At 39.6% G+C, this 56,378-nt stretch overlaps 4 protein-coding genes across 10 annotated transcripts; 3 read left to right on the forward strand and 1 right to left on the reverse strand.

The window, feature by feature from the left end:
• Nucleotides 1-11,288: 11,288 nt before the first annotated feature.
• LOC114547880 (60S ribosomal protein L19) lies at nucleotides 11,289-14,305 on the reverse strand. 4 transcript variants are annotated; one of them, XM_028567387.1, is made up of 7 exons: nucleotides 14,207-14,221; nucleotides 13,741-13,828; nucleotides 12,534-12,631; nucleotides 12,313-12,435; nucleotides 11,917-12,037; nucleotides 11,695-11,805; nucleotides 11,289-11,483 (listed from the first exon to the last, which is right to left on the reverse strand). In XM_028567387.1, the coding sequence occupies exons 2-7, from the start codon at nucleotides 13,746-13,748 to the stop codon at nucleotides 11,357-11,359; spliced, it is 588 nt and encodes a 195-aa protein (XP_028423188.1). In that variant the 5' UTR covers nucleotides 13,749-13,828; nucleotides 14,207-14,221; the 3' UTR covers nucleotides 11,289-11,356. The 4 variants fall into 4 exon arrangements, with proteins under 4 accessions (XP_028423188.1, XP_028423186.1, XP_028423189.1 ...); XM_028567385.1 differs by having other exon boundaries at nucleotides 12,534-12,640; XM_028567388.1 differs by lacking the exon at nucleotides 13,741-13,828 and having other exon boundaries at nucleotides 14,207-14,305.
• Nucleotides 14,306-15,214: 909 nt separating this feature from the next.
• gpam (glycerol-3-phosphate acyltransferase, mitochondrial) lies at nucleotides 15,215-36,263 on the forward strand. 2 transcript variants are annotated; one of them, XM_028567870.1, is made up of 22 exons: nucleotides 15,215-15,253; nucleotides 15,522-15,659; nucleotides 18,869-19,005; nucleotides 19,169-19,288; nucleotides 20,135-20,208; nucleotides 21,154-21,267; nucleotides 21,737-21,886; nucleotides 22,129-22,228; nucleotides 22,498-22,634; nucleotides 23,422-23,521; nucleotides 26,111-26,323; nucleotides 26,548-26,661; nucleotides 26,898-26,983; nucleotides 27,875-28,005; nucleotides 29,087-29,157; nucleotides 29,630-29,897; nucleotides 30,081-30,238; nucleotides 31,833-31,910; nucleotides 32,310-32,447; nucleotides 32,579-32,768; nucleotides 33,030-33,088; nucleotides 33,236-36,263. In XM_028567870.1, the coding sequence occupies exons 3-22, from the start codon at nucleotides 18,922-18,924 to the stop codon at nucleotides 33,350-33,352; spliced, it is 2,502 nt and encodes an 833-aa protein (XP_028423671.1). In that variant the 5' UTR covers nucleotides 15,215-15,253; nucleotides 15,522-15,659; nucleotides 18,869-18,921; the 3' UTR covers nucleotides 33,353-36,263. The 2 variants fall into 2 exon arrangements, with proteins under 2 accessions (XP_028423671.1, XP_028423670.1); XM_028567869.1 differs by lacking the exon at nucleotides 15,215-15,253 and having other exon boundaries at nucleotides 15,388-15,659.
• A 604-nt stretch (nucleotides 36,264-36,867) lies between these two features.
• LOC114548440 (FERM domain-containing protein 6) lies at nucleotides 36,868-41,525 on the forward strand. Its single transcript, XM_028568402.1, has 14 exons — nucleotides 36,868-36,977; nucleotides 38,040-38,130; nucleotides 38,328-38,407; nucleotides 38,677-38,735; nucleotides 38,883-39,014; nucleotides 39,078-39,123; nucleotides 39,214-39,423; nucleotides 39,534-39,596; nucleotides 39,729-39,797; nucleotides 39,918-40,092; nucleotides 40,370-40,534; nucleotides 40,763-40,882; nucleotides 40,985-41,007; nucleotides 41,090-41,525. The coding sequence occupies exons 1-14, from the start codon at nucleotides 36,906-36,908 to the stop codon at nucleotides 41,132-41,134; spliced, it is 1,350 nt and encodes a 449-aa protein (XP_028424203.1). The 5' UTR covers nucleotides 36,868-36,905; the 3' UTR covers nucleotides 41,135-41,525.
• A 1,109-nt stretch (nucleotides 41,526-42,634) lies between these two features.
• ghdc (GH3 domain containing) lies at nucleotides 42,635-47,801 on the forward strand. 3 transcript variants are annotated; one of them, XM_028567733.1, is made up of 11 exons: nucleotides 42,635-42,878; nucleotides 43,060-43,350; nucleotides 44,571-44,767; nucleotides 44,870-45,064; nucleotides 45,208-45,327; nucleotides 45,658-45,955; nucleotides 46,099-46,288; nucleotides 46,741-46,812; nucleotides 46,938-47,071; nucleotides 47,194-47,282; nucleotides 47,369-47,801. In XM_028567733.1, the coding sequence occupies exons 1-11, from the start codon at nucleotides 42,794-42,796 to the stop codon at nucleotides 47,588-47,590; spliced, it is 1,893 nt and encodes a 630-aa protein (XP_028423534.1). In that variant the 5' UTR covers nucleotides 42,635-42,793; the 3' UTR covers nucleotides 47,591-47,801. The 3 variants fall into 3 exon arrangements, with proteins under 3 accessions (XP_028423534.1, XP_028423536.1, XP_028423537.1); XM_028567735.1 differs by having other exon boundaries at nucleotides 42,811-42,878; nucleotides 43,041-43,350; XM_028567736.1 differs by lacking the exon at nucleotides 42,635-42,878 and having other exon boundaries at nucleotides 43,263-43,350; nucleotides 44,575-44,767.
• The last annotated feature ends 8,577 nt before the right edge of the window (nucleotides 47,802-56,378 follow it).

Raw genomic sequence — 56,378 nt, forward strand, 5'->3', positions numbered from 1 at the left:
ACTTTTGCCTGCTATGTACTGAAATGCACTAATTTAAAGCTGAAAGTCTGCACTTTAACCTCATATTCAATAAGTAATTTTACACCTAAATTCATAAGCTATTAAATCCAAACAGAACATTTCTCCCTTCATGGCTACAGAAATACACTGAGATCTTTCATGTGACTTGACAGTGCAGAGCCTGGGAAGACTTCTTGTTCTTAATGACCATAAATAATAAGATTAACTCCCAATAAAATTAATTGGAAACGGAGGAGCTTCTGGCAGGCCATAGACTAAGCTGGCAAAGAGAGTGTTGTGTGTCCATGTGTGTGTGCTGTGTGTGTCCTTGCTGGGGTGTGAGGAACATTTCTCAAATCATGACCCAGTTATGTTATCAAATTGGATCAAATGGGATTTTCGTCTCTGTAGAGAAAGAGAGACAGACGTGTGCAACTGGCAGTACATCAAGCTACTCTTACATTTCATAAAATTGCTGACTTTGGTGCCCAAGATGGCATGGTGCACTCAACTTACTGTACCACGCTCTCTCTTTCACGACAATGAGCAGAGGAGGTTGAAATCCCCTGAAAACAGGCAGCAATAAGCAGAGAATATAAGGCTGAGTGTCTGTCTTTCCCTTTGCAAATCATTTTCACTCCTCTTTCATGCTACATCCATCAACATCACGGCAAGACACTAAAGTGTTTAGTTTGGGGCAACAAATCCTAACCAAGAGTATCAAAGAGGCTGGTCCTGTACGTATCATGCCCACTCCATAAAGTAAAATGGCTCATTAAATGTGTGATTTGTCACACAATCATCTCCTATCCTATAATGTTCACACTCACTTCTTTGCATCTTTCAAAGCTGAGAAACAGCTGCTGGACAGACTCGCAGTAGGGGTGATGATAGCAGCGCAAGGGCGTTAGCCATGAGCAGGAATATAGCAACAATGCAAATTCTGGAAGAAAATCCGTGCTCAAAATAGCACTTGATTATATAGCCAGGCAGAAGGATGAGGATAGCACTGTCAGAGGAAAATCAGAGGAAAAGCTTTCTAGTGCTTGGCAGACGCAAAGAAAAAAAATCTTACAGACCCCTTCATCAAACACAGGCAATTAAAATAAGCTCCTATCCCACACTTCCTCTTACTGTCTGTTTAATTCAGTGTATGTGAGAGGATATTACACACAAATCTATACAAGGCTTGAAATATGAAAATATTGCTTCAGTTTACGTAATACACACTGTCATATCATACTTTGTGGACGTTTCCTGGAATCTTAGAAAATGCTGTTCGGTCAGTTGGCTCACACTGAACCAAAACTAACCATGCGTTCCAATTCCCATATTACTATACTATGTACCATCTACTATACTAAAATACCAGGATGTCCTACTGCATCCGGTCGGATTTTGCAGTATGCAAGCCAGCATGCTTTTCTAGCTATTCAGACCCACAATCCTTTGCACAGCATATATGAGCAAGAGGCGCAATGTTATGAAGAAGTAGTATGTCCCAATTGTATGCATACTGCATGACACAGTGCTTACTTTATAAGGGGAACTGCAGTACATACTAAAAGTACAAAAGAAAAAGTATGCAATTTGGAACTTATTGACCCTCCCTCCAGCCAAATTCCCACTTCCCTAAACCCATGTCCATTCTCTACCTGTCCACCAAATGTCCTCAGACTCTTGCACCTGCGTCATTCCCTCATCCACCTGCTCACCTGTTTCCACTTTCCCTCGTCAGCCCCATTTCCACTCATTCGCTGTCAGAATGTTACAGTTGCAAACTTGCTTGTCTTGTGTTTTTGCTTTTGAGCTTCTGTTGCCTGAACCTTAACCTGGACCAGTACCTGCCGAAATAGAAGGAAAATATCTGTGACACATTGTTCAGCTTTGGCTTTAACTAGCTGTAATCACACTCTGATTTGTTCCCCTGATTTTAAATTGGCAACACTCTGAACCTAAAAAAAAAGTAATTGTTCCTCTTCTGGGTCTTAAGTTGTCACCATCGTGTTCCATCCATTTTTCCAGACCCCTGGCCAACTGGACCATTAAAAATGAAGAAGGTACATGGAGATGGCATGTTTAATGCATGGTCACATCTCCTGCCTCGGAGGCTTACCTCCGCTTTCTCAGGATGCTGCTTGCACAAACACACTCTCAGTGACAGGGATGAAGCACCACGTGGCAGAATCCAGAGGTAAGAGACAGTACACTGAGTTCCAGGGCTTCGAGTCTGAATGGTGAAAAGTCAGCGCATATCCTCTTGAGTTGATCTTAGAGGTTGAGCAGGACGGAGAAAATAGGCCCCGGGGTTGACACATGAAATGTCTTTGAAGCATGCTACACTGGGAATGGTAGATTTAAATAATGGCATATGCTTCTTTTAGGGGAGGCCCAGGGTGATTTACTGTTTATTCTCACACACAGTAAAAAGAGATCAAGAGAGTTTTATTTATGAGGATAGATTAGCTTCAAACCATCGTCCCCTGAACAGTTTCCAAAATAATCTTTCTATCATAAAAAAGCATTGTCTTATAGATAAAACATTTATAAAAAAAAAAACAATCTCCTCTTTTACCACCATAAATACAAAAACATAAGACAGCATTTATCCCACAAATTAGAGTGTCCAATCAAAGAAATTGGAACTTATGGAAATGGAAGTTGCTATTGTCAAATGTATATTTTAGAGTATTTAAAGTAGGCTACTACTATATTGGTTTGTAACTATCATAAACTGAGTAAACGTCTACCCAGGACATTGGCCTGCATGCCAGATGGTTGTGTCATGGGTTATCACAGATGTTTTCTCTGAATTAGGCCCATAACACCTTATGAAAACACAACATTAAGTTCCAGTCTTGCAGATCCAGCCCACCTCCACATCTGCTCTCTGTGCTTTCACTCCCCAGCTCCTCACTGCAACAGGATTAAACTCTGCAGCACTTCACCGGCACCCAGCATACCCTTTCGTCAGTACTGACCACTTGTGTTTTTCTTCTTCATCTTTAACCTTTCACCATTATGTAGCCTTGATTTTATTGTTGGTCAAGCAGCACAATTAAGGGACATTAATGTATACGTTTCCCAGCTTGCTTTCATCCAAAACAAGAAGGTTTAAAATGGTTAGTTTGCTTAGTTCATGCTTGTTAATGACTGCAGGACCTCCGGTGATTTATCTCCACACTAAGCTGCTACTTTGCATTAGTAACACAGTCTAAATACAGTTTCTATCTCCCTAATCCTAAACACACACTTTTTTGTCACGTAACTGTCCTGGTTTCCTAGTTACTTAACTGCTTTGTAGTTGCACATTTACTCCATCTGGCAAACAATACTGTACTGCCCTCTGAGGACGATATACTGTAGCATAAAGCCAACATAATCATGATCGTGAGGACTTTTCATGTATGCTGCCCTACAAAAGCAGAGTATACTACAGAAATCTGAATGCTATTTTATCAGAAGTTACACAACACGTGTAAGGCATAATAATCTTTTATATGATAAAACAAGGGTCAAAAAGTCAGATTGTTGTCCTTAACCAATGTGTTTGGCTTTCTAGGGCAATATACAGGAGAAACTCCGATCAACTGTAGACTAAACAGAAGGTCTTTACTCTCAGATCAGATCCTCTTTATGCTTCACCTCCACAACTTCAGCCCTCACTGCCCTTAAATGGTTTCCCAATCCAACATGCTCTAAAATCTTGAAAGCAAACTTCAAAATCCATTAAGTCGCTAAGAAAAGGATTTGAAATCCACCGAATAGGTTTTCTTTGTGCTCTCTCCCCCCTCGGCTCATATTACGGTGCATTTCTGGATCTGAAGATATAAATTTTTCAGCTAACGTTACTCCGCCTCAGCTCTTTTCTCTGCCAATATATAAATATATGCAGACACACTATACACTACACTATACCAGCAGTCTATTGTTTTCCTTATGATGGGCTCAATTCAGTCAAGCCCTCAATTTAGTCGTATTCCCACAAAGGACCCTCTAAAATGTCCTTCCCTGGTATGAAGACGAAAGGCTAAACTAATCTATTCAATTTGAAGTGTGTCACAGACTTTGGGGTTTCTGCCTTCAAGGCGCAGGGATTAGAGGATAATGGCTGTTCTGTTTTGCTAAAGAAGCTTTGCTTGCTATCAGCTGAAGCTACTTTTTTTCTACTCAAGTCAACAACTCTGATATGACAAATGGAAAGATGAAAAAGGCAAGAATATTCAGCATACTGAAGAATCAGCAAGACAGGGAAAGAGTTGGTTATAAGTCTCGCCTTGCTTGGTATGTTTTTAGGAAAGTGCAAGCTTTTGAGAAACGGGGTAGAAGAGGACAGGAAGCAGAAGAGCAGAACGATGAAGACTGTGTGAAATACTGGGGAAACAATTTTCTTTTCCCTTTTGTTGTGATATTTATATGGAACACAGTGGTGAAACTGTTTGCACTGCATAGTGCAAGTGGAAATACAAAATGTGACCAGATTTCAACGACACATGCATGTAAATGTAATAGAATCAAACTCTAAAAATGGTTTAATTCCTTCTGCATTGTTCAACCAAACACTATATATAGTAGTTAGATTTTGCACACTTCTTGCTAAAAGTGAGATAATTAATCATCATCTCATCATGCAGCAGAAAGCAGATTTATTTAGCATTTTAATCTGTTATTGATGAATAAGCATAGATAACTCATTTAATATTAAATGAAGCATTAGTTTCCTGCTGTATCTGCCACTGACTAATAGCTGTATTTATTACTTTTTCTTGGTTTGTTGTTAAGCTCTGTCTCCTCTTACTGTAAGCTGTGGCAGTACATTTCCAAATCATAACTGACAACTGTATTTGTACCACTTTAACAGCCTTTTTAGGAGTGAAATTCCAATGTTAAATGAGACCCCTGAGCAGAGGGTGGAGGGCTACACAGCAAAGCAACAACATGTCATTGTGAATGGGACAGCCAGGTCGCATCCAAACTAATATATCGTGCGTTGAAGAAAATCAAAGAATATTGATCCATTAATCAAATGTGGTTACTAGTGATCTGCTCTTGATTGGATTTTACTTGACTTGGCTTGTAACCATGCAGGAATTCAGAATATTTTACCCATGCATGACCATCATAGCAATTATGTAGTTGTGTCAACATTTATCTTGATTTCCTTCGTTTTAGATGTATTTTCGCACTGAGCAGTGTCTGGGTGTAATAAATGTAAAAGTGTGAGACCTGGTTTGATCTGACAGCACTCTCTGTCCGATAGATCTGTGATCCATATCATTGAGCATTATTAAAGGTCCCATGGCAGGAAAATTTCCCTTTGAGGTTTTTTAACGTTAATATGCGTTCCCCCAGCCTGCCTATGGTCCCCCAGTGACTAGAAATGGCAATAGGTGTAAACCGAGCCCTGGGTATCCTGCTCTGCCTTTGAGAAAATGAAAGCTCAGATGGGCTGACAGGGGCGTTGGACTGGGGGTAAAACCAATACTGATTACCAGGGCCCAAGGGGAGAGAGGGCCCTTAAAAAGTCTGGAATATATTTTATTTTACCTGGATATTTTCATTTCCTATTTCAATTTAAAATTTAAATTAAAGTTAGTGTATTGGCTGAATAACTTAGTTGATTGACTGACTAAATTTTGTATACAAAAAAGACTATCTAAGGTATCACCCACCCCTTGCTAATGCGGCAAATGGTTTAGTCCATCTGCACGCATTTTGTTTATGTTAGCTAGTTCAGTTGAGCTAGTTCAGTTGAGCGTCTGGTGGAGTGCAAACTTCTGCTGTAGAAATGTCTTTCTCAAAGAAAGCCAAATCAGGCTACCAAAAAAGAAAGGAAAGACAGGAGGAGGAGGAGAGAAAACAAAATGAGGGGAAACAATTGGTAACTGACTTCTTTTCAAAGAGAGGTGGTGCACAAACTAAACAACGAAATCCATGGTGCTAAACTGCTTGAATATCTCCGCGACTGTTAGTGCTAAAAACGGACTGAGACAACCCATTGAAAGAGCAGAACATACACTTTAAAATGATAATTTGGTTATACATGTAATTTGAGCTAAAGGCTAAATAAATAAACTACAATAACAATACTGTTTGCATACAACACACCATTGTAATAGCCTAATTTAAAACATGTTTAATTTTAATTAAAAATGTATATATATAAAAATGAATATGCTATAATGTCTATAATTAGCAATAATAGGCTAATCATTGTCAGGCTTGGTAGCTCATCGGTAGATACATATCATGTCAACATTATAGTTATGTCAGATTTAGTAGAAACATTGTGAAACACGTGGTCTCAGTTTCAGAAAGTGTCACACCAGGGAGTGGAGTAGCAACAGATCCCTCATCCTCCTCTTTGGATTTGAGACAAGGTGAGCAAATATCAAAATTAAAGCAAACCATGTTTAGCCATTTTGACTGAAAGGTGTTAAGTAACACTAACATCTTAGTGTGTTTTATTATATTAGGTTACAATTAGGATAAGAGGTTAATATCAAATGTATCCTTCATAGAGAAAGAAGATAGAGAAGATGTGATTGAGGATGATGGGAGCGAAGACAGCAGGGAGCATGAGTGTTGCTCTGAGCACAGTGTGGAAATGAGAAATGAGGAACTGGAAAGTAGGCAGAGCAGTGCAGACCAGTTTTTGCCAGAGGATCCAGGACTATGGCCAGATAAATTTACAGATGATCAGAGAGACACCATAGTACACAGGCTGGCAAGTAAAGGTACAGAGAAAACAAACAAAATGTAGGAGTAACCACAGTAAAGTAGGCTAGAGAATGTTGACAAAGGAGGTTTGAAATGTGTGTTATCAGGCTACTCTAAGCATTACAGTTAATAGTTATTACCCTATAAACATCTAAGCCTACAGATTCATGTGTGCAGAGGCCTGATTATTTTATTTTATTTTTGGGGGGGGTGTTGAGGAACATGGGGGCCCATCAGGACTGCCTATGCATAGGGCCCAGGGTCTGGTGCTGCGCCCCTGTGGGCCGATCTGGAATCTGCTCCTTATGAGGTCATAAGGAGCAAGGTTACCTCCCCTTTCTCTGCTTTGCCCACCCAGAGAATTTGGCCCACCCATGAGAGAGACTACTTCCTCCCAACATTCAAACCATGTTTAGAGAAAGAGAAGGGGGTTACGCCCTCAGAGGCGACCTTAATTGGAAACAACCTACCTGTAACACAGTAATGAAAAGCAGGTGCATTTCTGTCTGTGGCGTGAAGTTATGGAACGCATTGCCAAGGGAATTAAAACATATTGGGAATGTTTTTAAATTTAAAAAAGGGTTCAAAGACATGATACTAGATAGTATAGAAATTGAGTAATATTATTGTGTGCAAAGGTGGATAATCATGTTGATGATGATAAACATCATTACCATTATGGTTGTCATCATTAATAATGATATTATTTACCTTAAGGTGGCAATTGTATTGTAATGTATATAAGCACTGACCCTTAATGGGTATATGTAGGTGTGTATTTATGTCTGTATGTCTGTGGGTATGTATGTATGTAGGTATGTATGTATTATGTATGTATTTCGGTTACCACCTTTGTTTCTATTTGCTGTACATATATTACGTTCTATGTTCAGTAACTGAATAAACTTTCATTCATTCATTCATTCATATGTATGTATGTGTGTATGTAGGTAGATGTAGGCATGTTTTGATTTGTTTTAAAAATGTGACAAGGGGGGGCCTTATATAAGCTGAAGCTTCTGACCCTACCCTTTGATTACAACCAATACAATTCATTCATTCAGTCATTCATTCAGACATCATGGCTTTCAAACGAGCAAAGTGGCAGTTGGTCAAGGCCCCCCCCCCCCCATCTCTCCTCCTCCCTCAATAGCTACAGACACAGAAATGGCACATCCTAAGGAAAGCTCATTGTGGGACTGGCTCTAGTGGCTGTAATTCTGCACCAGGGCTGAATTTCGGGAAAGAGACTTCAGATACAGTATTAGGGGACCACTAAGGTCTATATAAAAGCATCCAAAGAGCACCATGTCATGGGACCTTTAATCCTTCTTTCAATCATCTCTTGGAAGAGATGAAATTGAGAATGATAAATAAACCTCCTGAATTGTTCCCGTGATTTGATGGTGGTATTAAGTATCTCCATATATAAAGCAAAGCAATTAAGTAATAGAGGTGAGAAAAGAGAAAATAAATATTGGCGAATGTGTGGTAGGGATGAGGTTAATGACATTTTATATGCAGGTGACTGTGTTGCCAGGTTAAGATTAGGGCTCCCATGCACATTAAACTTGACATTTATCAATCTCTCCTCCAAGACCCCTGTGATTCCACAAAGGTCTCTTAATACCTAATGATGGCCAACGGTTCATTAAACCACCAAGTAGAGACACAGCCCAACACTCAATGCAAAGGTGGTCATCTAAGTGCCAAGTGCAGGGTAATGCTTTCAGATGATAGATAACTGTTTTAATATTTTAAACATAATCTCCACATCTCAATTGTTATTGAAGATCTCCTGAACTCTTGAGTGTTCTCCATTGGTTTTGCCTGGGTCGAAGGCCAACTGTAATAAAGAGCGCTGCTTCATTTCATCTCATATCCCTCTCCTTATCTAATCCCATTAAGACTCACGCTTCAGGAAATAGGAGCGCCTCCTGGTAATGAAGAAAAACATTAACCAAGCTACAAAATGGCCTCGCTGCACAAAACCTGCTTTTTCCTTCAGCAATCCTCATGACATCTCTCTCAAGATCTCCCATTTATTTAAATGGGTGGTTTTGTCTTTCTTTATATAGCAGATCCATTTAGAATTGATGACATACATTTAAATGGCATTTTAGTAAAAGCATGTTAAGCCACTGTGTATCAAAATTAAATCAGGATGTCAAGGTTAGCCCATGCATTATGCTGTGTAAATTCCAGCTCCTCATGGCCTTTGAAACCCAGATTTTAAATACGAGGGTTCTTCACTGCCAGCCTCTAAAGCTTGGGTGTCCTATTGTTTATGCATGATGGTGCATGATCTGCAAACAGAAGCTACTACAACCCAGACTTAAACTGGAAAAACACCTGCCAGTGAACCGGAAGTGAACTCTCCAGGGCAAGTTGTGGGAGAAAATTTAGTAGGTTCTGAAACGTCATGTGAGTTGTGTATTTCTAGATTCCTGACTATAGTATGGCATTAGTATATGCATTCACAGCAAACGGTAATTTAAATCCATGCCATTAAAACACCACTGCCACTCACATCAGATCTGAATTGCTGAATATCATCTGGTTTTAATCGCCCTGAGGAGAATCCCCCTAACTGTCTTTCTTATATCCACACACACACACAGCAGCCTGTCTGTCCTGGTTAGCGACGGCTGCATCTACAGACACTTCAGTCACACCTTCTCTAGGAAGCACGCAAGAAGGAATCCTTCGAGGCCTAAGCAAGAAGTGAAAACGACTTGATGACTGGAGCGTCAGCAGCTGAGGTTTAATGCGGCTGACAGTGGTTGTAAGCTGGAGCGTGGCCAATGTTTGTATCAAGGTATGAAAGAGTTGTCTGTGGCTTTGTGACTTGCCTCCAGGAAAAGCGAAGCAGAGAAAATAATTCATGAAGAAAATCATTTATTAATTAATAGCTACATCATTTATTAATACAACTTAGGCACATAATTTGGGTGCATCTGTATGTCAGCAATAGACAAGAAGTCAATTGTCCACACTGAGGAATCAAAGTTTGCTGTGTTCTTCACCTCTCTCTGAGGTTTTGCACTAATGTCAACTGCAATCACCACGAGCTGAATTCAAAGTGACCGATACCAAATGAGTGCTCACACAGTTGGCTAGAAATTGATCAGTCATGGATGAAATGCAACACCGACACACACATTAAGACTGGCAACCGAACACACACAGGCAGAGGAAGTCCTAGAATGTGTGTGTTGAGGCATTTGAAGAAAACATTCGGACAATTCCTGTTTTTACGCACACAATTGTGTAAGACATCATGCCTAAACAGTGATGGGCAGATGCTGCATGTTCAATCAGCTGTATAAATACTGTAACCAACTAAGAGTATGTAGTGCAAATACAGAATAGACCAATACGCAGTACTTTAAAATATATATATATATATATATATATATATATATAGATAATATTTAGCATGATAATAGGGGGTGCATCAGTGGTTTCACTGATAATTAAGGGTTTTGTTATGGAATTGTACCCCATAATTTAGTGGATCCTTTGTGCAGTGACATTGTTGTAACGCTGCTTACACCCATCTACAACACCACCCCTCCCTATTGGCAGAGTGGGCACACCCAGGGCCCCACTACCAGCATTCATAGGCCCCCAACTTGGCTTGATGGTCTTTGAAGGGTCCACGTTTAATTAAAATAGTGGTCGATAGGTAGAAAGTGCAGGTCCAAAATAAAATGAGTATAAATAAACCATATTTATAAACTCAAGTCCTTGCCTCAGCAAGGCAGTAACCATATATATAGAGAGGTTTTTGAAAGTGCTTTATAAAAAAAATGCATTTCAGAGTGGCAAAACTGTTGCTATTAATTCCTTGTATTACATACAGAAGCTTAATATTGGGATATAAGATAAACACCAAATTAGGTTTTTCTGTGGCTGGACAATGGTCAGAATCATATCTTTGAAAATCAATAAATACAAATGAGAAATCTCTTTTGTATTGTATCGTTTCTGTTGCCCAGAAACTGTGCCGTGTGGTTATAGAACTAAAATGTGAGTGAATCCTGTTCATGAAACAGATGAAGCCTCTGAAATGAGTGTCAAAATAGATTAGAGCCAATATTAATTTTCAGCTATCTTTTAAGTGTTTAACATCTGGATAACTGAAATGAATGTACAGTAGACATCTGATGTTGGAGTATAACTTTATACTGGTGCTCTGCTGTCACCTGCTGGACTGTTAAGAACACTAACAAGAATGCAATATAGTAGTTTCATAGCCATATGAAGGGTGATTACTGTACAAACTTGTTTTGTCTAAAATAGAAGTGCTGAAATATCCAACAAAATTAGAATATTTTTAAAGACTCGCCATTTCATTCAGGTATAAATTATGACCAAATGCTCTCAAAATAACTGACATTCTGAAATGTTTTATAACAAAAGCCATCTCGCAGAAGTTGCTGCTTTTGATGTGAGATCACTAAACTACAGGAATGACAGCCACAGCAGTGCTCCTGTACTTTACCTTGTGTCCCCTCATGAATCATTTTTAACACCAAGACAGACAGACAATAATCACCAAACAATGACTCCTTTATCCAAATTTATTAGCAAGAAAAATGGGAATCTTACAAGAAAAACTTTCCATTTAGATTCACTTCTTTGTAGCTTCCTCCTCCTTTGACAATGTCTTGATCATCTCTTCTTTCTTAGCCAAGAGACGCTCTTCTCTGCGTTTGCGGGCCTCCTTTGTCTTGGAGCGGCGAGCCTCAGCCTGGTCACTGGGTGGGTAAAGGGAGGTGGAGACAGAGGAAAAATTATTTTGACAGTAAAACTGAGCTAATGGGAAAACAAAGTGTCCTTATACATGGACACTTCCAGAAAGAACAAAAGCTAAACAAATAAATAAAAAAGTTATTTAGCTATGGCAGGAAAATCTTTCACATCCTCCCCACACATCTCAAAATAAAACGATAAAAAAGAGCAACTTACGATAGAAGCTTCTTGCGAGCCTTATCTGCCTTCAGCTTGTGGATGTGCTCCATCAGTATGCGTTTGTTTTTGAAGACGTTTCCCTTGGCCCTCAGATAGAGACTGTGGTACCTGGAGGACACAGAAACAATACCTCAGTGTCTCAGATGCCTCTTCCTGAAATTGGAATTAAAAACGGCAATGGTTTATTCACCAGCAATGAGCGCTGAAATTCACACTTACATGTGCCTGTCAATTTTCTTGGACTCCCTGTAGCGACGAAGAAGTCGACGCAGGATTCTCATGCGCCGCATCCATGACAACTTCTCTGGCATACGAGCATTGGCTGTACCCTTTCTCTTACCTAAATAATAAAAATGGCAGTGTGTCACATTATGTTCATATCAAAAACTACCAAACTTCTGCCATTTGCAGGATTCAACACACAGTTGCCAAATGTATGCATTTTTCTGAAAAATTAACAATGACATGCAAAAGTGATTACTTTCAATTTGTCCACTCAGCAACTACTAGGACTCATAACTAAATAATGCTAGCACAGGATTCAATGTAGAATCTTAAAAGCAAATTAAAGTGATGTTTCAACAAGACGAGGAAAGGAAAAGGGACATTACTCACCGTAACCCATGTGACGTCCCTTGCGGCGTGCCAATGTGTTCTTGCGGCAGCGAGCACGGGAATGAACCGTCACAGGCTTTCTGATGATCAGTCCATCCTTCACCAGTTTTCGGATCTGCTGGCCTGTGGCACAGACACAATGCAATAAAGATTCTGGCCTTTGGGGACCATGCAACACAGATGTACAGAGAGAGCTCTTCAATGGAAAGTAAACAACTCACGAGAATTTGCGTTGGCAATCTCATTGGTCTCGTTTGGGTCCAGCCACACCTTCTTCTTGCCACAGCGCAACACGCTGGACGCCAAGCGCTTCTGGAGCCTGAGCATGCTGGCATATTAGTTTTGCAGGACATGAGATACATACAGTGCTATGGGGCCTTTAAGATTACCTATGAATTTTAAATTTAAGAAAGGGGGATGTGTATTGTAGTAGTAGTGACATTTTGAACTTCTTGCACAAAAGAACTCTCAGCATTGATGTTTCCTTGTCTTGACTGAAATGATCATCCACAGAGAGAATACCTTAGTTTCTATTTTAACTTAAAAGCATGTTCATTTTATAGCTAACTACACTTTGTTACTGCAAGCCAAAGTTAATGGAACGTGAGCTTCTTTAAAAGGGGCACTATGCAGTTTTGGCAATTTCTTCGCAGGTTTCTCTATAGAGCTCCCCCTACAGCTTCGGAATAGGTATTTGGCAACACTAAAAACTTGCTCGGTCAGCCTGCCTTTTCCTCTTTCTCTGTTCCTCCGATACTGCTTTCGTAGCTTTCTCCTTCTTTTTTTGGCGGCTTAGCTATGACGATAGTGTGAAAAACTCCATTGCTACCAGCCGGTTCCTGGATGGGGGCGTGTATGTGTGCAGTGCCGTGAAGCAATTCGTTACATCGCGAGACCTGATATCACGCGATACTTCCTGACGCTGAGGCTGCCAAAAGTTGCAAGGGTGGTTTTTCCACTCACAGGCACTAGGGGGAAGCGAGACGACCACCATTCAACCCAAAAAAAAATCATAACCATTCCAATGACTCCAAAGCTGTTCAGAAATATAAAAAAATAAATAAATAAATAAAACTGCATAGTTCCCCTTTAATTGGCACATTTCAAGACACAAAAAAGTATTCTCATAATTCCTAATTCAAGGTATACTATCCCTGTAAATCTTTGTTGTTGAATGGCCAAGTGCATTAATTAAATCATACCCGACTGTCGAAGTCAATATGTATTAAGAGAACGGTCCAAGTACTGTTTTTAGGTACCTGTGTAATTATGCTTACAAAAAAGGTCATACCTGAGCTTATTTTCTAAACCAGTGAGTTTGTTTTTTGTAAGTAACGTTACACATTTGCCAGTTACAACACCGAAATAACGGGCTCACTGGTTTAATAAAAAAAGGTGCAAGAACTGAACTGATCAGCTGCCACTTACTCGCTCATCAGGTTTGATAGAAGATGGCAGAGACTGATACATGCGATTCCCAGTGTGCAGTATTTTTATTTGTGAGAGTCCCCTGGTGCTGAAAGTGCATGACATTAAGAAAAATAACCCAAAAATAGTATAGCCATTGTATTTTATTTAACGGACATTATTGATCAGCTGGTTCGACAAACACGCTAAATAACTATATTATTGCCAGCTGATTCGCCACTAAGGACCTGTGGTGTTTCATGACATGTTATGACATGTCTTGGTTAATTTAGCTCACGTAACGTTAGGTTAGCTCACCAACATAGGCCCCATGCTACATGCATTCTGGTAGAAATAAGCGACTTTACTTAAAGTCGAACAGAGTTCAAGTCGTCCCTCTTGTCTTACATTGCAAAGCTGCAACCCTATAAATTGTTTGCTTAGAATAAAAATACACATTTAAATGTCAAACGTCTAGCTAGCTTACCTCATGGCTGCTGCTAGCTTGGTAGAAAGAAACGTAATAGAACGCCTCAGTCCCTACCATTATAAATATCGCCATGGGTTACTCAACTGTGACAGTATCAAGAAATCGTAAATATAGCTACCGATTGGGTAGTGACAGAGCGTATTCAAATGTAGTTTTAAAAGGAAATATTTGATGTTGCATCTATAGTTTACTATTATGCCTTAAACGTAACTCTGAGTATATTGATCTGTTCCCCCCATCATAACACAGTGGTATGCTCCAATAATTTATATAATCGACCACTGGGGGACGCACCACATCCATGTTTCAAGAACTTTGTTCTTTGTGTTAATGTAATTTGCTGTTTTATTGTTTTGTTTGAGTAATACAATTTGAAACATTTTAGTTCGTTTTTTTAATCAAATGGGGCCATATATTTTGAGCTTGTGAAATTATGTGTGCATGTGTGAAACACTTTTGTGCATACAGATATAATTCGCACAGGTAAAATGTTTGTAGCTGCAGAATTATTGTGTGCATGAATAAAAAATAAATAAATTAAATGTTGTGGAGGTGTGACGTTTCACAAAATCTGAGCGATGGACACACACATTGCCTACGAATTTTGACCCTGTTTTTGAGTCTTATCTAGCGCTGGAGTATGATTGAAACCTTTGCTTTTTTACAGTTCATGTTTGAAACATATACTAACACAGCTATATGCCTAATGTCACAAAGGAAAAACAGACACTATTCAAGCAGTGTCGCAGCTGAAAAACCAATGCATAGTGGTCTTATTGGTGCAGTGCTGCTGCCCTCTCCTGGTTGCTGGCAGTTAGCCGCTGTATCAAAATAACAGGTCTATATCGGTCTATCTATAGGCCTATATCGTCTATATAAGAAGGTCTATATCCTTGACGTTCCACTTCCGGGATTGCTCCGGGCAGGAAATTCCGCCGGATGCATGGATGTCCGTCTCCTTCCACTTTCTTTGTGTTCGAATTTTAAACTCCGGTGGATTTATGAGGACAATGGTTGACTGCTCCTCAGATCGCTGCGTGCATGGTAAATTGAGACTGCTAGCTAGACCATCTGCTCAATCAGAGTTTTCTCTTGCATGACTATCTTTACAGCGGCTCCGTGCAGAGTTTAGCGCCGCCCATGACCATTGTGATTGGTTTAAAGAAATAAACCACAGCACGTTTTTCTCCCATCCCGAAATGCTATGTGGAGTAGCCAGACCCTCCTCCACTCCGCAGTGTGTGGATGGCCTGGCTAAGCGAGATTGAAATAACAGTGCTCCTGTCTCCTGTGACACATTTCTGTCTGTCAGAGCTGTGCCGTCCGTTCTTTGGAGGAGAGTGGAGCTCTTGTGGGGAGACACAAGGGCACTAAAGAGCCCAACGGCTGGATGCAGTTTTGTCGACGAGTTCATTTTTGAGATATGAGTCAGCGTCACAAAATATTCAAGGTAAGTAGCGAGCTAGTGCTAGCTATGTCGCCAACGAGTAACTGTACTAATGGCGCGCGTGTATTGTCATGGAAACAATAACTGCATGCTAAACAAATATAAAATGATAGTAACATTAGCTAGCTAGCTAGCTCACGACCTCGTTGAGACATTTGTGAGTGGTGGAGGCTTAATCACATTCGGGCCATTATTTTAGTGGTATAACCTGAAGTCCAGTTAACTTTACATTGACATTGAGTTCAAGAGGACACTTGTGATTACATTTTACATCTAACCATGGCTTGCTTCAGCGACATAAACGAATGTGATGTTAACTGCTTGCTCATGAACGCATCAGACATTAGGCTAAATGGATTCCATTCTAGATATCGCGAGCCCCTTAAGCCATAACGTCAGGTTAGCCATATGAGACTCGACAGCGTGCCACACAATGTGCCGAGACAAAACCTGCACGGTGTCAGAAACTGCACAGGTCATGGTTTAATTTTAACACGAACCTTCAAATAGCCCAACTAAAGCCATTTACAAGGTATTATGAAGAGATTGCTGTGTAAGCCAAACAAATAGGTGTTACTTTGTAGCCAAACCAGACACCCGGCTGCCTGGTTTGTGCCATTGTTGTCTGCACTATCTTCACACCCCATCTGTCACACTGAGACTTCTCCTGTTTGACCTGCATATTGCAGACAGCTTGGAGCGTGTGAAGCGGATTAACCTAGTTGTGTACTGTGTATCTAAACAGGGATTTTTTTTTGTCATCTAAAACCGTGGTTCCCAAACCTTTTCACGTCAAGGACCCTTAAACTGACACAAATTGGACCATGGACCTCCATTTGATTAGATTTTGTTCCAGGCCAGGGTCCCCCATCTGATAGTGTTTTTGCTTTTACATGTTTTATTACAAAAAGTGTATGAAACCCATGACCAAAATAGTCATACATTATGTCATTTTGTTACTTATGGATGGAATTATAGTGATTCCCCTTTAGCTGGGGAACCCTGGGAATCCTCATCAAGGACCCCTGGGGGTTCCTGGACTCCACAGTTCTATAGAAGAATGTGATCAGGTGGGAGATGGGCTGTCCCCACTGATAAGAGATTTTAAAATGAATACTCATTTTTATATATATATATATACACACACACACAGTATAATTTGATAGTTAGCAAATTGTGCTATTGCCATGTTTTGTTTTTGTTGTGTGTTTCATCATTGTAAAATTAGTAATTGAAAGAGACAGTGACACAAGTGACAATATAGCCTTAATACTCTACATTAGCCAATATATTTACTTGCATAGAAGTGCTAATAATTCATTATGGCTACCTTCACCTGTTACCTAATCCCCCAAGGTCCTCATTATTTAACTTCTTTGTTTTGCTTCCAACAAAGTCACCCTATCAAGTACAGTACTCTCGGTCATTGACCCCTTTGTAAACCCAATTTCCCTCATCAGTGTGCGTATCACCTACTACCACCCCAACAGGACAATGGCTTTCAGGGCATTCATCTGCTGCTGGACTGGATAGGCAGGAACATTTCAGCCAAGTGGCCTGCATGTATGCCGTCCCCCTTAGACTTAATATTCACAGGAAAATGTAGCTACACTGCCCCTTAACTTACACAAATACAAATCAGAGGCACTGGCCATGGTGTTTTCTGTTAATTACCTTTGTACTCCCTCTCGTTGTACTTTGTCCTTGTTTCTCCAGGCTTTTGTACTCTACATGTACTGTTTTTCAGTTGTTCAAATTGTTCAATTGCAGAAACAACAGCAGACTGTGACAATGTCAAAGTTTTTCATTGTCCTTGTAGGTATTTGGGGCCAGACACTGCACACCTCCATTGTACTAAAAGGTTAACCAGACAGTAACCAATATAGTGCAGGACCAGTGGTCATAAAAAGTATTGTAGGGTTTTAATCTTCAAAACATCCTCACAAAATATCAATCTATTATACCACATCTGAAACACAAAAGTATAAGAAAACATCTGCAGACAAAACAAAGCAAAGAGGAATAACAACCCATATTAGAAAAATGTATTCCCGTTGGCTTGAGAAATAGCCTCGCCATATGTTATTCCTGATTTTAACATTTCATTTAAGTAGCTGAAGCTGTAGAGTTCAATACTTAATAACTACTTTTATTTGGCAATTGCTATACTCTATATTTTTGCCATGTCTGTATTGCCCAAAACCGTAAAGGTGGCCTCTGACAAATATACAAAAAGTTTCTTTGAACGGGTGAAAGAATCTGTAACCCTCCTTGACATAACTCAGAAAATGTGGCCTAACTGGATCAAACAGGTGTTAAGTTGAGACAACTCATACTAGCAGGGTGATGCATAGTGTGTGTGAGTGGCCCACATTGTTTTAGCTAGAGGCATCTATGTTCTCTGGCTTTCCTGTTGGAAGTGAGGCTGGTAACACCTGGTTCATGCTCATGCAGAGCAGAGGCAGATGTTGCAGCTTGTGGAGAGATGCATTACAGCGCCATATATTTGTATTAAAGAAATCTGAAGCAATCATTAGGGCTGCCACCTCTTAGTCGATTAGTTGACTAATCGGTCGTTTTGGTCTTAGTCGACTAAGATTTCTTTAGTCAATTAGTCATTTTTTATGCTTATTCATGCTTAATTATTTATTTCCAAGAAATTTATGGTAAACACAAGATTTAAAGTGGTGCTTTTGCAGGATTAATTGTGGAGAAACTCAGTTTTACAGATGGTTAATTAACTACATTTATATTGTGCTTTTCTAGTCTTAACCACCTCTCAAAGCGCACAACTCTGTCAATTAAATCAACTAATCGATTAGTCGACAAAATCCTATAAGTGTTAGTCGACTAAGAATTTCTTTAGTCGAGGACAGCCCTAGCAACCATGTGGTTTATAATAGATTTTGCATTGAATGTGTAGGAATTGTAGATCATCTTCAAAATAAATATGTAGATTTTAAATCAAAATTTGCAATTCAGTTAATCTGCAATAATCTGCCTTTTGTGTGTCAGTAGTTTGTTGTTTAGATGCTCATGTGGTCCATTTTGAAGTATGATCTTATTGAAGTAAATTAGGATATTGTTTTATGGAAGGTAAATTAATAGACAGTACTTTTGCTTATAAAATAAAAAAATACATATTGCCAGGAGTGATGGCTGCATTAAAATCATTTAAAATGTAACCTTGTGATATCCCCATGTCTTGACAGCTTGCCAGCTAGTGGTGTGTGATCTGGAGGGAGAGGAAAGGACAGCAGAGAACATGGAGCTGTCAGATGGCTTCTTGCTGCAGGTCAACAACGGAGAGCAGTGGTGTAACCGCTGGAAACATCCCAATGATGACTCGGTAAGCCACAGACCAGACCAACAATCTTCATTATGCCATTGTACAGTAGGATCAGCATTACACATCTTGTCAGATCATAGAATGTTTAATCTTGTCTCAGCAATAGTTGTGTTAGTTTTTCCTTTACCTTCAATGTGTTTTTTATGTGTCGATGTGTTTCAAGGACCGCAGCACCAGCCCCTCGGTGCTGCGCTGTGTTGCCAGCACGTGGAAGGAAGGCCTGCTGAACAGAAAGAGGCCCTTTGTGGGCCGTTGCTGTCACTCCTGTACACCGCAGAGCTGGGTAATGTTGTACCACACCTAATTAACTCTAACATGAGTTCATTTGCTAGACTCAAGTCAGGTCCAGGGTATTTTTTTTTTTTTTAATCTAATGTAATTGTTTATAACTAAGGAGAAAATGATCAGTATGTAGCGTACATTAGGGCTGGGCGATATGGCCAAAATATTCCATCCTGATAGAGATCATTTCATATCTCCATAACGATGTATATCACAATATAGCAAGTTTTCTTGTAATTCAATAAATAGTCTATATGAAATAACCACATGGTAAAGCCTATTTTTGTATACTTGTGTGAATTAAATACTTGACAAATGAGAAGTACTGAGTGTTTTATTCATTTTATTAAGAACTTTAGTGCAAATTGAACTTAACGTGCAAGGGCCAGAATGTAAAGCATTGTCCAAATGACATAAATGTTGCCGTAATGCTGTTAGGTCACTGGATTTTTGACATTGCGATAGAAATGTTATAGAAAGAAAAAAAAAATGTACATATCATCATATTGCCCAGCCCTAGCGTACATAACCTGCCAAAATCAATTCATTGTAGCTGTTTGACGACACAGCAGTTGTAACAAGAAAATGAGTTTTGCATTAGCGTGTAACTGTTAGGCCGGTATGGCATAGTATCTCTAGTTGAGACCTTGATAACTCCAGCTTGGTTAGCTCTGTAAGGATTGCTCATCTGGATTCCAGTCAAAGACAACAAAATAAAATACAATATACCTTTTTGTGTTTATTCCTCAAATGTACAAAGCCATCGCTGTCTCTAAAGCTCTTAGTTGAAGTTATGTTGATGCTGTCTTCTTCCTCATAATAATAATCATTTTTGTTTCGGTCCCAGGACAAACTGTTCAACTCCAGTATTCCATCTCTGGGACTGCGCAACGTCATCTACATTAATGAGACACACACCAGGTAAAGAAAGCAAAATCTACTCCATTAAAGTATCACTTTATTCCACAGTATTTTGCTCTGAGCAGTCCTATTAGCCTGGCCAGAGGAAAATATTCAACTTTGAAAACTACATGTTGAGCTGGTTGGCTTTCATTTGCTGATTTGTCCTCTGATTATGCTTTAAATGCCCTTTGCACCTTGCAACAAGAGCAAAAGCTTTATCTCCCTCTGTATAGTACAATCAATACAGTGCAGGCTGGCGCTGGCCCTCCTAACAACCTGTGTATAATAAATGGCAAGGAAACAGCGGAAAGGGAGACAGATGAATAATTTAAAGTCAGTGAACACCTGACACATGCATCCAGTGACTGACCTGAGCAGGCAAAACTCAGTAAGACACCTTAATACCTCAACCCCAACCAGTATGAACATCAGCTTGGTGTGAATCTTTGCTTTTTTGAAGTCCAAGTCAATCCTTTGGAATAAGGCCACCTTTATGAAGGCTGTTTGCCATCATGCTCCAAATAGCGCACAAATAACTGCATTGTATTAGCATGTAGATCGAGACATTTCAGAGCCAAAATGGGCTGAAGTCAATATGGACAAGATGGCACTGTGTAGTTTTGACACAATCGGTATTGTGTCATGTATAAGCTCAGCAAAGTGGGGGAAAATGAACTCAAAACAGCCATTGTTGTAAGAAAACTGTGTGTAATGGATAAAGTCAGCCAGAGCTGATCTCTCGTTCCAAAAAAAAAAAAAGATGAACCTTGTATAATGTGAGAGTATGCATGCAGTTTTTGATAAAAAAATTTCACCGATATTTATTATCACATATTCTATAAAAAAATATGTCAATGCATTTGTTAGTGTAGCCATGTATACAGTATATACGAGAATGTGTTCACTTCTTTACATGTTTCTGTGTATAAATTGGTGCACATTTGTGTCTGTGTGCTCATGCAGACAGCGGGGCTGGCTGGCGCGCAGGTTAAGTTATGTGCTGTTTGTCATGGAGAGAGATGTCAACAAGGACATGTTCACCAGGAACGTAGTGGACAACGTGCTCAACAACAGCAGGTAACGGTCGGTGTAGCGTGACACATTTGTTGGAACGTGTCATCAAAGTGCAACTGCGCATCATGAGAGTATGTAGTAATGGAGTCATAAGAGTGCCATTTAAAAAAATAAATAAATCTGTAAAAGAATATTATAAAGAGGAATAAATGAAAGAATAAATAAGTAAACAAAACATTTGGAAACATAAAGAGAAAAAAATTCTAAGAATAAATAAGAAAATAAAAATGTGGAAATATAAAGACAAATATATAAAAGTATAATTAAAAGCATTTTCATTTAATTTTCTCTTGTATTTGTTGATTTATTTATTAGTATATTTTATATTTTTTAAATGTATTATTTTTCCCTTTTTTATTTTGTTCTTATTCTTTTCCCTATTGCCGTTGCTATTCCTTAAAGGGCCAAGATGGAATAAAACTTCATTTAGGTTTGTGTCCACTTTTTTGTCCTGTGCTTTGGTCTATGGCAGAGTGGAGAGTGCTATTGTGACGGTAGCCACAGATTTGGATGCTGCAGCCAGCCAGCCTGGCCAGGAGCACAAAGCCATCAGTAAAGTCAAGCAGAAAGCCAGGGCCTTCCTTCAGGAGATGGTGGCCAACATTTCCCCATCCTTTATCAGGTACAAGGTGTATACTGGAAATCTCACCTAACTTGCTTTTCAGTCAATGATTGATATTGCTGGGCTTACAGTATGAGAATATTAGAACACATTACTAGAATAAGTACACATTATGTGTGTGGCTTTACTGTATGCCTTACATTATGTTCCCTTACACTAAAATTGATTAGATTCTGCCACAGCTAAAGTTTTGGACTCTTTGTTTCTGTTGCACATCTTCTCACACTTTTCTTTATGTTTAGGCTGACAGGGTGGGTCCTCCTAAGGCTCTTTAATGGTTTCTTCTGGAGCATCCAGATCCACAAGGGCCAGCTGGAAATGGTCAAGAAAGCTGCTACGGAGGTCTGCAGAAACCACACAAAATGAATTCTACTGTCACAGCATGATTTCCACAACTTGTGCAAAGGTGTTTTCAGAGCATATTGTCCTCATATTTGTGACAGCTAAACACATTGTCTAACAGGAACCACTCAAATATTTATCATCACTATACTTTTCTGATGGATGCATATACATGACATATCCACTTTCACTGTTTAAACTAGAAGTTCCATCTGCACTGAGAAATTATCTGTGTTAATTTAAAAATCATCTATGTCTCGTCTTTACAGCAAAATGTGCCCATGGTCTTCCTTCCTGTTCACAAATCCCACATTGACTACCTGCTCATCACCTTGATCCTGTTCTGTCACAACATCAAAGCTCCACACATCGCTGCTGGAAACAACCTAAGCATCCCTATCCTCAGGTAAAATCCTACAAAGCCTCATGTCAGGTTTGATCTGGCAATAAGGAGCATTTCTGCTCTGTGTAAGTGAAAACGCAGAGATCAGTTTGATGTCAGAAGAAAGGGAATTCCTTGGAAATAAATCAGAGAGGAATTAAAACTGAACTAAAGAGTGAGACTAAAGATTGAGACTGATTTTTACATTTGGAGAATATTAATAGCCAGGAAACCAGCCAGAAAACAGGTGGTGAACCTGTTTTTATCCTGCTTCAGATATTATTTTGAGGTTCTAAAACGGATCTTCTATAGTACATGGGTGCATGTGATATAGGTCCCAGAAGTACCAACCTGAGCTATGGTTACCGTGAACAGGAACACACCTAGTGACAGGGTACAGAAGAGGAAATATTAAGAAAATGAAGAAGTGAAAGGAAAGCAAAAAGTGTGTTATAGAGAGATACACAACTGACGGGTTCAGCACCAAAATTTGTAGAAATCTATGAGAAAAGGCAGGACTTGGATGCAAACTGGCTTATTCTACATTATAGCTGTCATGTTCAGCTGTCGGCAGCATTTTTTTTTTGTTTAAATCCCATTGAATAGTCCAGACCGAATAATCACATTTTTTAAAGAGGAATCCCTACAGTACAGTGATACTTAATCACAGTGACGCCATAATCCAAATTATTGGCATGTCGTTTTTACTGACTACCAACCAGCCAACTGAAAATGATGAGGACACAGCTGCTGCCAGTGTATAAAGCTGTGCACAGAAGCCACTTGAAACTTTCTATTTTTCTCATGTCAGCACCCTTATCCGTAAACTTGGAGGATTCTTCATACGACGCAGAATGGAGGAGACGGGGGATGGAAAGAAAGACATTTTGTACAGATCACTCTTACATGCAGTAAGTCGTGTGTGTGTGTGTGTGTGTGTGTGTGTGTGTGTGTGTGTCCGTGTGTGTGTCCAGGGTTTATTATGTAACTGCAGGCTCTCTTTATGCTTTTCTGCTCGGTTTGCTCTTTTCATTCCTAAGTGATCGACAGGGAGAGTTAAAAGCCTTTGTTACCTGATGTTAGTGCTTTCTTTTTCTTTCATTTTCAGGTTTTCAATTGGCCTTTTTAAATAAGTTACTTAGACACTATTACTATTCTGTAGCAGTGTTTAAACACCTTCTGTAGCACTTATGCTGCAACATTAAGATGGTGTTTGGCTTATGCTTTTCTCCTCTTCACTGACCTAGATACAATTAATGTCAATTTGTCTCTGTTGGGACCGTAGGTAGGTTTCTATTAGTTGCTAACTACTTTACAGATGGTCACAGCTTTGCCTCCTATGATTGTTAGAGTTTAGGTTAGGCCTCGGTTAAAGCATAATAATTTTAGTGATCTATTGTTTGGCCTATCAAATGTCCCAAAAATGTCTGTTAAGTGATTGACATATTGTTTTTGAGGACCATTGTCGATGTATTCTAAATCTTTCCAACTATGACGCTAAATGTATTTCCACCCTTGTGTGCATATTGCATCTCAAGAAATTCACCAGTGCAAACCCCTTTTTCAATCAGTTTGAATTAGAAATTAGAGGCTGATTAAATCTGGAATCTAAACCTTTTGTTAGTATTTGGATAATGTGGCTTAACAAGCTTTCGCTAATTTGAAAACCTGAAGTAGAACGAATGTTAATGACTATTAATGTTAATATTAATGCTTTGTCCTCATACGCTACTTGTAGCACAAAGTCTCTAAAAGTGCTTTCTACAAAAAAGCTAGGCTGCTTAGTGGATTTACTTAATTGTACCAGTCTGTCACAGTTGAGAATTGCTGCTAATTTGTGTTTTTGGGTTGAGACGGGGCTTGACCAAAGGGGTAAGCCTCTTTCCATAACCCATACCTCCTATGGCGCCATTTTGATGCTAGCAAGCACTTACCCGCCGTTAGCATTCCATTGACTGCCATTCATTTTGACGTCACTTTGACAGCGAATAACTTTACATATGAAGCGTTTAAATACTTTATTTGTCCATTGTTTATTTCTAAAGAAACACGACAATGTATAAAAGGCTCCATTACCTTGTATCTCACGTTATGGCTCCGTAGCAGACGTTTTTATAAAAATAGGCTAACGATTGTGTCATAACCACGCAACTTAGTTAGCAATTAGCCTGTGCCTATGTTATCTCCTAACGCTCTCCGTCTCTGCAAGATTGGGCATGATTGAGATTTCTCTTGGCACAGCTACCAGAAGACTTACAACTTTCAGACAGGTTGCTCACGTCACATCTACGTCTTCGAGCTCAGTTGGTGGCTGCGCAGTAACGGTCAGCCATCATTGGAAAAGTGCTTCTAATAGCCTTCACTGGTCCAGAGCAACGGGATCTGTTGGTCCATTTCTTTAACGGCCTATGAGTGACTAAATGTTGTGTTTACTTAAAACTGGTAAGCCTTGTGGGCCAATACCCTTTTCTCATCTGTTTTTGTCTTTTTAACAGCAATTTACTGGTGAAAGAAGTAATTATTGTTAAAAGTGATTGCATTTTTAAGAATCATTTCAATTCCCCCCTATTTGAGAGGGATGGGAAATTATATTGCAAGCCATTATCTCATTGTTTCATTATTAAAATGTGTGGTATAGTTACATAAGAAATCAATTTCTCCAAATTAAGGCAATTTAAAACATGGCAACCGTATTGTCAATTTCGGCAACCAAAAGCTGATGCCTGGTTGTCAAGCCAGCAACCACTTTAAAAAGGTTAGGGTTGAGCCCTGTGAGAGTAATGAAAGCAACAAACTGTGGCAGGCATTGTGCATAAGATAAGAGGTATCTGCTTAAGACATGAGCAACTGTTGTAAAGCATGACATACATTTTATCCATTTGTATTACCAATATTCCACCAAACCGACCATTCAAGTGAACCACATAGTACTTAAATTTGGTAGCAGATGTAAATTTAATCTGGCATGCCTGTGTCACTCACAGAAATGTAATCAACCAAACTCCCTCACAGGCATTAAAAAAAAGCCATGTGTTGCTAATTTTGGTCGCCCCGGTGAATGCCGAACCTCTCACTCTCAATGCAACAGCCCAGATTCCATTTCAGGACAAAGTTTCTCTTCTCAGAAGTGTCTACATAGCAAGAGGCAGCTGTACTCATCCATGGCTGGATACTGTTACACAACATGGCTGCCTTGGCACGTGTCCAGTCCCCTGCGGTGTGTTTGGCGGTCAAACTGTCTGTGACCACCACCTACTTTGAACTTGTATTCGGGCTGCATACGCAGCAGCTGCTCAGGGTTCACTTTACTTGACCCTCTACCTTGTAACGGAGTCAATGTTGTTTTTTTTAAATGTCAAAGACTTTGCAGCAAATTGCATTTCATCAAAAGTAATTTGCACATTTCTCTAACTTTTGCCATCCTGTGCCACCTTTTATCATTCATCTTCATTTCACCATTCTCACTTCAACATTATTCTGTTTCATCAATCTTCCTTCAGTATACAGAGGAGTTGTTGCGTCAGCAGCAGTTTTTGGAGGTCTACCTAGAGGGTACCCGCTCCCGCAGCGGTAAGCCGTCTACAGCGCGTGCAGGCATGCTGTCCATCGTGGTGGACACAATGTGCACTGGGTCGATTGCAGACGTACTGGTGGTGCCAGTTGGCATCTCTTATGACCGTATTCTTGAGGGAAACTACAATAGCGAGCAGCTGGTAAGTGCTTGGGTGACGTCTGTTTTTTGTTTTGGCAACAAAGGTGTTTTCTTTCATTCAAAGAAATAGAATAGATATTATACAGTAGCTCTGGCTTGCGAAATTGTAGCTGTAGAAAGGAGGTGACAAAATGTTGTTTGTCGTGGGTAGGTTAGATAACTTAAATATGTTGTTATGATTATCAAGTCTACATTGTAACCATCTGAACTTCTCAATCCCACCAGGGCAAACCTAAGAAGAATGAGAGTTTGTGGGGAATAGCATGTGGAGTGTTTAGGATGCTGAGGAAGAACTACGGTTGCGTCAGAGTTGACTTCAACCAGCCCTTCTCCCTAAAGGTGACTGATCACAGGTTTATATCAGCTTTCATACAAATAGAACTACAGCTGTTGTGACCACATGCAGAGCTTTAGCAGATTTCAGATATCACTCTTGATTTTAAAGCGCTAAAAAGCGTTTTAGGAATCTTACAATGAAAGATCATGCTTTCTTTTGGTTTCTCAACCTTTTCATTAAAGAAAGAATCTATGGCTGAGTTTGTATTTGTAATGAAACTTTTGTGTGTCAAATGTAGGAGTACATGGACTCCCAGAGAAGCCGCCATATTCCACCACAAGTGTCCCTGGAGCACACCTTGATGCCCATCATTATTTCTGCACAGTAAGAGCAAATACACACACAACCCACTCTAACAATCAGTTATATCCTCCTCTGTTCACAAACCAGCAGTTCCACATCCCCACCTGTAATATTATGAACTGTCCCGTCCAAACTTGACTTCTTCCTCCTGCTGCTTGACAGCAGGATCTGTTATCTGACAACCGAGCACAGCGCCTGAGCAAGCATTGACAGGGGTCATTTCAGTTCAGCGCTTTCCTTTCAAAGATAACTGATACAGTCATATAGTACAACAACAAGGACAGCGGCGCTCCATCCCAGCTGGTCTCGTGTCACAGGTTCAAAGCTCACGCCAGCAGAGCTGACTGAAAAGACAAATTGCAAATACTGTTTCATAAAAAGTGCCCTACATCATGTATAGTAACACTCACATGCTAAATAGTAGCCTGTCTTGAAAATATATATTATGGCTGGCTGAGACATGTAATGACTGTGCCACAAGCCTAGAAATAAAAGGAAATGGTAAGTGAGCTGAAAGAGCCAGAGGTTCAGGAGGGCAACAGTAATTTAATGATCACATTTGGAAACCTATTAAGCTTACTTCAGTTCAGATTAGTGTTGATTTAAAAACACAAGAGGCAGTTTGTTTGCAGCATAAAGCCATCATGCAGAAAAGTAGTACATAGGGCAGGCTCAAGCCTTTCTGGTGCCCTTCTATTTGCAGTTATGTCATGTTTTTCTAAACTATTATCCAATATTATATAAAAACTTATATTTGGTGGTTTAAATCATTTTACTCAAACACCTGTTAAACAAGAGAAGGAAATTCATTTGTGAAATTAACTGGTGTATTATTCATACCGTATCAAGCTGACCTAACAAGACAATTATCAATATTTATGTTTACATGTTGAGTTGTTGTTATTCGTCCAGACCTGATGCTCAGCTGTTTGAGAGGCAGGAGGAGGAGGAGGAGGAGGAGGAGCAGCAGCTGAACAGAGAGCTGCCCGATGACATCTCAAGGCGACAACTTATCAACAACCTGGCCAAGCACGTCCTCTTCAGTAAGAAATTCACAAACCACACAGCCAGTGGATTAACTACACCCTATATATAGCTCTGTTGCATATGACATTAAAGGATAATTATCAGCTTCACCAAGAAACTCCAGTTTGTTAACTTAAGCTGTCTGTAGTAAAGAAAGACCTCAAGTAAGACTGACATGTGACCAAGGTCATGAATCATCACAATGCATCCTATTCAGTCTTCCAAACAGGATGCCACATAAATTTGTTATGTCACTATCACATCTCATTTATTGTAAATACTACGGCACGTTTGCTGCTTAATTAGGCATTCCTCTTTTATCTCCTTCTTCTGCACATGGTTCTCATGTTCATTCTGTGTTAAAAGTGCACCTGCAGCACACATGAAATACTATCCATCATACTGCCTCCATTAATTGAAATTCCACACAGCACAGCATCAGTCCATCCGCTTCACATCCCTCTGGGGTCTCTCTTTTTTTTTTTTTTTTTTTTTTTTTTTTTTTTTTTTTTTGCCGTGAGGGTAGCACTACAGAAACCGGTTCTTCCCAGCTCATGCAGCTGCATTCTACTAGCTAGGCCCATTTGTTTTTTGCTCTCAGCCAATCACAAAACTTCCTACTGGATGGCATGTTGTTTTCATCCAATAGGATAAGGGGGTGGGGGATAAAGAAGCACAAGTAGGGAGGAATGCAGTACCACTGCTCACAGGCTTTACACCCCTGATCTTGAGCTGTGCTTAAAATGACCACTAGTAACCTCTGTCCTAAGCCATGCGCACACACAAGCACACACTACAGTATTTTCTCTGTCTGCCTGATCTTATGTAATCAACTCTTTTAGATTGAATAAATGTATAATATTTAAAATATGTAACATATGGTTAGTCATAGATTGTCAACTAGTCCCATCTGTACATACAGTTTTAGTTGTTGCCATAATCCCCACCAATGACGGACATTCAAGACTTCGGGTCAAGTGCTTAACAGCTTAGCACTTTTTTTTCTGTCTTGTAAATTATAAAATATATATTATTAATAATGATATTGATAATGTTTTCAGTGTGTTGCTCATTATATTGTCTTTGTTTCTATCACAGCGGCTAATAAGTCATCAGCGATCATGTCTACCCACATCGTAGCCTGTCTGCTGCTGTACAGACACAGACAGGTAAGTCTGGCTGTCTTTCATGTCCTCCTCTATGTTTACGGCAGGTAAAAAAAACTTTTTTCTTCACCCCTGTTCCTCACATTTTACTCCTCCTTTTTGTCTGTCTCTTTTTTTTGCTGTTCATCCTGCTCTTGCCCATCATGCTCCCTCCCTTACACCAAGGTGATCCAAATGTCACATACCTCTGCATTATAGTAATGAATGTCCCTCTCTGTTGGAGATCTTGGTCTTCCTGCATCATCTGTACATTAGTGGTGAGCCGCTGCCCTCTGCAGGCACACTGATCTAAGTGGCTGACAGTGAAAAACAATTACTGAAATTGTCTTCCTGGCTCCAGGAATTGGCCGATGCTGCATATAACCAACTCAAGCCCTGTCTAGCATTTTGTTGCACTGAATCCTGGCTTTAATTAGCTTATGGAGTCGCACACATTTTTTTTTTGAGCTTTGTTTTTACCTCCACTTTGCTCCAGGGGGTGGTGCTGTCCAAGCTGGTGGAAGACTTCTTCAACATGAAGGAGGAGATCCTGTCTCGGGACTTTGATCTGGGCTTTTCGGGGAACTCGGAGGATGTGGTCATGCGTGCCCTCCACTTGCTGGGAAACTGCGTCAATGTGACCAGCAGTTCAAATCGCAACGGAGAGTTCACCATCGCACCCAGCCAAACTGTACCAGCTCTTTTCGAGCTCAACTTCTACAGCAATTGCCTTTTCCATGTCTTCATTTCTGATGCAATCATTGGTACGTTGAGCCAAGATGTTGTTGTTGTGTTCTGTGCTCACTCTGGTGTATCACTGATCTTTGACTTGAGCGGTGTGTTGTGGATGAACTTTGCTGTTGACATTTTAAATTCCATCAGTCAGATGCTAGTTTTCCCAAGCCTAGATTTTTCTTCACAAATTTATTTGAATGCTTTGTCTCCAGCCTGCAGCATCCTGTCACTGCAGCGAGAGCTGGTAGCAGAATCCGAGTCTGACCACCCACCCGATGGTCCGAGTAGCCTCCCTCTCAGTCAGGAGAGACTCATCCGCAAGGCCGCCGGGCTCTCGCACTTCCTTGTGAATGAGGTGACAGTGGCACCAGTAAGTCCTGCACGTTGTCACCATCTAAATACTTAATTTTCGAATTTTCTCAACAGTCACAATTAACTAGACAATACAGCAATCAAATAGAGCAGAAACGGACAGAAAAAACAAAAACACACAGTTGGAGAGCTGCCAGAATATCAGAGTGCAAGTATTTAGGTCTCATCAAGTAATGTCAAAAATGGTTTCCACACCTTCAAGAAGTAACTTTGTGAATTCCTTCTGTCAAAACGAATCTGTTCCATTCTAGCCCCAGAAAGCATTTCATTGAGCCACCTCCTGAAACATGGGGGCAGTAGAGACGCCCAATTAAGTAATATATATATTTTTTTAGCTACAACCATGTCTGCTCTAATAATTTGCTTCTGATGGGGAGGAACGGCCTCCGTCCTGTCAGAGCAACCAGAAATAGCTAGATCGGGCTGGATATTTATCGGTCATTGTTTGGAAAGAAAGTTAAATATGTCACTCCAAAAATGACTTAATACTGGACAGTGCCAGAATAAGTGACAGTGATCCTTCTGAGATACCACATCTGTCACACAGTGGGGAATCTGATTCAAAAATCTTAAGTTTGGTTTTAGAGTAATGCTTGAAATGGAATTAATCTGTATCTCGAGCTAATGGACCAGCTCTGCATAGCGGACAAACCTTCCTCCCACAGTTCAACTGACACCGGAGCACCCAAGGCTTCTACTGGTGTCGTAAAAGTGACAAAACAGGAGATCAAATGCTTTGAGTCAGGCTGAGAGAGAAGTAAATCACAGAAAGTGTGACTTTATAGTTTGATTGTGAATTTTGGGGTACGCTCCAGTACAAAATGCCTGACTTGAAGGTAGCGATAAAACTGTTTTTGGTGATACTTTGGAGCTAAAGAAAGAAGCAAATTTATTATCTATGTAATGCTCACCAATACAACACAGCCCTCTTTCCCTCCAGTCCAGAAACACTCTATCCATCAGTGCCAAGTTGAACAAGTGATTGTATGTTTATAGGGGTGTATACTGAGCTATTCACCAATCCAAGGGAATTTTTTAAATTTGATTCAAAATCCTCAGTGAATTTCTGAGAATGAAGTAGCAGAAACCTGCGGGGAGACATCAGACCGGTCTTCATAGGGACAGTCCCACTGCCAGAAAGCGAGAACCCAGTAATAATGCTTAAATATTGGAAGGGGTCACCATCCTACTAAACTTTATACAGTACAATGAGTCCAGTGGCAACAGGAGATTTTTGAAGTGCATCTCTGTATTGTAAGACAAATCCCTTTTATGTCCCTTTTTTTTCTTGTTTGCCGTGTCTGAAGTGAAATGTGAAAAGACAATAACATATGACCAACCCATATCAACATTTGATCTTCATCAGACCTCATGCCATCATACTTTGCACATAAAAGGCATCCTGTCACTGTGTGATCAATCAATTAATAATGGCTCTAACTGATCACATAGTAGTACTGATCAGTTGTGTAAACTTTGGTTGTTAGTTCCTGATGCTATTGGTGATTGAAACAGATTTTGAATATGACAATCCACATGGTTCGTTTTCATGTTTCACAGTGCCTCTCCCTCTCTTCCTGTCTGTCTCACAGCCCTGTCAGACTATTTACCAGGTTTTTCATGATGCAGTGACCCGGCTGATCCAGTATGGCGTTCTCTACGTAGCAGAGGTCAGTTTACAGATACAACCCTCACTAGTGACGGACAAGAATAAAAGAACCACTGTGACTAATGCTGGAAGTTGACTCGCGGGGAACATCTCAGGAAGTGCTGTTAACTATAATTGTTGTGCATTTTGGGCTACTATAGGATCCGTAGTTAAAATACACCTGATGGATTGTGGGTAACTTTGGCTCCGTTATTGTTGTTGGCCATGCTGCTGTGAGCACATGCTGTTGTGCTAATAAATGGTTAATATTCCATTTTTAACTGCCCATATCATTTTTATATCTAGTAATGTGAAACAGTGAAGAATATAAGAATAATCGCCTACTGTATGTGTAATATGTGGTAGGTCTTTTCCATAGCCCCGATGGTCTAATTAGTGTGTTTTTGTTTGTGTGTGACAGGAGGACCAAGAGGAACTGAGTCCCAGCCCCACAGAGGAACCTTGGCCCAAAAAGTTCCCTGAGCCCCTTTCCTGGAGAAGCGATGAGGAGGACGAGGACAGTGACTTTGGAGAGGAGCAGAGAGATCGCTACCTAAAGGTCTACTTTTAGTAATAAATATCTAAAAAGACAACAGAACCTCCACCACAATGGCATCAACTTCTAGGACGGTTTTCAAGTTGTTTGAATGAGCAACATCCAGTCACTGACTTTTTCTTTCCCTGTTTCAGGTGAGCGTTTCCACAGAGCACCAGGAGTTCTTCGTCTTCCTACAGAGACTTGTCAGCCCGGTGCTGGAGGCCTACAGCGGCGCTGCCATCTTTGTCCACAGTCTGAGTCAGCCCATGGCTGAGTCCGACTACACCCAGAGGCTCTTCAGATACCTGCTCACCCGCACAGAGAGAGGAGTGGCTGCTTATGGTAGTACTGCAATATTTCCCCACATACACTTTTGGAAAATTACAGAATTATAAAATCATCATCCAGGCTTAGTTTCAACTTGGAATAAACAGTCACTGCGTAATTATAACCTGTTTTATCCTTCTGTAATACAAAATTAATTATTAAACCTTTTAACAGTTACTGGAACAAATGTGTTAGAACTAGATTTATGCTATATCTCACAGCGAAAGTGACTTCTGAAGACTACGAATTAACTAGTAAAAACAAATGTTTTTCCAGGTGAAAGTGCAACTCATTACCTGGTTAAGAACACCGTGAGGACATTCAAAGAGCTTGGGGTAAGAGTGTGTTTATATCAAATTTATGAACACATGATGTGTTGCTTACAGTTATTAAAAGACACTTTAGTGTTAAGAAAGTAGGGTTTGGGTTGTGTTCAGGTTTCTCCAGCTTGAGTTTGCTTTCTGTGTTGTAATCTTCTGTAGGTCCTGAAGCAGAGAAGAGAGAACGAGGTGACAACTCTGGAGCTGAGCAGCACCTTTCTACCTCAGGCCAATCGGAACAAACTCCTGCAGTACATCTTAGGTTTCACCCTGCTGTGACCGACAAACCCTTCAGCCCAGCTCAGATCCCAGGCTCCTTCCAATAAAGGGCTTCTACTGGTTACTTCTAAACAATCCCAGGTGCTACTCTGTGGAAAGCTTTACCAGGAAGTGCCTTCACGTAACAGCCGCTAACTGTTAGCTGTTAGCCGGAAGAGACTTGAAGCCAGTCTTCCCTTTTTGTTCCAGTCTATGACTCCCGGTCTTAGAACTGTGCAGCTGATAAAACACGTGTATCATTCTTTGAAGAGGTACCTCTAGGGATCATCTGATCTTTGTGAACTTTGCCAGTGAAGTCATGAGGTTTTAATATGATCAACATTTTAAACGATCAGAAAATGTACTCAAGCAGGTTAGTAAATAAGAATCACTTTTACAGCAATCTGAACAAAGCAAGCTGCCTTTCGTCTATACAAGTTAACAAGCAAAATATGCATTGAAAATAATGGTAAACATAATCCACAACAAAAGCATTTTTATGTTATACACTCCACAATCATACAGTAGAAAACATGTCAAAATGTAGTTTGATGAAATGCTAATTTTTAAAACAAATCCCTGTTCATAGGCCAGAAGACTCATGTGTAGTGCATTCAAATACATGCACTCTAGTGTTGTGGAATTTAAAAATGTAATACCTTTTCTATCTAATGAACAGTAGATCAAATAAGATTTGTCCCTGCAAAATGCGTACATATCCAAATTTTCATTTGCAAAACTAAATGTCAAAATCTAATCCTTTATAAACAGCTTTGATCAGTTATACTTCACACTTCAGCAAATCAGTTTGGCTGTGCAAAAATATCTACGTGGCAAACACAAAATGTACCTGTTGAAAGTCCATTGCAGTCAAAGCCTAAAATCTCAAGCATCTATAGTTAAGTGCATTCAAACCACTAATATCTAAGTGCATTCAGTTACACTTTCGTCATGGGTTTTGATGAAAAGTGACTTTGATCTCTGTGTTTGCGTAACACCTTTTTCACTTCTCAATGAATGTTACACAGCACTTAAAGTAGTTAAATACCAGGCATTACATCCACGTACGTTCAAATGCAACAAGCTCAGAACTCTTTGGTCATGCCTTTCAGGGAAAGCAGAGATTTGGGAACGCCACCATTTTGTCCTGTATTATAAACACACTGTATAATGAAAGCCGTTCTCAGCGTCACTGCTCTAATGGTTGGGCATACTTAAAACAGGAACTGCATAGTGTGGTAAAAAATAAATGGTACATATCCACTGTGTAGCTGATTTAATGAAAGGTCATGTGTTTACTTTTAAATGTATGATGACTGAAAATGAAATAATATTCCTTAACTGTCAGGTTTACCTATTCTTTATTGTTGTTGGTTCAATGCTTCATTTCAAAGTTTCAGCACCACTGTCTTAATTCACAAAACACAGTCTGGGAACTTTCCGTAAACACACTTTAAACTACCAGAAAGTAGATCCTGATAATTCCACAATGCATGTGTCAAAAAAAAAAAAAAAATGGTGTCAGGCAGGTTGGGAATAAAAATTCTGGTAACCGAATGTGTTGATCATGAAAATCAAAAACAGACAAACTACCAAAATAAAACGAGTGAAATTTAAAAGCTGATAGTTGAACCTCACTGCACAGTTCATGTGCATTTATCTGCAGAACCTTTCCCAGTTTTTATTTTTACTATAAAATGACATGAAGGTCTGGTCGTATGTGTGTTATACTGAATCTGAATACATTTTGCATTGAACATAAATGTACAACATCTAAGTTAATGTTTGTGTATGAGTGCACACCAACTGAAAAAGTGTGTGTTTGGAAGGGCAGAGTAGGTTTGATGAATCTTTGGGATTATTAGAAGGAATGCTAACAATATTTTCTCAGATTGATAATGTGAAGACTGTTTGAATGTTAGAAATCAACATTCTTGATCTGTCAGGGCAATAAAATTAAATACAAATCGGGTTACTGATGGTATACATTTAAATTAATATTTATACTGAAAGACTTGTTGACAGTGATCAACAACACTGCTTGTTACAGTTAATATAAATGCTATGTTTGCTTTATTTAATATTAGAAACCTGCATATTGTCATGCAATTTTTCAAATCTGTGTAAGAAATATCCTTGAAATGAAAACTGAACGACAACCACAGCATGTTGAAGAACAGAAAAGTATGTCTTTTAAATGGCAATGTGATCAGTGTGATTTGATTTACATTCAAAGCATTTCTGAGCCCACAAATAAGTCCCCAAGCTGAGGAACCCCTCCGCCAAGATAAAAACCACTCTACATACTGTACTGCATGTTTCCTCTGGTCGCCTTTAATCATCGACATTTTAATGTGAACTCTACTTAACCTGAGAATTGTATTTTACAATATAGTGTGTGAATTTTGTTGCCGAGAAAGATAGTTTGTATAGGAGCTAAAGTTAAACTTGTTACCTCTTGAATGTATCTCATCTGTCCTCAAAAAGGTCAATGTGATATTGTAGAGTACTCGATGGAGTCGGTACGGACATGATACAGTTTTTAATGAAATGTGATTATTGTTGAGACTCATTGCTACTGAATCTGCATTAACAACATCCCTCTACAACTATGTAACTTTGTAGGATTTAAAAAAAAAAAAAAAAAAAAAAAAGCCTGTATCTGGGGAGCAGGTGCCTTTTTAATGCACTGTAGTGGTCTTTGGTTGTGTTTTTGTGCATGTTAACAAAAATGATTTTGTGTGGAAATCCAAAAGAACACTGTAGATTGTAACTTCGAAAAAACAACACGAGCAGAGAACTTGTGGTTACTGTAAGAAGAATCACCAGCTACTAAAAACAAGTGTCACCTTTTTTGTTGCTTTCTCAGAGCAAAGCACAATTAGCATCATTAGATTTTGTTTTTAAATAAATTAATGATAGATTAACAACAGTGTCTTCTGTTTCTTTCATTTTTTTTTTCCAGTGGGAGGTGGAACATTAAATGTTTGGGTATCAGTTATAAATACTCTTGATATTACACCTTTTTGTTTTCCTCAGTTGATTTAACGTAGTTCACTTGTTTCATCCATATTTTTTCATACCTCTTAGTTTGTTTCTTTACAAATGTTAAATTTGCCCTACCATAATCTCTCAGTTTTGACAAATCATGTTTTTTGCAGGTCCTTCTTAGCATTTAATTCCAATACAGTTAACATTCTTAACAGATAATAATCTCTGTATCTTTAAAAGTTTTAAAGCAGTATCCAGCATGTCTGCCAATACCCCAACGCCTCAGCTTTTACTTCACACATTCTTGTTTTTGTCCTGTAGCTTCTTTAGAGTATTCTGGGCTTTTATTTTAAATGTTGTTTTTTTAAAATTTGAATGTTGTAGAAATGGATAAAGCCTAAACACATCTCTGCATTAAGAATCTGTGACAATGTGAGGACTGGATGCTTTTCTCTGTTTTGTATAAACAAGAGTGAGGAGTCATTACGTGTCAGGTTAGGGAGGAAGGCTGGCTTTGTCTGGCCCATGGGAGGACTGTAGGAAGATATATGGAGACCTGAGACCAACTGAAGCTTTTGTTACCATGAGGACGAGGCAGAAACGACAAGTGTGCGTCCTTCTTCCAAACAAGCAGCACCTGGACTGTATTGTCGGGGTGAGTGGCTTCAATGTCCTTTTTTATGTAAAAAATGTCTGTATTTTTTTATTAATCTTTCATTTTAATGCGTCTCTTGGAACTGGAGAAATAAACAGACCCCAGATTTAATTTGACATTTACAGCTGCCATTGATGTGCCAGTATTACACAATATTACACTATGCTGATATGTGATTATTTTGGGTCGAATTTGACCAGTTTTCAAAGATTTTTTTATATCAGAAAGGTTTTCTTAAAACCAAATTTCCCCAAAGTAACTTGGATGCCTGCATGTAAGTTGTGTGTAACCCAAACAACATTTTTCACAGGTAAAATTAATGATTACTTCCATTGAATTTTGTGTTTTATTCAATTTCATAGCATTTGAAAAAAAAGTGTTGTGTGTGTGTGTGCTATAGTAACTGTGTTAACAGTGTCCTCACTAAACTTTGACATAAACCTAGTCTGTGATTCACTCAACCTCCTCTGATCTTAACTATTAGTCTAAATAAGTCATAATTTCTCAGTTTTTTTTTTTTTACTAAAAAATAAGCATAATGTCATTTAAATTAGGTTTATTGACCATGAATAAAAAAAAAATAAAAATACGCCAAAAGCATCAAAAAAAGTTCATTTTCAATTTTGACCCGGAAGAACAACAGGTTCATGGTCGGCAACACAAGGGTTAATATATTTGTGTAGTTCTTCAAACTGGAAAAACTTCTGAAACGGCTTGTTTACCATTAAGGGACGTAAAACTCCAAAACAATAAACTCTGGATGAGGTCTACGTCCTTCAAATTTTGACCTCCAACAAAACCAAACTGTCTGAGACCAATAACTAATAAAATGCTGATACGACAAAGCCCAAATACTGTATAAGTATGAACCCAAAGCTTACATGCTTTGTATATGCACCTGATATGCGAGACTGGAAGATGTCTGTTAAATAGTCTTGTAATCCCATGTGGGATGGGCCAAATGTTTGGCATGACACAGAAATTAAAATAAATTAAATGTACTCTTATGTACTAATTTTGTTGTGTGTGTTATGCTTTTTTTTTTTTTTTTTTTTTTTTTAGGTGAGAGCCAGAGGCCACGAGGTGTTGAATAGTGTGTTGAAGCACCTTGGCGTCAGTGAACTCCAAGTCTTTGGTCTGGCTGTTCTCAGAGGTCAGTGTCTGTGTGGGAGTTGAAGAGAAAATGTTTTCAATTAATTAATTGTGGAATGCTGAAATTAAGGGAGGCTGCTGGGAAATGAATGAACAGGAGCCTGTGAAGTTAAAGATAATCATGAGCAAACACACTGTTTGTTGCGAACAACCCTGTTTTCTTTATGCTAATTAAATGTCTGCATTTCTTTTTCTCAGATAATGAATACCTCTTTCTTGATTCGGCACAAAAGCTGAGCAAGTACTTTGGCAAAAGATGGAACCGAGCATCCTCAACGGTGAGTTCACACTCTTTTTAGAGCATTAGTGAACTCACAAACAGTAATAATGTATTGTGTATTGCCATGTATCGAGCCAGATGTTCTGTACAAACCAATCTTTGTCCCGTTATTGTTCAGGGAAATATTTAAGATCTTACAACTCAATGTGATTTTTGTTTTTTTTCTTCAATATTAACTAGACTGTCTACACAGTAGAAGTATATGCAGAATTCAGAGTGAGCAATATTTCTCTGAAAATGAAATATTCATTATACATTTATTTCCAGGTCCCATTCATCTTATTTCTGAGAGTGCAGTATTATGTAGAGAGTGGGCTGCTAATTCTGTAAGTTGGTCTCCCATCAGCATACTATTTCTAAAGAATATTCATCTGTCTTCACACATACAAACTATAATTGTTCTACCCACTGTTTTAATATCATGTGTGTTCTTCTTTTATATGTAAATTTGATGTCCTATTTGGCTGTTTAAGGAGCAGCAAAGTGCAGCAGCTTTACTACACTGAGCTGAGGCAAAAGGTGCTGCATTCACAGAGCTGCCATCAGGAAGCTTTGCTCTTCCAGCTGGCAGCTTCTGCACTTCAAGCTGAAGTCGGAGATCTGGAGCAGAGAGCAGAGCGGAATAATGAAGAGGAGGAAGAGAGGGGAGAAGAGAAAAGACAGGAGAGAAAACACAGACATTACTTTCTTCCTGAAGATTACTTCCCCTCTTGGGTAAAAAAAAAAAGTGTGACCATTTGGAGCTAAACTTACATTTTTATGTGTGTGTGTGTGTGTGTGTGTAACATGAGTTAATGTCCTCAGCTGATAAAGCGTCGTGGAAGGGACTTCCTGCTCCAGCACTGCCCAGTGTTACACATTGAGCTGAGAGGTGTGACACGTATACAAGCCGTCCTGCAGTTTATAAAAGAGGCCAGCATCCTGCAGGATGGACCAGTCACCTTCTACAGGATGAGACAGGTCAGACTGCACAGAATTAACCAAAGAAAGCCACCAAAATACTACTGTAATGACGTAGACATATTTAACTGAGGACACATACTCTTTCCTGCAACATCTGCTATATGAGCTCATGTTTTATATTTCAAACTCTGCTTCTTCGTCTGTTGTTTTATGTGCAGGAGAAAAAAGAGCTGAGAAGTTCAATTCTTCTTGGTGTGGCAATGAAAGGAGTCCATATTTATCAGGTGGGTCTGTTTGAGAATTTATTTTTGCATATACACATTCATGCTTGGGCTTGACTAAATACACTTTCTGGAACTTTCTTGATCAACTCACTCATGAGTTTGCATGTATTAATATTTTAAACTTTTCTTAAGGAGGTGGGAGGGAAGCAGTGCCAATTGTATGTCTTTTCCTGGACCGATATTGAACGCCTCACTTTCCAGGTTGGTTCCAAAGATTACATACACACCAGAGCATACATGTGTTCACATAAACCTGCATATTGCTGCCACTTCCTCTACCCCTGTTTTTGGATTGTATTGTACCTCTCGCTTGCTCTCCAGGGCAGCAGGTTTGAAATCGCTGCCGTGGGCTCTTTGTGCCTCCCTAAGCTGGTGTATTACACTCCTTCAGCCACCCACTCCAAACACATCCTGAGGCACCTCAGTGACAGTCACCGTTTCCACATCATCACCAGAGATGCAATTGGCTACATACAACAGCTGGAAGACATGCAGGGTCAGCAATCTAAAAAAAAAAAAAAGCCATTGTTTTGTCAAAGCTGTTTCATTTTAAACTTATCACAACTGGACTGTGTCTTGATTGGTTCCTGATTCTTAACAATGATTCAATAAATATATTTTTTATCCAAACTATATCATCGGTAAAACCTCATGAAGTCTATATTTCTCATTCTCTGCCAAAGCATTTTGAAAACAATATCATGAAAACAAATATTCTGGGGCTTTTAGACCAGTTTCTCAAGTGTCTTTTTCTTTTCTTGGTCTTTCTGCAGCCAGTCAGTTCCACAAAGAGGCCTACATTTGTGACACAACACGCTTGGCACACAGACTCCAGAGCAACAGCCTCACATCCTCAATGTCTGACTGCAGTGTTGCAGTCGAAACAACCACAGCCTGGTCCAAAGAGGAGGAGGAGGAGGAGGAGGAGGAAGTCACAGGTTAGCTGGAAGGAAAAAAACAAGTTTTAAGACGTTGCAGCTCTACGCAGGCAAATAAGTTTGTCAGCTGTTATTTGTTCTTTGTACAGGGAAATATTAGAAAAACTAAACTGGTCCCATCATTTTGTAAAATCCACCAAATGTACACGCTAATAGGGCAAATAGGGCTTGTTGCTGGAAATCAGGAGGAGTCATTGAACATCTCTGTGTTTATGTTGCCTGCGGCAGAGTTTGAGCTGTGTGTGGACGAACCAGAGGAGTTATTTGTCGACAGCCCAGCCGAATTGTCGTGGTTGGCTGAGCTGTCTGTCGATGGACCTTTGGTGTTACCCTCTTCTTATTGGGCAGGTTAGTCCAACAAAAAGCACAGAAACATATCTAGAATAAGCTTGATCATGTGTTTACCATTTCATATGCACCACATCATTTTCTGTGTTCTTTCGTTATCAGCTGTCACCATGGAAATGAAACAGGTGAGCAGATCTCTCTGACTGGACATTTCCAGATAAGCCCGACATCAAAGGTTTCAGTGTTTTTTCTCTGATCTTTGTGCAGGTTCTGAAGAGCAGAGCTGATGATGAAGGGGTTTCTATGGACTAATTTACAGCCAGGGGCAAGAGGGATTCAATAAAAGCTCACGACAAGAGCCATTATGTTACTGCTCTGATGCTCACATCGTAGTTCGGATTATCTACCTAATATATACATTGTGCTGCTTACAAATATTTCATTTTGTTTATAAATGAAATTACCTTTTTTTATCAAAGTTCATATTACAAAGCCCCTAAACTTCCATGATCCACCCCCACAGGTCTTCTCACGCATTGTATCTAATTAGACCTCCTCTCAAGACTGTGTGGGAGTGTACAGACTGTGCTTGATTGACATCTCCCATATGTCATTTCTAGAACATAGAAATAACCTTTTTTTCCCCCTTTCTTTACTGAACTGTACCAACAGACATGCAGATATTATTAAGCAGCTAGATAGAATGTGCATTATTGTAAATTATATTAAATATATTAAGCAATAAAAAATAGATATGGTTTCTTTTGTTTAAGTGTGAAAGTCCAGTGTGACTGTTTTTTTCTTCTTCACAGTAACAGTATATGTGTATTTAACAACAACAAAAGAGTAAATATAGCACCAGGGAATTAGATGATAACATTATAAATATTACCATTAGGTAATGGGGTAATTCAGGGAGATCTTTACATTCAGCAGAAATTAAATAGGGGAAAGAACTAGAGGAAAATTATGTAAATTCAAGTCATGTCAGTCTCTGCTGCTTTTGCAACTTTAAAGAGTTGCAGTTGCAGCTGAATATTATTAAGAAAGTTAGTAAAGTTGGGTATGCTATCTTTCCATTTCATTTTAGGTATCTGGGATAAGCCAAAGATTATAAACAGCTATATGTGAGCCAACTTTTTTTCTTTATCTTTTTAATCAAGCTTTATTGAAAGACGTGGATATACAGCAGGAAACATCTTCTGTACATCTTAAGAGTCTATGTTCATAAGCGAGCCAAAGGGTTACTAAAAGAAGAAAAAATCAAAATAAAGCAAAACAAATCATATAAATATTTTGTAAAGCTTACAGAGGTCATATGATCTAACAGCTTTTTTGTTTGTACAGTTAGATATGGAAAAAATGTATTACTTAATATTGGCTGCCAGCTCCCAAAAGCTTGGCTTCTTCTTTTTTTAAACTTTGACTTATGTAAATTAAATTTGGTTAAAATAAAATAATTAGTAAATTTATCACATAATACTCTGAATGAAACTTTTTGTCATATTGAGTGAATCCAAACAATACATTTTCCTAAAGTAATGTGACTTGAGAGTAAATATGAACAGCAATAAATGTGACAATATGCTCCAAAGTTTCTTGGTATATTGGACCAAAATTAATGTACCAGTGTTTCGTTCAGTTCTCCACAAAAAGGACAGCTGATATCAATGTCTTTTTTCATTTGCTGCAGGTAATGGTTAGTTGTGTAAAATCTGTGAAGCATTTTGAAAGAGATCTTTTTTACTGCTAAATGTGAGTCAACTTGAATAGATAGATCAGACAGAAGTACGTCATCCTGTCGTCAGCCAATCAACGCGACAGGCTGCGACCCAAACACGGAAGCAGCTCAAACTGCTGCAAAAACGAAAGTTCAGGCTCCTCTGTCGTCACGTTATTTCAGCTTATACGTTATTATTCATGTAAACAGTTTAAAACCACAGAAACGATAAGTCACATTGTTTGCTGGAGATGGCTTTTTCTTGGTTTCGCCTAGCTGTGCCGCTTTGTTTAGCGATTTTATCGGTTATTGTCGTTATCATTGGACAACATCAGGGTAAGTGGCTTCACTATGATGAAGGTAAACGTGTGGAATTATGTGAAGGCTCGCTTTAACTTTAGCCCGATGGAGCAGCAGTGTTAACTGTAGATGAAACGGGAAACTGTAAATGTTGGCTAACATCGCCCCCACCTGGCTCACATGTTTATTGTATAACAGCGGGCTCTTGTCCACACAGCGATGCCGCCTCCTCTGCCCGCCGCCCTCGGTGTGTGCACTCTGGCCGGGATGGCCCTCATTTTGAGGGACATTAGCTCGAAAATGAAAGGTGAAAACCGGACGTGGAGCGGTCTACTCAGTCAGTATCTGGCGGTGAAGGGAATGGGCTGGCTGGGCAGGCGACAGAGAAAGAAACTTGAAGCCGATACTCTCAACGTGAAGCAAGTCCAGGAGGAGACTCTGCTGAAGCGCCTGCACAAAAACGCAAACACATGCTATGGAAGACAGTATGACTTCAACTCAATACAAGGTAAGGTAATAGTGTTAATAGTTTATAAGTGGTGTTTGCAGGACAACAAACTGCACGCGTTGTTATATCTCTGACACACTGATGTGTCCTCTGACTGGCTGTGATGTAACAAAGGACTTTACTGAGGTTATGAAAGCACAACCCAACCCCATCAAAACGTTTTTGACAAGTCACCAAACACAACCTCAGTTATTTTCTTCACATTATTTATATTCATTTAAAGGTTACATTTCGCTATTTTCTGTACAAAAAAAACTAATTTCACTTAATCTCCCATGTATTTCCCAATGAATTCATGGTGAAAAATGTCCCATCAAAATATGCTGAAGCCAGAGTTAATGCCTTCACATAACTTGTTTTGTTTGCCCAAATGTCCAAAACCCAAACCGATCAATTTACTGTCTTACAAGACAAAGAAATGCAGCAAATTATAACAACCGCAAAGCTGAAACTAGGAATGTTTAATACTTTTGCTTGAAAAATTATTCAAAATAGATACGTAGTTACATTTTCCAGATATCCAACTGCCTCTCCACAATACCAGGATAGAATTCAGGTGGATACATATATAGTCTGTCTATTTTAATGTAATTTAAGATTGACCCAACAATACCAGCTCTAAAACACTCACCATGTGTATTGTAAAATGTAAACTTTCAGGTTGTTAAAGCTCCCAGATTCCCTGAGACAAAACCAAGGCAATAACTCAGTGTCATGTCACTATGGTTATTAATGAAAGTATAACAGCAGAAAGGGAAGAATCATCACTAAAATACTTTTATTAAATAAAATGTTAAAATTGCCTAATAACCTGTATAGTATTGTTACTAAATTTGAACCCGTCTTATCTTACACATGCCAGACAGGAGGAGAAAGTGAGGCCATCCCAGGCTACAGGACATTCTTATTCTAAACCCAATATATTTCTACAGGTATCGGCTGGAAAAACACCTAAAATTACAGTATGTGCAGAAGAGGATGTATTAATGAGCTGTAAATGGTCATATTCAAAACTGTGTGTTGCTTCTTACATAACAAAGATAACCAGTGGGAAAAGCATGTGTGATGGTAAATAATTTCAACTCAGAGCTCCACTTACTGGCTCTTCTGAGCTACTAACCACATCTCATTGTCTTCATCAGTGAAATAATTAAAAGGGAAATGGTTTTTAAAGACCGTTTTCTATCATAAACAGAAACCTTAAACCTGTTATTTTCAAGACAGTGATGGCTTCCGGGCGTGTCACCCCATCACCACATACGAGCACTATCGTGAGCTCATCAGACGCATCGCGGCAGGAGAGGAGAAGGTGATCATTGCTGAGAAGCCGCTGATCTTGGCCATGACCTCTGGGACGTCGGGAGCCAGCGCCATGCTGCTCAGCACCAAAGACACCAACTCTGAGTTTTTCCTGCAGGTGAATCTTGATGATGACGATGTGTTGGCCCGGCTGTGAGCCTATGCTGTGTTGTTGTGCATGTGAAACTGGTTGCAATATTCATGCATGTGTTTCCACCAGGGAGTGACTGTGTGTTTGGATGCTATGGGAGGAGCATTTCCTGCAACCGACAGTCTACAGCGCACCACCAAGTTCTTCTATTCACCTACTTTTCGCCAGTCTGAGGCCGGTATTCCCATCAGACCAAACTCCTCCACACCAGCCTCCTCACGTCACATGCTCAACCTCTACACCACCCCAGCACCTGCCTTTGAGGTACAATTCACAAGATAATCAGCATAACTTTTTACGTCTTTATCTTCTAATGTATGATTTATTTTTTTGCAATTTCAATGCAGAATTTGTTGCCATTTGAAATGTTTGTAAGGAATTGTGCTGTCCTCTGTCCCCTCTTCCAGGTTCCCAGTGAGAAGGACACCCTCTACCTGCATCTCCTGTTTGCTCTCAAAGATCCTAGCGTGGGAACACTGGAGTCCAACTTTGCTTCCACAGTCTTCTATGCTTTCAGTGCTTTACAGGTACAGCATAGCTCATTTTTTTGTTGCATAATGTAATTCTCTACTTTATGAAAAGCTAGAAAAATGTTACTGAAAATAAAAAGTAATCAAAAGACAACATTCTCATCCAACAGCCACACTCTGTTTTTGATTTGGTGGAAAAGTCCTTGAGTGCTGTTTCCTTCATGCTTGCCGGGTTTGAGTCCCACCGGGACATTTTCTAGTTAAGTGGGATGAAATCTTGAGTCAGGTGTGAGGCTCCCACTGGCTGAAAGAAAAGCTCAGGTAATTTGTTTGATGGAGAAAGGATTAGAAAAGTAATTTCTATCCCATCTCCTCTCCGTCCCAAAGGATCGCTGGCAGGAGCTTGTTGAGGACATTGAACGAGGGAAGGTCAGCAGAGCTTTGGCTCTGGAGCCCAAAGTGAGGTCCAGGCTCGAGGCTCTGATGAAGCCAGACCCAGAGAGAGCCGCTCAGCTCCGGGCCCACTTCCAGGACGGCTTCCGTGGGATCGCCAGGCGGCTGTGGCCTCACCTCCACCTAGTGCTGGCAGTGGACTCAGGCTCCAATCAGATCTATGGGGAAATGCTGAGGGAGAACTACTGCCAGGGAGTGCCTTTCTATTCGCCTTTCTACGCTGCTACTGAAGGTGGGAAACTGATCCCTGACACCACTGTGAAAGCAACTGCTCTAAAAGTTCTGGTGTGGCCAAAAATCCTGTTAAGTTTCCAAGTAAGAAACTCATCTATGGTTAGTAGTATTAGCTCTAATTGTATGTATGGGCCTCTGCAGGTCTAATAGGGGTGAACCTGTGGCCCCAAGATCCAAACAGACGCTACATGCTGTGTCCTCGTTCAATGTTCTGCGAGTTCCTGCCAGAGAGCAGCCTGGAGGAGGAGACGCCTCACACTCTGCTGATGGAGGAGGTGAAGAAGGGAGACAACTATGAGCTCATCATCACAAACGCTTCAGGACTGTTCAGGTCTGATTTCATTTATAACCAAGAAGAATATAATGATGAATTAAATGATTAGGACAGTGAGTGCTCTTGCAGGATTTGGCATTAGAATGTCGACAGTTTTATATTTTTTAGGGAGTAAATGCCTACAATTTGGACAAATTTTAGGTACGTTTTTGGGGGTTCAATTAACTGCCCATTTGTCAAATTTAAAGGCTACAAAAAGTGAGAAATAATATTTCGGAATTGCTTTGTGTTATTGTTTGATTTCACTTGACTGTACTCTATCTCAAGATAGAAAGAGGGGCTGATGCTTTATAATATCAAGCTCTGTTCAAGCTCAATTTTAATGCAATTAAAATGTAAAGATGCTCAGAAGAACTGCAATCTGCACAAGGCAATCGCAAGTATTTTTGCAAACATTAGTTGGCATTGGACAGTTGCATAAATGACGCTGTGTTTTTGCTGTGTTACAGATATCGCATTGGAGACATTGTGAAAGTAGTTGGATTCCACAACAAGTGTCCCATAGTTGAGTTTCAGTACAGGTACATTTTGTTCCCATCCATATTTATTCATCATATCATCTCATGCTGCATGTATTTTCTGCCTGTTTTATCATATTCTCATGTAGCCAAACATTTTCTCCTTGCTTCCCTCTGTCTTCTGTCAGACGGGGTCAGATGTTGAGTGTTCGAGGGGAGAAAGTGTCTGAGGCATTGTTCCTTAACGCTTTGAAGAAAGCTGTTGCTCAGTGGCCGGGAGCTCAGCTGGTGGACTACTGCTGCGCTGAGAGCGGCATCATGGGTAAGAAGATATGCTTATACCCCTCAGTCACAGCCGGATTTGGGATCTGACATCTGTGAATCCTTCTGAGTGGTTAGTCAGGTTTGCGTTATAATGAATCTGACTTTACTGTGGTGATGTAGGAGATTCGATAGGCGGCTCAGATCCTCATTACCAGGTCTTTATCGAGCTGAAAGGTGTGAGAAACCTCACAGAGAAACAACGATACAAGGTGAGACACTTGGCAAACAGCATGTTTTTTCTTTATCATGAAATAGATCTTTATTCTGTTTGCCGTATTCTTTCCTTCCCTTTCAGTTGGACATCTGTCTCCAGGAGGACTCGGCAGTCTACAAGTCTTTCCGTACCAAGGGCAGCATTGGACCAATGAGGGTGCAGCTGGTGGCAGAGGGTGCCTTCAAGGAACTTCGCAAGCACATGATGGCCTTCTCAAATACCTCACCCAACACCTTCAAAATGCAACGAGTGCTGCACAGGAAAGAGTTTGCTGACTTTCTCCTGGGAAAGACTGTCTCCTGAAACCTCGTGTTGTTGTGAACAAGACAAAGCTTGTGTACTCTGACTGTGGTGAGCGCTGACTGAATGAAATGGTTTTTTAAATTTTTGACAATTAAAAATCGTCATCTGTTTTATTTTCTCTAACATATTTATAATTTTATTAAAGTGAACTACAACTTAAAACTGTTACTGTAATATTGTTTAATTCCATAAAAACTCCTATTTAAATTGATCTTTTTATCTTATTGTGTTGCCTTAATATTACTGGGGTGATAATGTTGAGGAAAAAGGGTTTTACTTACATTTAATGGAGAAATGGTTTTTAGGACAGCTGAAGAAAAACCAAAATAACTAGAAAATTCTCCTCAATAACAGTACTGATGCTTGTAAAATTTTTGCATTGAAACACATTTTTAACAATATAATCCTTTCGATTGATACCATCTGGTGTTATTGAATGTTGTGGCACAACCACATCCACATTGTCCAATAAGTGCAGTGACCTGTGAAGATTAAAGCAACATTTGGCAAGAGTTGTATCTAAAAAAGAAATGCCTCATGTATACTTAAATCATGGAGTGGGTTGAAATGCAACAGACAAAAGCATACTAACCCCTTTTCTGATGAACTGTACATTTGTTCTATTTGCACAAGTAAAAGTCTGTGTAGGTTGTGATCTGTAAGTGACAAATCAGATGAGCAGATTAATGGTAAGATTCATTATAGACTGAACCTAATGATTCTTATGACAGCAGGCAGCACAAGGTTAGCTTGCAGTGTCTTCCTTGAATTATTCGACTTTCTTCAGTTAGACGGTACTTACCAGTGCCAGGACTTTATAGCCACCACTAGGGGGGGATAGTCATATAGGAAAGACTTGTACTGTAGTATGAAATGTTTGATTTTACAAAAGCTGTCAAACACATGGCATTCTGCTTTTGTGATTTATTTTTTATTGTATCTGTGGTTCCAGAGTACAACATAAAGACAGCATGGTAGGTAAATAAAGCACGGTTCCAGTTTTTGTAATCCATGCTTTCACCATATTTGTGTTTATTTGTGACAGATTTTCATCTTTTTCTGGTTGGTGTTTAGTGAAATGGTGTCTGTCATCCTCACGTGCCTTGAGGATTTACACACAAACACACATCTGCTCAGTTAATTCAACGTAAACCTTTGAGATTTGACAATGACGGGCCTGATTTCTCAATGGGTTTGCTGAGGAAATGAGGATGTATTTCATTGAGAGAAGGGATTTTGCATGTTGAGTAAATTAAGCTGTCTTATCTATTTTACAGTTTGAGTCAGGAGTATGGCTGTGGATTCTCATTGAAGTCTAAAATGGTGAATAAGAGTATTTTTTTTCCTTTTGTAAATATTAGCAAAGATGTCATTTATTCATTTTCAATCAAGTAAAATCCCTCACGCTTTACCTTCAACAACAAAATCTGGGTAAATGCCCATGGAGCTAAGAACTATGGGAAATGTAGTTGGAATAATATTTCACATGGCCGTCTGTGCGCCACTCTGTTGTATTAGACTAGTAGATAGTGAGCATGTTTAATGGATTAGCCTCTTTATTAACAACGAGAGATGGATGAACTACAAGAAGAAAGGGCAATGAGAAGCCATTAAAAATAGATAGCAGTGATGAGCTGCCAGAGCTTTAATACGATCCGAGAGGGGCAACAATAGTTTCTTAGTTTAAGAGCCAGTCTTTTACTTTTACTGGTTGTGTTCCCCCAAAAAAAAAAAAAAAAAAAAGCAGCTTACTTGTGCTCCAAAATTCAAACCCATGATGTTATAGGTAGGTTATATCTTCCTAAAACCCCACTCAAACAATTAGTGTTGACCATCATGCTAATGTGGAGTTGAGGTTGCTGAAAGGTATAAGAAAAAAGGTTCAAAATGATATATTGTTATTCGTAGCGATTCTAGCTTCTGGGTAAATCTTTACAAGCTAAGTGCCATTGTTGGATCGATCCTAGAGCTCCACATAAATCAGTGACAAAAAATAAACCGTTCCACCTCATAATTCAGTAAAACTGAGATGCTTTCTCCTACTAAAAACCTATTGTCCACTTTAAAATGAACAAAATCAACTCAATCTTCTGCTTGCTTGCAGACATTTTAAAATGGAAAAATGATGTTGATGCATTGCATCTAAACTTGTGCTAGCCTCTGTCAGTCAACATATGGCCCATTAGTTACTGATTCAAAGAAAAGGACATCTCAAAAATCACCCTCTAATTATCAGGTTTCTCTGACAATAATTCATATTTAATGACGGATACATTAATTAAATTAATAGTAGATCATATTTCCCCTGATTACTGTACAATTTAATGAGATTACTGTTGACAGAACTCATTAAAAATGGACAAGATATGGTAAACAATTGCTCCTGTTACTTCACTATACAGAGGTATTTCCCTCGTTGGCTAAGCGCTGTTGTTTACTTGGGTTAAAGTGACTTAAACAACTTCCCTTTGGTGTGTTTAGCATCAAGTCATCATGAAAAATATCTCCAGGCTTATTCTTTTAATCCGCTCTTAGCTTCTTTTATCCCAGAGCCTTAATTCTCTCATGAGGATACTGTAGGGCCTGGGAGCGCGACGGTGACCAGCTCCATCCAGAAGAGACAAATGTTAAACAACAATACTCTAGGAATGATATTTATAGGACTATAGTCCTTAAAGCTTCTGCATCTCCTTCACTTTGCAAATAAATATGTATGGGGAAAAATGAATCTGACTATTCATACACATACACACACTTTCACAAATGTCCCTTTAGCCAGACTCCCATGACAAAACAGCACAATAGCACACAGTGCAACTGAATACAATAGCCTGCATTGACCAACATGCAGGTAATCCATCTTTCTTTGATTTGCAGACATGCACACAAAGCCATGTGCTGATAGTAGCACCATTGGGTGTAATGGTGCTGTCAGCTGCTCCAAAAGCATTCCCCTCCCTCCCTCATTCCTCCACCTCCTCTCTCTCTCTCTCTCTCTCTCTCTCTCTCTCTCTCTCTCTCTCTCTCTCTCTCTCACACACACAAACACAAACACATTCACTCTCTCTCTCACTCTCTCTACCCCCACCACAGATGAAAACAGGACCCCAAAGAGGATACTAGCATCTCATTGGCTGGAATATCACAGGAGTGGAAGGGAGCAGGAGCGAGACACAAAGAGAGAGAGAGAAAGCTCAAGAAGATGCAACTAGTCTGCCACAGCTGAGCGATGCAAGAGCTGTAGACACATGCACTCATATCATTTTTATTTTGCAGTTTCTTGGGGACAGGGGACTTAAAGGATAACTTGCTCCACCTTGCTGCAGGAATGAGCTCTCTGGTGAAAGGTGCAGTCAAGCAACAGCTCGGGTGAGTGATCTGAAGCTCTTTGGATCTCAGCATCACCTGGACTTTATCTCTCCTTGCTGACCGAGCAGCTGCTGGTGATTGCTACTCTTAATTTCTACTTCTTTAGGCTACACACACCTGAACCTCTGCATTGTTGGAGTGAGCTATTTTAGTCTTCCAGGACTGCTCTATTGTCTTTGGGAGAGGCGTTGCTTGGAGAAGGGTGGCTGCTTTTACTGTAAATGTGTGTGCCCGCAACCGGCGCTGGACTGCCACTCTTAAAGTCTCCTGCACCCGCTGAGAGCCCCTGGAAGCCACCTGCCGTGCCTCTGGGATGGTGTGACGTCCAGCCAGCTGTTGGCTGTCCCACGTCTGGGTCAAGATGCCAGTGATGAAGGGCCTCCGTGCCCCTCAGAACACCTTTCTGGACACCATCGCTACACGGTTCGATGGCACCCGTGAGTACAATGGAAACACTCTGGGGCTGAGTTGTTTTGGTACTTGTAGTTTTTAAGAAGACTTACTGTTCTTTCAAAATGATTCAAAATTGGAGTGGCCTAGTAGTTTAATTTGCTCACTGCAATGTCTCTAGTTCAAGTCCAGCTATGGACGTTTGTTGTCTCCCCTCATTTCCCGCCAGCTCTTCACTATATCCTTTTTAATAAAGGCAAAACAAATACTATAAAAATAAGTAATAACAGAATAATCAAAGCTCTTTGGGCAGTTAAAGGATGGCTGTCATCACAGAAATAAAACTTGCTGACTGCAGCACGCTTAGTGTTTTCTTAGCGATAGAGCAACTGGCAGAAAAGAATGAATTTCCTGCTCAAGGCCTGAATATGAGCAAGATACACCTGTTCTCAGGTCAGTCTCTGGTGCTCTGTATCTGAACACCAAACACCACCACACTGCCTTGCAGCACCTGCGGGCGGTTGCAGTGGGATGTAGAGTAAAGTTTGTTTTCACTGGGTGCCTGGGTAGCTCACCTGGTAGAGCAGGCGCCCATATATAGAGGTTTGCTCCTTGACCCAGCGGCCGCAGGCTCAACTCTGCCCTGCAGACCTTTGCAGCATGTCTCTCTCTCTCTCCCCTTTCATGTCTAGAGCTGTCCTAAATGAATAAAGGCCTAAAATGCCCAAAAAATAATCTTTAAAAATAAAAAGTTTGTTTTCACTTTTACAGTAAGACACAAGCAGAAAATTGACCTTCAGTAATCATGTTTTCTTTTTCTTTTCACATTTGTTTTGCATAGTTAGCTCCAAACTAGCCAATACAGCCATTAGGCAGCACTGCCATTTCTGCTTGACTTGTGTCTCTTGTTTGTTACCTTGTGCCACCTCAGGGGAGGCTGTTGCTCGTTGTAAACAAATACCGTGGGGATGCCTGTGTTTTGTTCACTTGTCGATTCAGCCTGCCCTCTTTCTGCAAGTAGTAGCTGCCTGAACAAACGGCTCATTCTCAGAGCTGGGTCTCGACCGATTTGGGGAAATAAACACAGTGAAATGGGTGACATTACTGTGTAATTGATGTGTTGGGTATGCAATTATAGCTTTGACTAGTGAGTCAGGCATTCTAATGAGGTGTTAGAGGATCTCTCAAGAGCTTAAAACACACATAGCTAATCAGGAACCCTGGCTGTAGTTTAAAATACAAATGAAGAGGCTTGTGAGATGAGAAGATACAGACATTGGAAATAGAGATAGATGACAGTTCAGCTGGAGGATCAGGGGTCGTGCCCCAATGCCGACTCCACAGGGCTACCCCCTGGTTGAACCTCATCTCTGACCTCCCACTGACCTAACACTTCCCTTCAGGCATAAAGTCTTTTCCAATGTGTAACATTAACAAACAACAGAACTTATTCGCTCTTAGAATAATTAATAATATTAATTCATCAATGCCCTTAAACACACAAGGAAAACCTTCCTGATCTGCCATTTTCTCTTCTGTTGTTTTGTTTGTTCCTTATTGATAGTAATGTCTAGGAACGTGTAGAGTGCTGAAGTGTCACAGGACTCTTCCTCTCTCACATGTTGTGGTATTTCAGCCCATAACATCAACAGTCCTGCAGCACTATTGTAGCTCTGGAGAGGACTGCTGAGCCCACATCCACCACTTTACCACAGCAAATTAACACTCCTACAAACTATTTCATATATTTTTTTTAATTAACTTTTTTATTGATTCCATTCAGCATTGTTCCATTAGCATTTTATTTCATATTTTCATAACATTAATGGCGGCCACTTTATATATCTGCTTTAGGGTTAAGGTCCAGAGTAGCAGAGTGTTTTATTCTTTCTCATGCATGCTTGTGGATGAATAACCAAAAAATGGCTGGTATGGAAATGTGTTGGTAGCAGCAGGATACACCTCCTTGTAGCTACTGTACATGCCAGTTTTTGCCATTTCCAAGCCATTCTATCAGTAGGGCTGTGGCTCCTAGAGGAGTGGCAGAGTGCCTAAGGCTCAAAATAGCTTCCGTCCTGTTGCCGGGGCGACAGGGTCCCGCGACTTGACATGGATGATGCTTGAACGCATTGGTCTTTGAGTAAAAGAAGGTCCGCTAAAGAGAAAACACTTGAACTTGCTTTCCAGTCAAGTGCCTTTAGAATCCAGCTGGTCTCTTGTTTCAAAAAGACTCATCTTAAAACAAGTGGCATTGTGGGTCGTGCAGCTGCGGCCACTTTTCAGTATCAACTCAAGCTGCCTTTAACCTGCTGTAGCTAAAGGTGGTTTTCCATTTTGGCTATATGTACAGTGCTAAAACCTTTCTAAGATATAGTATTTGTTCTGTCTGTGCAGAATGATGGATGTGACTGTTTTCACGTTTATCTGTTGAAGGAGGGAAGTTTCTCTGTGAGGTTCAGGCATGCAAGCGTAATTTGTGACATCACAACTAGATTGGAAGCCAATCATGGTCCAGAGTATAACTTACACAAACCTAATTTACCTTTTTGTGTGGAAAAACAATATCATAATTTTTATGTCTTTAAACATGTCTGGAGGATATCTCTAAATGCTTAGTTAAATTTTCTTTTAAACAAAGAAAAACACATGTATTTAAAGTGTGACCAGTCAAACGACACACTGCAAAACCAAGAAGGTAAAGCACTATCAAGAATTAATTAAACCATATAAATATACTGACATGACACTAAATGATTTAAATTGTTTCAGTACAATATTTAGGTATATTTACATACAAAAACCTTAGCCTTAAAGTATGCATGTCACCTATTTTGAGTAATTGTACAAATTTAATATGGAGTCTAGAGTCCTATTACAATAAATACAATTTATAGCAGCAAAATATCATGTAAGCACCATTAGATTGCTGTATAAAAGTACCATCATTCATTTTAAGAGGCTGATAAATACAAGTTTCTACAATATTCAATATAGTATTGGTGTAGGGTTAGGGTTAATTACACTATATATATATATATATATATATATATATATATATATATATATACAGTACAGGCCAAAAGTTTGGACACACCTTCTCATTCAATGTGTTTCTTTATTTTCAAGACTATTTACATTAGATTCTCACTGAAGGCCTCAAAACTATGAATGAACTCATATGGAATTATGTACTTAACAAATAAGTGTGAAATAACTGAAAACATGTCTTATATTTTAGATTCTTCAAAGTAGCCACCCTTTGCTTTTTTTGATAACTCTGCAAACCCTTGGTGTTCTCTCAATGAGCTTCATGAGGTAGTCACCTGAAATGGTTTTCACTTCACAGGTGGGCCTTGTCAGGGTTAATTAGTGGAATTTGTTCCCTTATTAATAAAAAAGCAAAGGGTGGCTACTTTGAAGAATTTAAAATATAAGACATGTTTTCAGTTATTTCACACTTATTTGTTAAGTACATAATTCCATATGAGTTCATTCATAGTTTTGATGCCTTCAGTGAGAATCTACGATGTAAATAGTCATGAAAATAAAAAGGAAACGCATTGAATGAGAAGGTGTGTCGAAACTTTTGGACTGTACTATATATATATATATATATATATATATATATATATGACATCATTTAACTAAAAGAAAATAATCTTTTTTCATACTAAGTCTCCTAACAAAACAAAATGTACGGATGCATAAATGCATTTACAGACAATACATGCAGCCTTAAAATATGTAAAACATGATGCCTGCCACATCAGATTAAATCATTTTTTATAATTCTTTTTTAAATCAGCAAAACTGAAAGCAGCACTGCTTAATGAGCAGCCAAACAGTTTATCTAATTTGTCATATCCATTACCCTTGCCTAGTCTGCTAGTACAATTTATATCAGACAATTATTTATGTAAACATCATTATCCTGTTGCAATCATTTTGCAGCATGTCCATATAATTACTCAGATTTCTTCCTTGTACAAAACAAGTCCACCGTCTGCCTTTATGCAAAGCATTACTACTCTCTGGGACAAATAATAGAGCATTTTGGTTTTAAAAGCCCTCCCAGCCATTATTTATTGTGCATCTTATATTCAACATGTTCATGCCCTCAGGGGCTCTGAGTGAAAGTTGTTCATGTTCACAATTATTGATTGGACCATGCTCAATCTTAGGAATAACAATTATAAGGAACAGATCCTAGACTGGGAAAATGACTGGTGTATAGCATATACTAGACTCCCCCACACTATCAAGTGTGAGTCAAATGTCAGAACAGGGTTAAGTCAGTAACCTTTGGCACTATACAGCACAGTATTTGGTTCAAAGCAATGTCAGCCTTCCTGTTACCCAAGGATCTGTTGTGCATGTGTGTGTTTGAGTGCCTGGGCTCAGGGCTTTGTGTTTGTAATATGGTGATTCTACATGATGTGTCCGTTTGTTTTTGATTGTATATTGTTCCCTGTGGGAAAATTATCTGACGTCAAAAGTCAGAGTCACGTTACAGGGCAGCAACTTCTGCCTTCAGCAGGGCAGATGTTTGTTGTCACACAGGCGAAAATCTTGATCTTCCAGTTTCCTACTTGCACAACTACTGTGCTGTGCCTGTGGTTTGTGTGTGTGTGTGTTACAGCATACACGTCTGTCCTTTACACCCATCCCCACCTCCCTCCAGCTCTTTTACACAACCTCCCTGGCGGCATTTTCACATTGACAGCAGCGCTTGCCCTGTGGGGCAAAACTGGGTTTATTTCCCCCCCTAAACCCTTTTCTGTTAAATGGCGATTGTAACACCAAAGAAGAGACGGGGAGGACTGTCGGAATAAACCTTACTGAGCTCATTGTTGCACTGCTGATGAACAGGTCTTATTAGGCGGCTGAAAAGGCCAGAACACTGCAGACAGAAGCCAGTGGATAGGTGATGCTATTGTGTGGCTTCATTCTTTGCTGCTTCTTTTGAAGATCCTCGTATTTATAGTTTTACAGGTGCTAAACTTGATTCACGCATTGATTTGGCATTGGA

The sequence above is a fragment of the Perca flavescens genome, chromosome 21, assembly GCF_004354835.1.
Source record: "Perca flavescens isolate YP-PL-M2 chromosome 21, PFLA_1.0, whole genome shotgun sequence".
Lineage (NCBI taxonomy): Eukaryota > Metazoa > Chordata > Actinopteri > Perciformes > Percidae > Perca > Perca flavescens.

Bases quoted from the DNA above. Each gene is read 5' to 3' on its own strand.
- LOC114547880 (XM_028567385.1), bottom strand. The intron at 12,436-12,533 runs GTGAGTTGTTTA...TCTGTGCCACAG, and splicing joins GATTGCCAACGCAAATTCTC to GCCAGCAGATCCGAAAACTG. The intron at 11,806-11,916 runs GTAAGTGTGAAT...TGTGTCCTCCAG, and splicing joins AAGAAAATTGACAGGCACAT to GTACCACAGTCTCTATCTGA.
- gpam (XM_028567870.1), top strand. From the start codon at position 18,922: ATGGAGCTGTCAGATGGCTTCTTGCTGCAGGTCAACAACGGAGAGCAG. The intron at 20,209-21,153 runs GTAAAGAAAGCA...GTGCTCATGCAG, and splicing joins ATTAATGAGACACACACCAG to ACAGCGGGGCTGGCTGGCGC. The intron at 32,448-32,578 runs GTCTACTTTTAG...TCCCTGTTTCAG, and splicing joins AGAGAGATCGCTACCTAAAG to GTGAGCGTTTCCACAGAGCA.
- LOC114548440 (XM_028568402.1), top strand. From the start codon at position 36,906: ATGAGGACGAGGCAGAAACGACAAGTGTGCGTCCTTCTTCCAAACAAG. The intron at 38,736-38,882 runs GTAAGTTGGTCT...TGGCTGTTTAAG, and splicing joins GAGAGTGGGCTGCTAATTCT to GAGCAGCAAAGTGCAGCAGC. The intron at 39,798-39,917 runs GTTGGTTCCAAA...CTTGCTCTCCAG, and splicing joins TTGAACGCCTCACTTTCCAG to GGCAGCAGGTTTGAAATCGC.
- ghdc (XM_028567733.1), top strand. From the start codon at position 42,794: ATGGCTTTTTCTTGGTTTCGCCTAGCTGTGCCGCTTTGTTTAGCGATT. The intron at 42,879-43,059 runs GTAAGTGGCTTC...TTGTCCACACAG, and splicing joins TATCATTGGACAACATCAGG to CGATGCCGCCTCCTCTGCCC. The intron at 47,072-47,193 runs GTAAGAAGATAT...GTGGTGATGTAG, and splicing joins CGCTGAGAGCGGCATCATGG to GAGATTCGATAGGCGGCTCA.